The sequence below is a fragment of the Amblyomma americanum genome, chromosome 10 (genome assembly GCF_052857255.1).
Source record: "Amblyomma americanum isolate KBUSLIRL-KWMA chromosome 10, ASM5285725v1, whole genome shotgun sequence".
Taxonomy (NCBI): Eukaryota; Metazoa; Arthropoda; class Arachnida; order Ixodida; family Ixodidae; genus Amblyomma; species Amblyomma americanum.
In genome coordinates, this window is record NC_135506.1 from 104974327 (window position 1) to 105046070 (window position 71744).

Genomic DNA, 71744 nt, shown 5'->3' on the forward strand with positions numbered 1-71744 from the left:
CGGGAAAAAGTGCAATAGGAATTTTGCACCCCGGCGGCCACAGAAGCCCAGGCCATGACCTACGCCGCTGCAGTACGCACTCCTCGTCCCCAAAGACACCCGCTACGCCCTCTCAGAGATGAGCCACTTGTTCAAGAACGCCGCCTCCCTTCCCCCGCCTTCTAACGACGCTCATCATCACCATCGTCACAGCCTGACTGCACTCACTTCAGGGCAAAGGCCTCTCCCATGTCCCTCCAATTAACCCTGTCCTTTGCCAGCTGCGCCCACCCTATGCCAGCGAACTTTTTAATCTCATCCGCCGACATAACCTTCTGCTGCTCCCTGCTACACTTGCCTTCTCTTGTAATCCACTCCATTGCACTTAAGGACCAGCGGTTATCTTGCCTTAGCATCATCTGCCCTTCCCAAGCCCATTTCTTCCCATTGATTTCGGCCAGGATGTCATTAACCCGCCTTTGTTTCCTTACCCATTCTGCCTGCTTCCGGTCTCTTAACGTTAAACCTATCATTTTTCTTTCCATGGCTCGCTGCGTTGTCCTTAAAGGGACACTGAGGAGAAATTGAAGTTGGCTTGTATCGATAGAATACCAGCTCCTGATCACAAAAGCGCCGCTCTTACTGAAAATAAAGCTCTTGTAAGGTAGAAAATAGCAAGAACCAAAATACAGATATCGCCACCACAGGCCAATCTCGCAAGTACAAGCGCGGTGACGCCATAGGACGAGAGACGCCACCTTGGAGGAATTTTCCATCCTCCTTGGTTTCGCGAATCTCTGAGGCCGACAAAGGTAGGTTGCGCAGATCAATATTGAAGTAAGTTTTGTTTTAAAACCAATTGTGCACTTTTATCACACAAGGAAGGCAGGCAAAAGACAACCTGAATGTTGGAAGCAAAGAAAATGGATGCTTGGCGGCGCCACGCGGCCAGGAGAGTTTCGATTTGTTATGGCGCTTCGCGTCTATGAGCATTGCGTGCCCCGTGGTTTTGTTTTTGACGCGCTTCGATTTACAAGCGCCGAACAGCAGAGGAACTCCAAGTGTCGCTTCAAGTGCTAGTTAACCTTTGAAGGAGCCTGTTAAGGCTTGTCAGATGATCGTCACGGTCGATGAAAAGCTATGATGGCACGATGGTCGGTGATCGTACAAGGCAGCACTTGTGTATTCGCACACTTGCCCGGCGAAAACATTCCCGGCTGTGCCAGTCAACTTCAAACTACTTAACGGAAAGAGTTTATTAGGGACGGGAGACAAGGTACAAGGCAGTTCAGGAAAATTGCTGATGGCCTAGCTCTCTTAGGCCAGGATATACCTAGCGAAAGCGCGGAGAGTTCTGCATCAGAAGAGTGCATTCACTAGATGCGCTTTTATTGACTGCTGCAACTTGAGCGCTCGTGGCGGAGCGGCAGCGTTTCCGCCTCAAACGCCGAAGGCCCTGGTTCGATTCTGAACCTCGGCACCGGACTTCTTTTATTCAGTGAGTGGGCGGGGAGTTTCAGTGGCTCCCATGGATGCCACCGCTGAATACGTTGGTTGCGCAGGCTCTGTTAAGGCGCGTTTATGCTGCGGCGAGGCGCGCGCGCACGCTGCACGGCGAAGTCACGTCGGTCAAAGCGAGACCCTCTATACTCCAACTGCGCTTGACCGCCGACGCGTTCGGCGGCTTCGGCGCACTCTGACCGCACTGGCGGGGAGATTGGAGCATGTATCTATTTCGCGCCGAGTGCGCCAGCCGCCGCCGGCCCGGCCAGACTGATTTGGCTCTGCGGCGAGGTGCGCGTTATATTCAATAGCTGCGGCAGTTGGGCGGAGCTTTCTTTTCGAGCTCGGCTATTTTAATCCATTCACAGTACATACCTTAAGGTACATGCAAGTTGGCGAGAAAGCCAGATCCAGTGGACCCGTTGGATCTAGCGGAAGCCGTTGAAGTGTCGTGCGCCGGCTTTGGTTTCAAGCCGCAGACTTTAAACGCGACCGCCCTCGAGCACCCATTTGTTTTTTGTGGCAAAAAATGAATAACTTGGCCCTAGCAACCGTAGGAGACCTCGACGCCACTTGCTGCGCCGTGCAACCGCGCCGTTCAAGGAATCACAATACGTTGGCCCCAAAGCCCCGGCCAGCCTCCGATGGGCGCAAGGCGCCGACCTTGTCCTGGCCCCTTGCGACTCCCCGCACTGGGGTTATGATATTTAGTTTGCAACGGCCGCTCTCTGAGGAAGCGGGAAACCACCCGCCGGCGCCTAACCTAACCGTGCTCCCTCAAAAGCATCGCACGCTCTGTGGGGCTGAGGTCGCTGAAATGCAGGCCAGAGTTTTTGCGAGAACAACGTCGTAGGGTTCGGGAACGGTATCCATCGTATCGCTGGCAAGACGCCGGGGCAAACGTAAACGAAGCGACGGTGACGACCCCCGATAGATGCCTTCAACGTGCGGCGGCGGTAGCTTTCATTTCGGCAGCTGCTAGACCGCACCGCTAGCTGCCAGAAATCACGGAGTCTCCGTTTACGTCACGCTTCATGTCACTCCGTTCTGTGTCGTCATAAGAGTTCTCCGTGTCGTCATAAGAGTTCTCGAGTTTGAATCGGAGCGGCGCGAAAAAATTTTTCAAACTTCTGAATCCAAATTTCTTCGAAATAAATGCATCTTTCGCTCCCGGACAAGCGTCAACAAAGCCTTGAGATGCCGAACTATCAGATATTGCTAACAAAAAAAATTTGATAGGGTTCTCCTCAGTGTCCCTTTAAATATTTTTCATGGAATATGACTTCGATGCTGGGAAGTTACGTTGGACGATTTGGCGGCCGAGAAAGGCGAAAATTCCTCACTGCGCCGCGAAGTACGTAGGAGGATCTACAATGCCACTAATTAAACGACCGTTGGCCGTCACCTTTGCAATACACTCTAGTTTTGATCCAAACCAAGCAACCTTCTGGGGCTACTTTGAGGCGTCCGGTACCATCGACATTCGCAACACCACACCGCCGCTTTGAATAGTGGTGGCGTGCCACCGCTCTTCACAGGCTCATATTACGGAGCCCTCACCCGCCAACATTTTCTGGAGAGTTTTACAAACGCGCGTGAGTTTTTCAAAGACTTTCATAGTACAGCTCTCGCTGAGACGTTGTACCTATTGTGGGTGAAAGAGCGACCGTTGTATCCGTCAATTCTTCACATTTTGGGAAAGCGAGAGTACTGGGTCTACTCTCTCTCTATGGTTAAAATTCACCTTATGTTTTTCTGTGCCCTTATAAGTTCGCACATTTCTTAAAGTGACCTCTCCATCTGCAATCAGTTATATCTGTTTACTTTAGTTCGGAGACTTGAGCTGGCAAGAAACACACCATGTGTATAGTCTGGTGAGGGGATTTCATCTGAGTAAGTTGCCTAGGTGTCGTGTTAGGTCGAAATTGAACATTACAGCGTTCCGCTACTAGACACTAAGAGTACTCCTCAGATAAAAAATAGCCGTGAATGATACGCAGGTAGGGCTGGAGCTGCTTTCGAGAAGCTCTCAGGCATACATATATTAACTAGGCGTTTCCGGTGGCCGGCGCACTCATCACATCGACGGCTGGGCAGCAGGGGCATTTCCTGACCTCAAGCAAGAGAGAAAAGGAATGGTAGAAGCGTGGGAAGGTTTCCCAATCTGGCTAAATTTGGCCTTGCCCAAGTAAAACTACAAGAAAGATCCTGACATGCGCGGCGGAGCGCGAAACTTAGTAATACCCAGCGCGATACACCAGTGTTCGTTTTTTGTTTGTTTGCTGAGCTGTGGAGCAGTTACCAAAATCAGAGGCTAAGTGAAAAACATCCAGTTCAGTAGGTGGCCATTTAAATATTTCCACAGCTGTAACGCTCGTAGCACTGCGTGCAAATAGCTCTGTGCATCACAAAGAAACAGCAAGGCGTTGAATCCCACCTCGTCGCCGGGGAACGGTCCCAGGTCAGCGTCTCCGGCACCTCCTGCTCCCCCACTCATCGCCGAAGCAGCGGGAGGATGTGCTCCGCGCCGGCGAGCACTGCTGCCATCATCTTCCTTCGGCGATGTTGCCGCTGTTTCCTTGGCGGTTTCTTCTATTAGAAAAATCTAGCCACGGTAGAAAACGTAAACTGCTGTGCACACATGAAGGTTTGGGTAAAGTGCGCACATAAAACAAAGAAGCTTCTCGTCAACGAACAAGAGAGGAACAGGACCCATCTGCACATGCAGGTTCAAAGCTAGACACATCCGAAGGACAACTGAGACTAATTGGTGTTTGGATGTAAAAAAGGAAACGCAATGTGCTGAAATGTGAGGCAGCTTAGAGGAGGAGCAGAAATTTGGGCACTTCTTCAAATGATAATGAATGAACTCGGATGTGCCCTCATTAACAAACTGTGCTTTCTCAGGCAGCCTGGAGTCACGTCCAATAGGATCTACGGACGCTTACATTCCCCCGCGCGGTTGTAATATCGTGATGAGCTTTGAGTCTCACGGCCTTCAGTCAAATCTAGCAAACAGGGTCTAAAACGAAGCCGATTCGACAAAACAAGCGGAAATTTGCGCTTTTTAAATAATCTTAACAAATTTTGTCGCGGATAATTTTGCCAGAAAAGGTAATGACACAAGTTTCGCTAAACAATTCTTTAGAAGGGGGTTCCTCTAATTTTAAAATTACTGTCGGTTAGTTAGAGTAACTGCGTGTGAGCCTCCTTTAGTCTTATCTTCGCTGAGTAAACCCGCTCTTTAAAACATTATTCTCACTTTGACCAAGCTTGACATGTGTGCATACATGCCCAATTTCTTTCACTGAAGGCAGTATTAATAATAAGATATATTTTCTATTGCACAATCTTTTGACTCGGAATGATGTTTTCACCGGTGGCAGATGTTAAAACGTTAAAAACCGTTTATATGAGTAAACAAGCAAATTGGTACAGTAAAATATAACACTTAATTTTAACCTGCTGCAATTTAGGGCGAAATTTGAGTTTTAATTTCACTTTTAATATTTTCTAAAATACTTATGTTCACTGAAACGCAAGAAATTTTGTCTCTCCTTAAGCTCAACACCAAAACCTGTCAGCCGAAGCGTTCACAAAGGCGCAACCAATCCGCATATTACGAGATTGCATGCTTGTCACGTGACCTTTGGTCACCTGGGTTCTACCATCCTACGCCGGACGCCTCTCGTGCTCTTATATGACAGGCTCTTTGTTAGCTTGATACACGTTGCAAAGTTTTGGCTGGCGTGAAAAGTGGACAACTTGAATGTTGCTTTCACTTAAGTTGTGATGGGTATTGCCAAAGAGTGAGTCTATATAAAACACACGGTAGTTTTTTCAGAATATGCTATGTTCACAAAAACAGCGATCTAACGCCATGCACGTACTTAAAAAAATTCAACATATGAAAACAAAATTTTAGGTTGAAAGTTAAAAACTTGAAAATGTGTACAGTTACCGGCATCGGCCGACTATTTTGTAAATGAGGTTGATAGCCTGGAGTGGTGCGTGAAATTGTCATTTGTTTTGATTGGTATTTTTAAGTTCTTTTTTGTTTCGTAGCTGCCTATTCTCATCAACATCGCGGCGTCCGAAATTTGTGAGCCCTGACACCGTGCTTTTTGGTGAGCGTTCCTGCTTCCGTGCGCCGGTTCCTCGCTACGTGTGCCACCCGGCTGGTGCCACACCCACCGATTTGATGCCAGCCAAGACGTTTTGGGCGCCTGGAACAGAAAGCGCGGCAGCGGCAGCACTTGCTATCCCGTCGGTCCCGATGAGGGCAGCTGCTGGGCTCGTTGCGTCGCTCGATAAAACCTCAGTGCTCGCTGGGCTTCCTTCGGGCTGCAGGGGAAGACGCGAAGGGCATCACTGAATTGGACACGTCGAGCTGTAAAATGCGCGGTACCTATTTAAATCCTTCCTATCATTTTCCCTTAGCGTGGAGTGGCAGACTACGGTCGCGTTCCCCACCGCCGTCCTCGCCACTTTTCCTGCAATTAAATATTGATTTCTCCGTTCGTAACGGATGTATAATTCATGTTTCCGTGGACGTATTCTCATTTATAGCATGAAACAAGTGATCACTGATGGCTCCCTTGTGTCAGGGAGGAGAACCAACAGAAACTTCGGTCTTCACCATGCTGCTTGGAAACTGCCTTAACTAAGGACTCGTGACTAATGTCATTTGCTGAATAAGCATTACAGACAATACTTGGTCCACAAAAAAATGCAAACATCTAATTATCAAACACTTCTGTTTTCTGCAGCAGCGATACATTGCACGTATTTAGGTGGATGCAAGGCGGCGAGCTGTAAAGACTTAAATTCGACCTTTACTTTATGAACCGATGCCTGAGCAGCCCTTAAAGTAGAAAATTAAAGGGTACTAATAAATAAAAAATTGCACACTCAAGGGCGCACACTTAATAATACAGGCACCTTTTCTAGAGAATTAAGTTTTTCTTGTTATTAAAAAAAGGGTGCGCTAAGCACGCCGACACCGCTAGTGCACCTATGCACCCTTCAAGGGTGCATGAAAGGTAGGGTGTTGTAGCTCCATACATTGCAATGTCGTGTGGGAAGTCTTAGAATTTTGAAATAGCTTTTCCATTGTTCATAAAGCCCGCTTTTAATATTATGTGAGCTAGTCTTGTTTCTCAAAAAAAAGATATCAGAAGTTTTGATGCGTGCAGCTATGACTGACACTTTCAGCACTGTAATTTAGGAGTTAACTGACTTATTTTAGCACGAGGGCTAAGCGTCACTTATTGAAAATGTGGGCTTTCTAACCGCGAGCATACTGAGCGGAGAAACTACGCCGGGCAAGTGGAGGCCACGTGGCCGCGGTGTCACCTCACTACCATTGTATCACTGCGGATAGTGAGGCTTTAACCTGGCTGTATTCTTTCGGCAGTAATTACTTGGCATATGCAGTACGCGAGATGGGGCGCCTTTTTTTCTCCGAATATAAGTATTCCCAAATATGCCCTGACCATTATGCTGACCTGAGAAGTGTAAGTTCACTGCAAACACGTGCAGACACGCTGGGAAAGACTTCTGGGTATCACAATTTTACTAATGGATGCCACTATTGTATTGCGTACAAGGACAGGTCATCGGGAGCTGTTCGTATGAACTGCGCAGCTTTCCTCTCAGAGTGCACTCATAACCGAAAGAAACCAGTGAGTTTGGACGCAGGAGGCACTTGTTCAACTGTAAAGCAATCAAAATACGTAACGCGGCAAAGCAGGCGGCAAAGGGTGCAACTATAGCTACCACATGGTACAGAATGTGTCAAGCAGCCCTACATTATATTCATTTTGCAGGGTGCAATGTGCCAGTTATAGAAGAAACGCACCCTGAAGGGTAAGACGGCAAATTTCTGTACAAAGTCAGATAGTTCGGTTTGAGCAAGTCCCACTAATACGGCTAACTGAATTCATGCACTCCCCCCCCCCCCCCCCCCCCCTGCCGCTTAGAGGGCACGAAATCGGATTCATCAGCTCGCGCTTGATTCAGTTTACCTTATACATCGTGAATACTGATTGTGTGTTATGAACAGTCTCACTACGGTCATTTTCAACTCAAAGGCCAAATGATAATATATCCCCTTCACCACGCACGGCTTGCTTCCCACAAGGAGCACTGAGCAGGCATTCAAAGTTCGCTCCTATCGACAGATTCCCGCCTTCTAATCACACAAAGATGACTCTCAGCCAAAACGGAGCATTTATAAGTTGGAAAAGATCGAAAGAATAAATAAAGGTGTCGCCATAACCGGCCAATTTCGGTATAAACTGCGTGCGTCGGCATCTAATTTTTGCACGGATGCCAAACGCTACGCCACACCCTCAAATGCGAATACACCTATATGGGAGTAAGAAGGGGAAAAGCTGTCATCTAGCACACTCAGTTTTATAAACGTTAGTGCACTAGAGAACAGCTTGCTTCCTTTTACTTCTTTATTTTTTTACTTTACACCACGAATCACTTGAACACTGCGGTAGGCAGTCCTCGGTGTAGTCCACACGAGTTCGAATACAGGGCCAGGAAATGTTGTAGTGCGCTAGCACTAGAACTCGCAGTCCTGAAAAAACCGGTTTTCTGTTTTTGTGAAGCCAGCTAGACCTGCAGAAATGAAATAAACATTGATCCCGACTTCGCCAAGGCCGGGTGTCTACCCCACGGCGAGGCGAACGGATCTGCGTCATTGGCCACTGCACGAGAGCACACTACACTATCGCTGCAACCGATCGCGCCTCATGTTTAACTGCCACGCTCCCGCGCAGTTCATTGGACGTCGTCGCCTTCATCAACAATACAATAGGTTCAGAGCACACCGCTATCGCAGTGCCCTCTTAAGTTCCGTTAAGCAGCCCCAATATATTCTTAGACGCTGCCAGTAAGCCCCCTCACCACCCCCCCCCCCCCCCCCAGTCGCTGGTTTCGCCTTTCTTTACCACAATTCTGACCTTGAAACCCTATTCGAACCGAAAGCAAAATGAAACGCGACGTGCTAGCACACATACCTCACATTCCGCCAAGTAAATTAAATAGGTTGAACTTTTTTAATTCAAACTTCTTAGCCATAAATTGCTTTTTTCCCAGCCGGAGAAACGCTAACTCACCAAGAAAAGGCTAGAAAATCGTTATTTACTTGCCACAATAATTTTGTGGCGTTGCGCTCAGTGCCGCATTAGTACTCGTTGTAGGGCTAGTTGGTTCACGCTATAAATATGAAAGGCGCGAAGGACACGATCACAGGAGTACAGGGGAAACAGGAAGTCGTTCTTTCTTTTTCCCTGTATTTCCTGTGATCGTGTCCTTCGCGCCTTTCATATTTATTGCCTGAATACGCCTCTAGTGTCCGGACCCCAACACGTTTTAAGACTGCCATAGTTATACTGTTTTCGTGATGCGGTCCGCGTCTCCAAAACGCGCTAAAAGATTCTTTCGCGTGCTCCTGTATTGTTGTTTAATATAAACAACAATACAGAAGGATGGAAATCTTGAGAAAGCTCTCGGAAGGAGACAGTCCAAGCAGAAGCGCTTCTCGAATATGACCGCCCCTCAGGGCCGACGTGCCACAAGGTCATGGAGATATTCCCAGTTTGAGAGGTCATAGTAATAGCGCTAAAAACAAGGACGAAAGGATAGAAGCAGACAACACAGTCCTTTCGTCTGTTTTTTGCGCTACTACTACGTCCTCTCGATCTAAACACTCACTAGCCCAGGTTTCTGCCTTAGACATTTGCAGGCCATGTTGGAGCGAATGCGCCGCGTTACAAATATATGCATGGATGAAGATTTGCGAAAGCCATCAACGTTTGTCAGTTTGGAACTATTCATTGCACGTTACTTGAGACAGCACGAGTAACTGCTGCGTTATTCACAAACCGTGTTAAGAATAGCGCCGAATGAAATTCAATTTTTGTTCTCCACATTCTGCACGCTACCGTTCTCTAAGCTCACATGATGACCATTTCGTCCTCAATAATGTGGCGGTAAAAATGTGCAAGGCGGCAAAGGATATTTTTGTGAGTTCGCGTGTGCAAGCTTTACTTCACTTTTTGCATGCTTGGCAACTCAGCTAGCATCGCACTCACCGACGCGCTGAAGCTGCCTTCCATGACAGCCGCTCCTACGGCATCACCACCCTTGCTAAGACCCCCTCTCCTGGACGGCGCGTTGGCGGTGCGTGGCATCCGCCGGTGTCCGGGAAGAGTCGCCGTCGTCACAGTGCCGCTTTGCACGTGCTCTGAGTTTTGTGAGCTATGGTCGATGTCGCCAGTCCGCCCAGACTGTGGGGAAAGGTTAAAAAAATGTGGCGGGTGTTAGCACCGCCGCTTCTTGCTTTCCCCTCCATTCCTCAGTTTCATGAGCTGAAATAATCATACCCACGAAGCTAATTACCGTCCACTGCAGGACAAAGGCCCCTACATTTCCATGTAACGCTGCCCAGTTCCAGGTGCGACAACCTTATCCCCGCAAAACTTCCTGAACAGAACCATCCAGATGACTCTCCTGCGCCCTTCTACGCTTTACTTCTCTTGCAATCTATTCCGTACTGTAAAGGACCGATGATTGTCTCTTTCGCATTACATGACCCTTCCCATATCCATTTCTTCTTTTTGATTTCCGTTAAAATATTAACTCGCGTTTGTTCTCTGGATAATTCTGCTGCCTTCCTATCTCTAATTCTTACACCCTTAAATTTCCTTCCCACAGCACGCTACACTATCCTCAACTGAACTTTATTTCTTTTGGTTAGCCTTCACGTTTCTTCTCCATAGCTTAGTAGCGGTAGGATACAAGTGTTATATACTTTCCTTAAAAGAAGTGAGGGGAGAGGAGGGCGGGGGGGGGGGGGGCATTAGTGAACTGCCTTTTGTCACCTCAGAGTGCCTGCCAACTTCGCTCCACCCCGTTCTTATTCTACTAGTCACTTCCCTCTCGCGGTTCTCTGCTATCGTTATCTGCCCTAAGTAGAAGTACTTCCTTACAACTTCGAATGTTTCGCAGCCAATTTTAAAATATTGTTATCTTCTGAGACGTTAGAATGTTGATACCCAGCAATTCTGGACAGTAGAATTTTTGAGCGGGAATTCGTTCATGAACACAATTTTTTTCATATAGTGTAAGATGTCACTATAACAATCAATACATCCACTAGTCACCCGACGGCAGTCATTTTCAGCGTAATTGGTAAGCTGCTGTACATTATAAGCACCACATTGCATTAGGTTCAGAAAAGAACCGCAAATATTCGAGTCCTACCATAACTAAGGAGTCTGAATATTTGCAAAGGAAACTATAGCGTGTGCTTATCCGGCGTTTTAAACTAAACGCGCGGGCTCAAGCAACATGGACAACATGGCCTCGTTAAGGAGCATGAACGAAAGAGATTATTTTAACGATAGGACGCTATATTTGTCACCTTTAATGTATCAAGTGAGGCATGTCCTGTATACAACGCCACAACATGATCCAATAAATTTTCTTGCAGAGTCACAATTTCTAAAATATACGGTCCACAGGCTGACTGTAAAGCGGAATATTGGCGCTTCCGCAGTATTCCTAGTACACCTAAGATCGATATTCGAGTTTTATATCAACTTTGAGAGCTATGTAGGTAAGGGTGTGAAGGGCTGCACATATTAATCCCAAAATGTGTAGGCTAAGTGTCGTGAAGGCAGCAAACAGGCGCATTTTTAAAGAAGAAAACACACAGCAATAAGGTAAATCAAGCTCAGATATGGACCCTGCAGTTGTCACTTTAAAAGTTCTTATATCATGACATTTCTAACCGCTTGGCAAACAGGTTGTCGTTATCAGCTAATATACTTCGGACGTATTTTTCAAAAGCATCCCTTAGAACGTCCAGGTAGACAACAGCATGAAAGGTTTAGCCAACAGCACTGAGTTATAAGCATATCCACCCAGAAGCATGCAATAGGGTGTGCTCTTCTCCGAGGTTTTTTGCGTGCTCGAAGCTTAGGACCATACAAATAGTTATGCAAAATCTGTCATGCTTCAAAGTGGCACCCTCATGACCGCTGCCTCTCCCGTGTCGGGCGGTAGGACATGCTTTCGTTCCGCACGTGCCCTGTCTCTTCTGATCTTTGCTACCTATCCTTCATTCTTTCAACCTGCTCTAACAAGTGGGAGATAGCCCTTCAACGTTCTGGGCCATACTTCGACCTTCTAGTGCATTCAGGCAACTTCGGTCGCTCGCACAATGACTAGTGCTGGGGTCATCGAACAGGAGGAGTGTGCTGCTCAGCAAAAAGCATCTGGCAATATCATCCAGTTCGTAGATTTTACGTCAGTGACCACCATATTCCTTTAACCAGTAAAGATTTAACTGATCACTCCTCCTGGAACTCTACCACCCCTGAATACGCGTTCAGTCTTTATTATCGATTTATATTGCGATAGACCGGTGGTTATACTTCGGCGCGTTACATGCCCGCGCGTACAATTTACGGACTGCTTAAGGAGCTAATGTGTTGAAACCTTGACGTCGGCTGCCGTCCTGCGTCAATCGGAAAAAATCCCAGAGGTTTCCGATGAAAGCAATCAGCCGGCAATGGGGTTCGAACCGAGGTCCCCTCCTGCGTGCCAGGCGGGCACGCAGTGCATAGGGCATGAAGGGTCGTTTTTTAGCGAGTGTTGAACGGGCACTCAATGAAGGCGTTATGCTGTATATGCCTTAGTAATATGTGAATGTGTGTTAGGGGTGTGTACTGGTGTTGGAGTAATTTAAAAATAAAACCAAAATAAATATGCTAATTAGGGGTCAGAAATTGCGTGGAATGAAAAGGCGGTGTTATGGTGCTTAATTGATTGTACGGAAACAAATTGTGTGTATGTGTATGAGTATCCAGTACGTATTATTGCATCATGCAGTGCAACCTATATAGTGACTGATAATTGATAATCAATACTTTTCATTGGTGATTGCGTTTGTAATCGATGACAGTGATCGGTAATGTTATTGTGGATTGGTAATTTGTGATAAATTTAAAATTAAATAAATAAAAGAGGAGGAGGATGAGAAGGCGCTATCGTGTCTTTCCTTAAGATGAATATTAAGCCCCCTGCTATATTTTTGCATTAGTTATATATATATATTCTTAAGTCGGTTTTTGTTCATAAGTCCAAGAAGTTTTTTTTTTATCTCACTGTAAGGATACACACAATTTTTCTTTCCTTGGTTCGCTGGGTTCTTCACCTACTTTTTTGCTCTCACTTTTTTAACCAGCTAGCTTCGACGCCCAAGTTGTTCCTGGCAAGGTTTCTTGTTTATAAAGGAAGTTCTACTACGATGGTTTAGAAGTTTTAAAACTAGCCTTTTTAGTTAGAAGAGCGCTTTAATGGGCATAGCACTGTGAGCGGCATAGTGCGCAAAACTACGGCTAAGCAATGCTACTAGCTGACTTGTAAACTGATATTGAATAGTTACCTTTTAATTATTACTGTTAGGCGGCTTATTTATTCAGAGGCGTGTAGCCAATTGTAAATGACATACATGTCAGTTTCTAACATTTCAAATTTCGTCTTAGCTGTATCATTATGCACTACTCTGCTAAGTGCGCTATAGTAAATAAAGCGCTCTTCTAACTCAAAGAGCCTATTTTTTAAAATTGCATAAAATCTTAGATAAAGCACCCTCTGCAGTTCACTTTTCAATAAAATGGCCATGAGTCAGTTCATGAAACGAATGCTTGTTCAAACACAGCAGACAGTCCATACCGCCTCAACAGTGCAACAAGGACAGGACCTAAGCGAAACACAGACAAGCGCAGAATACCAACTGGTTTATTCAAGAGACAACTAAGTCCATGGTGTCTACCAAATTGTTATTTTCAAATTCCCTGACTTTTCCAGGTTTTCCCTGACCATTTCCATAAAATTCCCTGACCCACGTCCTGGAAAATAATTTAGACCACTGCTATAAAAACGCAATATATTGCACAGGTAGGCATTGCACTCAAAGCAAAATATTTTATTCAGGTACATAAAACCACTTATCCACTATTGAAGAAGGTAAAATATCATTGACTAGTTGTTTCAGGCTTGTTCCAAGGAGATAATTTCTTTCTCAAGACGAGAAGCCTGCAACTGTGCTTCGCTGATGAGCTTTTCCTTCTTGTGTTGAAGCTCCTTGACAAGAGCAGCCACTCTCTTCTTCCTTTCAGCATCTGATGCATCCAATCTCTCTTGCCTCTTTCTTTGCAACTCCTCCTTCCATCGAGCGTTGGCACCACGAACCATTTGCATCATTGTGTTCGTAACATCAATTTTGGCAACCACTCCAACAGCTGAAACTGCTTCATACACCACTCTCTGTGCAATCAGCGACTCTTCTTTGAGGTTTTCGACAAGGCATTCTTTGTTTACAGAAAATCCTCGTTCCACAGCTGCATTGCCATGAGACATGCAAAGAATTAGCTTGACGAACAAAAATAGCTCTTTATGGTCCCGTGAACACAACTCAAACCAGAGCGCATCCAGCCTCTGTTCCTTTCTGTCAAAGCTCCTCAATGCCACCTGTACTGAGCTCAATGAGCATACCTCGACATAGGAACGGTGGGTACGCTCAGCTTCCAAGCCAGTCATCCACTGGTGCTCCGTTAGCACCTCCAGTGCCATGCACAGTTTTTTAGCACCAGCCTCTGGGGACAACGCACTAGCAGGGTCCAAGCAGCTTGCACCTCTGGTCAACTTGTATTCCAAAGGTGACCTTTCCATCACCTTTTGTGAACACCTCTTCACGAAGGAAATAGTCTTTTTTGAAGCTAAGCACAGTCAGTTGCGACGGTTTTGGGATCTTGCGAAACTCATTTTTCGCAGCAAACCCAATGTCGAATGCAGCAGCAGAAACCATGTTATCTGGGTTCTCCAAGTCAATCCTAAGCAGCTTGGAGGACGTGTTGGTAGCTTGGAGGATCTCTTTTCGGATGATTCTACCAAGCAATGACCGTAACAGGCGATCCAGAGCAGGAGCAACGAACGACAGCATGGGCTTGTCCGTCTGAAATTCAGCCAGAAATGGCTCGAGTTCTTCAGCAATTGACAGCATAAAAGCCAATTTCACAGGCAGCATCCTGTCACCTACTGCCTTTTCAACAGTGCTGAAGCTAGCGCATGCTGGCGACTTTTTTGCTTCCTTGGAGCATTCCACATATTTCAGTAAGTTCGGAATAATGTCAAGCGCTCTCGAGATCATCTTCCTATTCTCGAGCCACCTTACTGGGCAGAACTTCAACGGGAACACAACACTGCCCGTGTAGCGAGTGTAGTCTGCGCGACGTGCTGGCGCACACTTGAAGAGATTATAGCTCCCACGAAGAAATGCTACCAGATCCCAGTGCGTCGCAGAGTGGCCTGTTTTAAATGCGCCATTGACAATGTGGAGTCCACAGCTCCCAATGTCCAGGATCTGGTGACTGTTGTCAGCTTCTCTAAGTTCTTCCTTGAGGGACCTCAAAAACTTTAAGTTGACGTTTGGCCCGTCCATCGACACTTGTAAAATCTTCATTTGCTTAATGCCTTCTGTGGCTTTCCTAAAAGCAACACTCAAATCTTCTGCGCAGGTGTGCCCAAGAAACACGAAGTTAGGTAGCGCGTTTTCACAGTGGCATCAGTTTTGTCCCAGTACCTGATCAGTACATCCATCTGTTCTTTCTGATTGACTTTGTTGAGCGACTCATCAAACGCAATCACCAAATAAGGAACGCTAGACAGGCTTGACAGCAACTTCTCTTGAAAGTATGGTCCAATACCATGACAAATGGTGTATCCCACTTTGTCTTTTCCAAGTTGCATTTTGGTAGCGATCTCACAAGTGGGGAACATCAAAGGAAAGAGCGAGGCAGAGGCTGCCGCTGATCGAAAAGATCCAAGGGTCATTATAGTGTTCAAGCACCACATGATCTCGGCCTTTGTAACTTCGTTCTTCAATTGAAAGCTACGCACTGACGTCATCAGAGAAGGGCTAAGTGCTTCTGTGGCGGTAGTTGGAAGCATCGCCGCAGCACTACGACCACTATTGCAACCTCCGAACGAAATGCCCGCTGGTACCGCGGAAGGCGAGCCCGCATTTGTCGCAGTCTCGAAAAATGAGACGACTCGGGTCTGGGAAACGCTTTGCAGAGATTTCATAGCAGCTTGATGCTTCTTACTCTCAACGTGACTAGTAATCGCCCTCTTACCCATGTTGCTCAGGGAGAACTCCTTGCAGCACATGGTGCAGCGAGCACTATTTGGGTCATTTGGCACGGGTCTAATCCATGTTGCATGTGCGGAGATTTCTGGGTTTGTCCAATCAAGGTTGAAGGAGCGTTTCTTCGACAGTGAAATGAGCACTTCCACAAATATCTTCAGTTCAGGAGCACAACACAAAGGAAATTTCAACCTGAAGACCGAAATGCACGCGGTAGAGACAGGTGCGCGTGACTAGTTGCGATCACGGGAGACGCGAAAACTAACGAACGAATGGAGTGCTATTTGCGCTATACACGCGCCTCTGGAAGTATAGATGAACAACGGCTTGTTGCAAAAGGGTTGCAAGCCCCAAGGGTAGCGTTGGCCTGGCGGCCTGGGGCAAAGCTGGAAACATCCGAAGGTGCCGGCAAAGGATGAGTCGACTGGCAACAGAACAACTTGTTTATTCTGGCATCTCAAAAGAGCAGCCGGTCAGGGCGACCACGTTACTCGAAGGGCGAAATCGAAGTCTCTCCCGGCGTCCGGGGCAGCGGCGTTTTTATACCCTCGGAGTCGAGGGCAAGAGGGAACGGCTTGGGAAGAGGCGTCCGATACGGCGACGCTTGAACATGTCCAGACGTGACGGGCGCGTCCGCCAGGCCGGCGCCGGTCAGACCTCCTCGCCTCCCAGTTGGGGAGCTCCTCTCCCCGGCTGCCGCGCTTTGACAAGCGTGGGCAAAACATGCACACACACACACACGCACGCACGACGACACGTGGCACTGAAACCTGCCTGGACGCGCTTGGCGGGAGGCGTTGCGGCAGCGAAGAACGGGTCCAAATGACCGCCGCTTTGAACAAAGCCGCGGCGTTCGTTGCATCCGCGCCGGCTATACCGCGCGTCGTAGGCGAGACGTAACAGACCGCCCCGCCGGGAGAAGGAGATCCCGATGGTCAGGGGACTGCATCCGCTGTCCAGAGGGATGTCGCTCGATGATGCTCGTAATCGAAACCGGTCGTCCCTCGACGTTGCTTGAGCGCAGCGCACAGAGAAGGCCTCGTTCTCGGGTTCAGGATCACATAGGACACTGCAAAGTCACTTCGGGAGAGTTGCCATTTTTGTGCTCGTTCCCAGCAAGCGTTAGAACTACGCCGAAACGCAACCGCTCAGTCAGCAAGCACGAGACAACCCTCACTAAGCTCTGCCAGGCTCTTTCCCCTTTTATACTACTGCCTAGTTCCTTACAGTAGTCAAGCAGCACTCAGAACGCGTCCACAAATTGGAAAATTGCACTAGAAAGCACATAATCACTTTGAAGCACTAAACAAAAGCAATATGTTAAAAATCCTGCCTCAGGAAGAAAACATCAGTAACAAACTCAGTAACAAACAACTTTGAGGCGGATTCCTACGTTAGGGGCTTCGACTTAAGCCATCGGCGTTACCGTTGAGACTCCCCTTTTTGTAACGCACCTCAAAGGAATATTGTTGCAAAGCGAGGCTCCAGCGCAGGAGGCGGCCATTTTTGGGAGAGATGGTCTGCAGCCATTGGAGAGGGCAGTGATCCGTCTCAATGATAAACCTCGAGCCGGCTAGGTAGCATGACAATTTCTGAACGGCCCACACGAGACACGCACACTCTTTCTCGGTGGCGCTGTACGCCTGCTCACGACAGGTCAGCTTACGACTAGCATACAGGACGGGGTGTTCCACTTCTCCATTGTCCCTTTGGCACAGTACAACGCCCATGCCTCGCTCACTAGCATCGCACTGAACAACGAACCCTTTTGTGTAGTCTGGCGATCGTAGCACAGGCTGGCTTGTTAGGGCGCTCTTTAAGGCGCTAAAAGCTCTTTCCTTTGTCTCGCTCCAGACGACTGTTTGGGGCTCTGTTTTTCTTAGAGCATCCGTCAGGGGAGCCGCGATATCGGAGTACCTGGGGATGTACCTCTGATAGTAGCCGGCGACACCTAAGAACGACCGAATATCGGTCTTCGTGCGCGGTTGCGGGAAGTCTCGCACAGCGGCCACCTTTATTTCAGAGGGGCGGCGACGACCCTGTCCAATCACGTGACCGAGGTAGACAACCTCGGCCTGTGCTAATTGGCACTTGGGAGCCTTGACTGTCAAGCCCGCTTCGTGCAGGCGGGTTAGCACTGCCCGCAAGTGTGCCATATGCTCAGACCAGGATGCGGAGAATATCGCTACGTCGTCTAAATACGGTAAAGCAAATTCTTCCTGTCCCCGTAACACTTTGTCCATGAGGCTTGAAAAGCAGTATGGCGCGTTCTTCAAACCAAAACTCAAAACTTTAGGACGGAATGTTCCCATTGGTGAAATGAACGCCGCATACCTACTAGCCTCTTCTGTAAGTGGAACCTGCCAATAACCCCTGACAAGATCTAGGGTGGAAATAAACTGAGCGCTACTAACTTTCTCAAGGCGCTCCTCGATGTTAGGGATCGGATAAATTTGATCCTTAGTGATAGAATTAAGCCTGCGGTAGTCGACGCAAGGACGAGGTTCCTTGCCCGGTACCTCAACTAAAATCAAAGGGGAGGTATAATCACTCTCACCCGCCTCAATAACACCGAGCTGTAGCATTTTCTTTACCTCAGCCTCCATAATATCGCGCTGGCGGGGTGACACCCGGTACGCCTTGGATCGTACTGGCTCTGGGGAGGTAAGTTCTATATCATGAGTAAGGACAGAAGTCCTACCAGGCCTCTCAGAGAACTGACCTTGAAACTCTTGTAAGAGTTGGTGTAGTTCGGTTTTCTGCTCAGGCGACAGCTGTGCTTTACTGAGTAAGTCACTAATGACCTGATCAGTGTCTTCCCTGTTCGTCACTGCGCCTAGTCCCGGAAGCTCGACCGGAAGCTCTTCGGGAACGTTTACCATCATACACACCACTGCTTCCCGTTGTCTATAAGGTTTGAGCAGATTACAGTGGTAAACTTGCTGTGCTTTCCGCTTTCCTGGCAGACTCACCACGTAGTTAACATCCGACAGTTTTTGAACAATCCGTGCTGGGCCCTCCCACTGCACGTCGAGTTTGTTTTTTAGCGATGTGCGCAATACCATTACCTCATCGCCCACCTCAAAACGACGGGCCCTGGCTGTCCGATCATAATAAACCTTGGCCCTCTGCTGGGCCTTTGCCATTGCTTCACCTGACAACTCCTGTGCCCTTCTTAAGCGTTCGAGGAGACTAAGCACGTACTCGACCACGACTGGGTCGTCGCCCCTGCCTTCCCACGAGTCTCGAAGCATGCGAAGCGGAGACCGCAGCGAGCGACCGTACACCAGCTCAGCTGGCGAAAACCCCGTAGCCGCATGCGGCGCGGTCCTTAATGCAAACATCACCCCAGGCAGACACAGCTCCCAATCACTTTGTTGCTCAAAACACAATGCTCTCAACACGCGCTTCATGACGGAGTGGAGCTTCTCAACGGAATTCGACTGTGGGTGGTACACTGAGCTGTGTAACAGCTTTACCCCACACCTTTCGAGAAAGGCTGTCGTCAAAGCGCTAGTAAACACTGTGCCCTGATCTGACTGGATTTCCGCAGGAAAACCAACTCGCGCAAATATGGACAGTAGTGCATTGACTATCTCAACTGAGCTGAGGTCTTTAAGCGGCACTGCTTCAGGGAACTTTGTCGCTGGGCAGATCACAGTCAAAATGTGTCTGTACCCCGTGGCTGTTACCGGCAGAGGTCCCACTGTATCAATAACGAGCCGTCTAAAAGGCTCCGTAATGATAGGTACCAACTTCAACGGCGCCCTCGATTTGTCCCCTGGTTTGCCAACCCGCTGACAGGTGTCACATGTCCTCACAAAGTGTTCTACGTCACGAAAACACCCTGGCCAATAGTACTCTTGCAAGAGACGGTCCTTAGTCTTCTTAACTCCTAGGTGTCCGGACCACGAACCGCCATGCGACAAGCGCAACAGATCCTGACGGTAGCACTGAGGCACGATCAGCTGATCGAACTCGACTCCCCTGCGGTCTAAATACTTCCGGTACAAGACCCCACCTCTTTCCACAAAACGAACATTTTTCTTGGCGATACCTTCCTTGACATTGCAGCGCATGTTTTCTAGGCTGCCATCCTTTTTTTGCTCGGCTATCAAAGCCGACCGGCTGACTTTTAGCAACCTATTAAGTCCATCGGACGTAGGCGCGATGAGCAAATCTGCAGATAGCTCTTCTAACTTTCCCGTGTCGGGCGTTTCCTCTCCAGTACCTGGTGCCTTAAGCGCTACAGGCTCAATTTTATTCAGTTCGGACGTGCTCTGAATATCAGCTTGCTGCGCCTCCGACCCTTTCTCATTGTTCGACAACGTCGGCCCCGCAACTACCGCCTTTGCAGCGAGCTCCCGAACTCTCGATCTGGTTAAGGCCTGAACGCTAGCCTCACCAAACAAAAGACCCTTCTCGCGCAGGAGGTGATCGGACCGGTTCGAAAAGAGGTACGGGTACTGGGGGGGCAGCATAGATGACACTGCGGCCTCCGTCTCAATTGCTCCGAAAGGTCCTTCAATAACCACTTTTGCTACGGGCAGACAAACGCTGTGAGCTTCCACGGCTTGCTTGATCCATGCGCACTCGCCCGTGAACATATCGGGTTCTACGTAAGAGGGGTGAACTACATCCATTGTAGCTGCGGAATCACGAAGCACTCGGCACTCTTTCCCGTTCACGAGGAAGTCTCGCATGTAAGGCTCGAGAAGCTTCATGTTCTCGTCCGTGCTGCATAATGACAAAAACACGACTTTTGTTTTTGTTTCTGGACACTGCGCCGAAAAGTGACCCGGCTTCTGGCACGTATAACACACGCGCGCTTGCCTCGCCTCGAACCGCTTTCTGCGTTCGGCTTCGGCTGCCGCCGTCTCCTTACGTTCGGTCGGACTGCTTTCACTCGCATCCGTACTACGCGTGTCCCCCCTTGCTCTCATGGGTGTGAACTTCGGCCTCTCAGACTTGGAGCCAAATTCACCCTTTTGACCGTCCTTAGCTCCGCGAGCCCGACGCGTCACAAACTCCTCGGCTAGCTCGGCGGCTTTAGCCACTGTACTAACGTCTGGCCTATCCAAGACCCAGTACCGCACGTTCTCAGGTAACCGACTATAAAACTGTTCCAGCCCGAAACACTGCAGAATTTTCTCGTGGTCACCAAACGCTTTCTCTTCTTTGAGCCACTCCTGCATGTTTGACATAAGCCTGTAGGCAAACTCTGTATATGACTCATTTCTGCCTTTTTCATTTTCCCGAAACTTCCGACGGAACGCCTCCGCTGACAGCCTGTACTTTTTTAGCAGACTCGATTTCACTTGGTCGAAATCCTCTGCCTCCTCTCTCTTCAAGCGAGCGACTACGTCGGCCGCCTCGCCGGGTAACAAAGTGAGCAAGCGCTGTGGCCACGTTTCCCGAGAGAACCCCTGCTTCTCGCACGTTCGCTCAAAGTTAACCAGGAACAAACCAATGTCCTCTCCAAGCTTAAACGGCCGCATCAGGTCAGTCATTTTGAACGATACCCGTTCTCCTGCACCGTGTGCCTGACTTCCATTACGAGCGCGTTCCATCTCTACCTCGAGACGCTTCATTTCTAAAGCGTGGTCGCGCTCTTCTTTCTCTTTTTGTTCTTTACGTTCGCGCTCGTCTTTCTCATTTTGCTCTTTACGTTCGCGCTCGTTTTTCTCTTTTTCTTTTTGTTCCCTCTCCTCAATGGTCTCAAGGCATTCCGACAGCTCGTCATCCTCAGCCTCCAACTCAAGAATAGCCCTTAGCAGTTCTGGTTTTCTGAGTTTGTCTGAGACATCCAGACCCAGCTCTCTTGCAAGCTCCAGCAATTTCGGTTTGCGCAACGACTTCAAATCCATGGCTGCTCCGAATGCTGCTTTCTCTACTGCCTACTATTGTCTAGCCGCAAACTAACCCGGCAGCAACGACAACACAATTACCAGCTCTGTTTCTGACACTAACAAAAGCCTGGCAAAACTCAGAAGAAGAAAGTCCCGCACTCACCAAACCTCGCAGCCAAGAATTCAGCGCAGTCGTTCCGCTGCAGGCAACCAGTCATCACACAGGGCTCGTTGCACTGCTCCCGGATGGTCGTTGTGCTGCTCAGCATACAGTTGACCGCATATCTTCGCTGCTGGCCTCCGTTGTCGGGATCCCACCGCTGGCAACCAGTTGTTGCAAAAGGGTTGCAAGCCCCAAGGGTAGCGTTGGCCTGGCGGCCTGGGGCAAAGCTGGAAACATCCGAAGGTGCCGGCAAAGGATGAGTCGACTGGCAACAGAACAACTTGTTTATTCTGGCATCTCAAAAGAGCAGCCGGTAAGGGCGACCACGTTACTCGAAGGGCGAAATCGAAGTCTCTCCCGGCGTCCGGGGCAGCGGCGTTTTTATACCCTCGGAGTCGAGGGCAAGAGGGAACGGCTTGGGAAGAGGCGTCCGATACGGCGACGCTTGAACATGTCCAGACGTGACGGGCGCGTCCGCCAGGCCGGCGCCGGTCAGACCTCCTCGCCTCCCAGTTGGGGAGCTCCTCTCCCCGGCTGCCGCGCTTTGACAAGCGTGGGCAAAACATGCACACACACACACACACGCACGCACGACGACACGTGGCACTGAAACCTGCCTGGACGCGCTTGGCGGGAGGCGTTGCGGCAGCGAAGAACGGGTCCAAATGACCGCCGCTTTGAACAAAGCCGCGGCGTTCGTTGCATCCGCGCCGGCTATACCGCGCGTCGTAGGCGAGACGTAACAGGCTGTACGATTCTGAGCTAGTTCTGCGTTATGAGTGGTAGCGCGCGCCACCTTGTGTCAGTGACACGTACCTGCAAGCGCTCGCGGCGGATCGCGGAGGCCACGGCGTACGTATCATGCGCCGCGGCCGCCCTTCACTGTACTCAAATCCACGCCTGACCGCGACTGCCGCTACTGGTACGAGCGCGCCAGCATATGTTATTTTCCCTGATTCTGCAATCTTTTTTAGAAATATCCCGGACAATTCCCTGACTTTTCCCGCCGTCTTAAAAATCCCTGACAATTCCCGGTATTCCCGGTTTTCCCGGTCGGTAGACACTCTGTAAGTATATATACAGTGAAATAATAAAAATCTAACAAATCGGGTACGTGGAAAACAAGATATCCCAATTCTTTTTCTGACAAGGCCGTGGATGGCCTGCTGATTAAAGGTGAACCTTGCTTATGAATATAAAACGCCTCCAAGAATTCGCGCATCAACCTTTGTATTGGAACAGAGTGCGTCTGTTCCTGTAAACCGGCGTGAGTCCTTAGTTTCTGCAATGGAATATTCTGTCGGAAAGCGCATAAACTATTTTTTATTTCTTTTTGTACTCCTTTTCGTGCTCAAATTTGCATATTCAAAAATATATTCACAAGCAAGGCGAACCTTGCCTCGGCAGTCTGCGCGGCCTTGTCAGACAAGGAATGGGATATCTCGCCGCCCATGTAACATTTTCAGCAATGTTCAGGCTTTCTTACCATTTGTTTCTTTCACTGTATATATACTTGTGCTGTTTCTTTAACAAACCAGTTGATAATGAGCGCTTCTCTGTGTTTCATTTTGTACCGCCGTTGTTCTGCTTACGGGGAAATATAAATGCGTACAGTCGCGAGTAAAAAAACATTAGCGAGATGACGTGATCTGAGGGGCGAAAATCACACGGCGTGGCTTGCATAGAGCCGTGCTTTCCGAACACACCTGGCACTTCTGTCATCGGCGTGTTCGTAGCCGCAGTGCCGAGCGCTGCTATGTGCAGTTCCTGTAGCACGACACTAGTGCTAATCTTTTTTGCTCGCGACTCTACCAACTCACCCAAATTCCAGCTTTACTTAATAGCAGAGAATTCCATGAATTCTTTCCTTACCGCGGGAAAACAGACGATTTCAAGGAGGTCTGCAAAATCTTTTCGCGCATTATTTTAAAAATATTTTCATTGCAGCACGCCCATAGTTTAGCTAATAGAATTCTCTTCTCAATTATGGAAAGAAAAAGTAGTATACGTTGCTTGTGTAAGAAAAAATGTCTTATTGGCAAAACGCGAGAAAGGGCACAAAAATGGTACCAAAATATTAAGCATATTCAGTCGAAAAAAAAGAAAACAAAACATTTTTTATATATGTTTCATGCCCATCTTTAATGTCAGAGATGCCACAGCGACAGAAACCAAGGAACATGCGGGATTTTCTAATTTGTGGTGTTAATCAATGGAGATTTTTATAGAATATTTTATCGATCAAAGGTGATTCTTTAGAAAAGCAGAAGAAAAAAAACACATGCCGCCAGTAGGAACCGAACCCGCGATCTCTGATCTACGCATTCGGTGCTACGCCAACTGAGCTATGGCGACGGCTGTGAAGTCTTTTGATTTCGGGGGTATTTTAAGTTTACGTGTGACTTAACCTAGACAGTGTTCACCAGCACCATCCTCGTCATTTAGCCACAGACGTAGTACATCCTGTATTACCGCTGGTGTGACGTGGAACGTCTTCAAACGGCGAGGGAGGAAGCTATGTGAGAATTCTCTTATGCTTCCTATGGCACCAAGGCTGCCAAACTCGAGTCCCTCGTTATGCAATTAAGCAGACAAGGGAAGAAAAATGAGGGGCTCGTACACATGAGAGAAGCTAACAGCCAGGGGAACCGAAGAGCATAGGGGATTATTTTCTAATTTGTGATTTTGATCAATGAAGGTTTTCAGTGAATATTTTATAGCTTAAAGATAATTGGTTAGAACGGCATAAGAAAAACAAGCATGTGCCGCCGGTGGAAACCGAACCCACGACCTCCGAAATAAACCTCCCGTGCTCTTCCAACTGGGCTATGGCGACGGCTGTCAGATTTTTCGCTTTCGGGGGTATTTTAAGCTTACGTGTGACCTAACCTTGAGAGTGTTCACGAGCGCCACCCTCGTCCAAGGCATCAAGGCTGCCAGGTTCTGGCGCACGTACACTTTCTAGCAAATACAGGTGTGTGCTCAACGACAGGTATGGCAATCGCCCTGAGCATCGCCGCGTATGCAAAGATAAAGAGGACGAAAAGAAGAGAAAAAAGGAAAGTGCACGCCTTTATTTGCTAGAGCAACCAGCCTTTTCAGACTTCGTGACCAGCTAGACCGTGAAATTATGGAAGCATACTACATACCGAAGAATAATTTTTACCCGCCGAAAAAAGACGAGCGACAAGAGGAGAACCTACAACTACTCACAATTCAGCCTTGCTTCAATACTACATATGGTTGTCTCAGTGTACCAGCCAGCCTTGTGTTGCCATGGCAGATTGTGAATATATTTTTTTTAGTCTCCGCCGCGCAAGGGTATTGATAAGGTGTCCGCATGATAATTTCTCTTCCCCAAGAGAAGAGTGACACGTGCTATATGCGTTTCTTTTTAACCTTTGACTCGGCTCCGAGAGAGCAAGTTTGTTTCATTTTTCTCATCGAACAACATTGCGCAAATTCAGCAATAAACCTCAGTTGCGAGTTAGCGCTTGTCATCGTCGTGCTCTCTGTCTTTCGTTTTTCCTTCGCGCTATATTTTACGTCATGAAACTGCATTTACTCTACTGGTGTTGCGTGCGTTTAAGAATTCCAAAGCGTGGGAAGGGTACCATGCTTTGCTAAGCTTCAGGGGAGCGAAATTGCTTGTGCAGTATTGAATGGGGAAGATGCATCTTTTTCCCCGCACTTCCGATCTGCTGTTTCGTCCTTTCCCCAAGCCTTGATTTTTCGAGTGTTTGGCAATTCATCCAATTGGTTGTTGTCCACACTGAGAGCTCGGAAGCAGAAATTAAAAGAGGCTGTTTTGGAGAAACCAGGGGCTGGGGGGAAGCAGGCAGAGATCTGTATATAGTTTCTCCTTGTTGTTCTGTTTTCTTTTATTTGTATTTCAAGTGTAAATAAACAGTTAACTCTCCCGAAGTTGACTTCGTTGTGCAATATTTACCATTATCACCATTTCTTCTCTCTCAAAAACATTAAGACAGAGGGAAAGAAGATTACAACTATGCCCAGATATGCAGAATTGGTCATTCTATAATTACAATTAAAAGATTGCGGTGAGTCCACATACCACTACCAACGAGTGGCGCCGCGGTTAAGTGAAGCGCCAGTACACTGGCAGGAGGCCGTTTCTATCAAAGCTACCGGTTCGGATTGTGCGACCAATGTTGCCCTTCCCGAGCGACCTCTCGCAACCAGTCCATAAAGGGCACTGCATGGACTTAAAAAATCGATCAGCTTGAATTGGTCGAATGTGTCAAACTTGCAGGTAAAGCGCACCAAATCCTTTTGGGCTAGCATTTAAAATGGTGACGCAGTCGACGATTAAAAAATTGGCTGTGGTTCAGCTCTGGTTATACCTCGAGTGACGCGAGAGCTACATCTAGCCGAGTGGAACTCGCTCAGTCGAATTGCGAAGTCAGTCTTTCGCCGCTCCATTCCCCTGCGTATTCCTTCTTCATCTTCGTCCCTGGACGTGGCTTCACTCTCTCCCCATCTACCCCTCTCCACTCCCTCCCCCCTCTCTTGATACGGCGCATGCGCACAGCTGTTGCAGCTCGGTCCCGCCGGCGCGCCGCGGCGCCGGCAGCAGCAGCTGCTCCGCACCACGTGACCAAACACGTGGCTCAAGGGGGCCGCGCTGAAGGCTCGAAAAGCTGGCGTAGTGTAGCTCTCACTACAAAACTTAATGGCCTTGAAGTTCCTCCGCAGAGCGCAGAGCCAAGAGTGGGGTGTGCATGATGACGTCATTGAAGGTACCGGTACATTTCCAAGGCATTCGCGCTGACTTTTAAGAAAAAAAAACAAACGCTACCGAAGGCAACGCCCGCCGAGAGGGGTTTGGTAGCATCAAACAAAGCACTGCGGGGTGTTGTTGACGGCAGCGGTAGTTTGAAATCTTACCTTCCGTGACATCGCATCGAACTTGCCCTCACTCCTCCGGGGTTCTGAGGAGAATCCTAAACTTTAATCGACGCTTACGTCATTATTGTAAGCGATAGAGCAAAAACACTTAACAGGCTTTACCTACAGCCTATATAGATTTGAATACTTGAATTTTGCGGAATTTTCAAAAAAAAAAAGCGGTGCAACTACTCTTTAATCAAGCCGCCACCTGCCAGGGCAGGCTGTTGCTAGGCCCGGAACTTAGCCGAGAATCCTCCTATCGGCTGCTGCCAGAGCAGCGCCCCTCCGAGCTAACTCAAGCTTACCCTCGGGTAAGCTCGAGTTAGCTCGGAGCACAAAACGATACAGGATAACAAGATTCCTCGCCGGGGTCGGCATGCCTAATGTAGCGCTTTCGTACAAAAATGTGCTCCGTTCCTGATAACGTACTGCAGCTGTTAAATGCTGCTAGGTGGGCAGAGAACTCCTCTTAAAGGAATAGAGACACCTACCTTATTGGTGCGCATTTTGTTGTTTGTTATATGATACGTAAGTCATTATTATACATGGATTATTACGTGATATTCTCCTTCGACCGCTACATAATTTATAATGAAATTTCTTTTTCATGCTCTTTCGGTTTCAACAGCCGAACGATGACTGTGACGTCAAAGTGAGGATATTGGTCACGTAAGGCATTAAAACTGCATTTTAATTGAAAAAATTGAAAATTGGTCCTTGAAGGAAGAAAATGGCGCATTATCTGTCTCACATCTCGGCGGAACCCTGAACCGCGCCGTAAGGGAAGGGATAAAGGATGGGCTGAAAGCAGAAAGGAAGAAAGGGGTGCCTTCGATACTCGTTGTCATTCCGGCTCTTTAAGAAGGCTGGCTTCAGCACTGTAGTGAATTAATACGATGAAGCAGCGATTAAATCTCCGTTTTTTCCATGCCTCAAGTGGCATATAACCACACAGACGTCAGAGTCATAGTTCGCCTGTTGAAACCCAAACCGAAACGGCATTAGAGAAGAATTCGACCATAAAAACTTAACGGTCATAGGCCAATACCACATGGTAATTCAAGCATAGCTCTGCGTTTGGCATCATTGTACAGATGAAAACATGCCACCAAGAAGAGGCGTCCGTCTTTTAGGCTGTCTTGTTTGCATGTTACATAAAGTGGCTTGCCTCATCGGTGTTCATTGCACCCGCAGTACGTCGTGGAGTCCGTTTAGGAGGACGGCTGGCAGGAGGGCTGCCCCTGGTAGGAACACCACCTCGCCTCAGACGTCGCGCTCTGGAGTCGCTTTGCATCCAGGGCCGCTTATCGGCAGTCGGCGATCTGCGCGGCCTGCCTTTACGAAACGTTGGGGACAACGTGGCTGTGGGCTGCTGGGATCTGCTCGAGTGAAGCGACGACAGCGGCTCGGCGTTGTCGGAAAATTCAGCAACTGCGCAGGCAGCGACGCTCAATGTAGCACAGGTCGCGACACGAGGAGTCTTGCGTTATTCTTCAGAGAGAGAGACAAGCACTTTTCTTAGCTGTCCAAAGCAAAAGCATTTTCTGTTTGTGCAGTAGGAACATACCGAATCATTAACTCTACTACGCTCAGTAAGCGAACGCGTGGACGTCATTGGAGCACACGGCTTGTAAGCGTTCCTAAAAAAATTCTTGTGTCCGCTTTGTTCCCACAGAAAAATCTCATGATCATACTGCGCTAATTTTCACCTTAGGTCATAAGCAGTGTTGTCGGTAAAGCGTTACAAGTAACGGCGTTACCGCGTAACTTTTTTCGGTAACTTAGTAACGTACTCGTTACCATTTCGGAACTGTAACGAGTAACGTAGTTACGTTAACATTTTTCGGTAACGTGAGGTGTCACATTACTAGTTACTTTTTCTTCCAGTTGTCCCCGACTCCGCCATTTTTCTAAGCAAAAAAAAATGCGCTGAGCAAATAACGTGATGTTGCAAATAAGCAGAATGTACAAGTGCTCTAGACGACCATTGTTTCAGCTCGCACGTATACAGAAAACACCTGCCCTTGACGATGCATCCAATTAAAGAAACACATAATAGCCACAAAGCACAAAACACGTGCACTAACACGCATCCACGCACTTGCCTTCACCTACCTCCCCTTCCGAAACCACCCACACAAACACACAACTCTCTAAAGAGTGGAAGCATGCCGAGCATTTTGAAACACCACATTTTTCAGAATTACTGTATTTGTTGAGAGCTCAGTGATGTTTTATTTGTGAAGTTATAATATTGGATGAAATGTCAGTTTGTGTTTAATGCCGCATTCAGAAAATAGCTTCACCATGTGCCACAGAAATAGAAGCCATCACATGTAACTCTGTGCGAGGATGCGGCTCGTGGACGGCTTTCCAGGAGTACTAGCCTCAGTGCGGACAGGGTGTCGCTCGATGGTTGCAAGATCTTCTCGATTAGATGTGACTGCGGTTTCTGAACGTCCAGCCGTTCAGCTGCTTCCTCTTCATCTCATCACGCGCTCTGCGACTGCAACTATATCTACCAATTGCCATCCAGGTTACGGTTACGATGATGATGAACAATAGGAGGCCACCTAGCGCTTCGAATAATTTTAGGCACACAGATGAGGACGCTAAGCGAGCGAAATTCACGTTTGGTGCGACACAAGGCGAAAATATAGCCCGAAAAGCCACCGCCAACACAAAGATAGGGGTGCATGCATTACATTTCAGTGCAACGGATACATCCACGGAGTGCGGCAATATAATCGAAAAATAAATAAAAACGGTGAGCACATCTTGATCTGCAAGCACGCAAATGCTGCGCGCAATGTTATGCGGCTTGGAGTCAAAAAAGTACTTGAATGAACTTTAGATCAGATGCAGACACGAAACAAAAGGCCCCTCCTCAAAAAAAAAAGGGAAGAAAATTGAGGACACTGGATGAGGAGCAGACCAATCCTTCTCTGCACTGTCACCCTTTTCATTCCCTTTCACCGTGTGAACGACTATTGATGCTCCGTACTGTAATCAGGCACTCCTGCCAGGAAATCAAACGAGCAGTGAGAAGCAGGATTTAGGATTCACGGCTTTGAATATTAGATTTTAGACACCTGAGTTTCGCCACAAAAATTCTCATGGAAGCCTATCTCTCGATCAACCGCAGAAAAAAAAATTGAGGGCATTTAAGCCTGCTTGGGTGGAGGATGCGAAAACATGGAACTTTCTAGAACACGGGTTTTTCCCACGACGCCAGTAGGCGTTCTGTTTAATGATTTATTTTTATTTTTGTGTTGTTCTTTAATTTGGTTTCGACGTCCAGGTGCTATGTCGACGTCCATGCCTGTTTCGACATCCAGGTGCTATGTCGACGTCCGTGGCTGTTGTGACGTACAGGTGTATTTTTTTCGTTTAATTAAGTAATTACAACTAATCAACCAAATTTCTCTCACAGCAAGATCTCATCACGCGCTATGTAACATAATGAAAAGTCTTGCACATTTATCTTCTCGGAACTCCGTGATCGTGCGCACAGTTTTACTGAAACGAAACACGGGGCTATTGTGACGTCAAAGTGTGATTTGCACGTTTAAGCACAATTCATCAACCAAGCTTTTCCCCTAGCAATATCTCATCACGCACTATGTAACAAAATCAAGCTTTTTTTATAATTATCTTTATGGGACGACACACTCGTGCGGAGAAGTTTTGCTGCGCGACAAAGCGATCTATTGCTTTAGCATTAATAAAACGACGTTCCCGAAGAGACATTTCCACTACCCACCGATGTTTTTACACAGGTTACACAGTGCCGCCGGCCATTCGTAACCCGAGCACCCGTCATCATAAAATGTACTGAACAGAGCCCCGAGGTACAGAACGATGGCGACGCTGGTGTTGTCGCGGCATAAGAGTCCAAAGGCCGAGCAGCCAAGACCGCGTCATATCGCGCAACTCGAAGATGCAAGGCGCAAGAGTGGACAGGACAAACCAAGGACGAACACGGGCAAGGCGCTTGTCCGCTTGTCCACCTTGTCCGTGTTCGTCCTTCGTCCTGTCCACTCTTGCGCCTTGTATCTTTGCGTTGTGCACAAACTCCCGCAACATTTGATCCTTCTGCACATCACGCACACGGCAGTTCTCAAGCACAGTGACCGCCACCAAAATCGCTAATGGGTTGCAGACTTCGCGTCAGAGCCCTCGCTCCGCTCACAAACACTTTCACTACGCGGACACTTGTCACTGTGCTATTCAGCTTATACACGCCTGTGGGCTCGCCGCTGTCCGTAACGATCCTCGCAGGAATTAGGAACCCTTCCAAGAGCAATCAACCGCTCCAAATGAACACTTCGTGAAGCGGCCTCCGCGTAGGTCTTGCGTCAGTTTGAAGAAGCGCTCTGTCAACTCTGTCAGCGTAGGCGACTGGAGTGTTCTACTAGAAGAACTGTCGCTTGCCGCTGCTTCATTCTGCGAAGTTCGCAGTCGCTCTTTACACAAGTAATATGATCAACACTTTTAAAAAAGACATGGCGCTACAAGTACATACACAAAATGACGATGAGATGGACAGGCTCCACCTTCCAACTGTTTATTCCGAAAGTGAAGCACATGTTTGTGTATGTACTTGTAGCGCCATGTCTTTTTCAAAAGTGTAAAGCCAACTAGCCCGGCAACATACGTTACTGTAATATGAACATATGGCCAATATGATATATTTCGCGGCACAGCTGCCTTCACCTACTCCTTGCTCCCGATTTCAATCGGCGGACGGCCATCTTGCTCTGGAAGAAGCGAAGAGGAGGGCCCGAGGCATCACGTAAAAAAGTAGTCTGGTCGCCGGCCGGATCCACACGTCCGCACAAAAGCTGAAGTTGAACCAACTTTCCCCCGGTCGCCGCCCGACCGGCAGAGGCCTATTGTTTGGCCTGTGGGCTCCGTCGTCCGTATGCTTGCGGATCCACCCAAAAGACGATCGTACGATGGCATTGAGTTGTAGCGGCAGCGCTACGCGCCATTATAAAAACTGTCAACATTTAGCGTAACGCGTATTGCTACCGCCTCCGCGTATCGTTCCCTGCCACTTCCCACACACTGATTGGGTAAAACTGGGGGCACGTTCCCGTCAACAGCGTTTCCTCCGGAAGCTGACCATGTACACTGCTAAATCTGGAAGGAATGACTTGTTTGTTAGCGTCCTTCCTTCGAACCTAAACGAACGCTTGTATAATAAAATGGTTCGTTCAGATCACTTCCGCCAAGGCGTTCGCAGATACATTGAGTGTCACCAAAAGCGCCGCGTGCTACGTCATAGATGTGTAGAGAGAGGAGGAAAGTCCTTCGATGCCAAACAACAGCCAGAGCCTCTGATGGTGATTTTTTTTCGTTCTTTGCTTGCAGTGCTTCTACATAAGGAAAGCATGTTGGTTTTGGTGATATAGTATAAAAAGAAAAAAGCGTGTCAAATTGTATCTTCATTTATTAACGCAATATTTACTGTTTGTCTAATCATCAAGCTCGCACCCACAGCTAAAACCGCTGCTCTGTGGTGACGCCATCAGCGTCATGATTTTGTTTTCGCGAACTAGTTAAAAAATTAAAACCGGAATATACGCGGTACGACCGATGCTAAAAGCATCGCTATAACTAACTTTATGCAAGCAATACGTAAAAAAATGTACTGAAATTTTGTTCCATCGTCCCTTTAACGCCTTGGTTGTGCAAGACAGTTGACTGTTATTGTTCGGCTGGCTAGGGCAACAAAGATGAGAATGATTTCGCAGCAGTGAATTACACATGAATTCAAGCAGCCGGAGGTAAAAGCAAGCTAAGAATTGTCAGCATCACCATACCTAAGCACTCCATGTGGGTTCTACACTTGTTGGTAGTCAAAGAAGAGCAATTTACGTTTCGCTAGACTTAGGCACTACACACACGACATGCTCTGTCATCCAGATTAGGTATTCGAAATGCGCGCAGGCGCTCACAGAAACATACACACATTTTAGCCGTTTATACTAGTGAGAGGCACTTCTTGGGCAGCTTGCCTGAAATCCGGTGGAATTACCTTCCAATCATATCGCGATGGGGTAAGAGCCGCCCATCGTACAGTTGGTTATGATTGGATGACGCAGTTCGGTTCAAAGCACAGCACATACACCAAGTAAATTCAAGAGCAGTCTGAGAAAATTATCGCACTCTACAACGCGGAACAAACAAGACGCTTCGATGAACAGAGCGCTCAAACTGGAGCATCACACTCTCCGCTCCGACAAGGCTCGTGTCATGGCGCCCGAGTATTCGCTCTCTGAATGAAGGGCGTCATCACTCCTGAAGACGTGCTGTCTGACACGTTTAAAGCTTCAGCCGTGGTGGTTTCTGGAATAAAAAAAGGTAGAAATGCATAAAACGACAAGTTAAAGACGTGACGGTGTTTTTTTTTTTCAGAGAATTTAGTTCTGTTAGGAGCTTCTGCACAAGAAATGCATTGAAGTTGTGATCTGGTTGCACGTGCGTGAGGTGCGCACATGTCCGTTAGTTGGTTTGCAAGTTTTTTTTTTATTCGAAAAGTGCGTCAGATAGCATAGCTTTAAAAATGGAGATATGTGATATAGGAGAAGGTCAGATGAATTATTGGAGACACGGTGTGATCAGAAAGCTTCGAAGCCTATAAAGGCACCAGATGTCGAACTTCCACTTTTTTAGTCACCATCGCAGTTCCATGGCAAGCCCGCCTTTCTAAGGAAGTGTTCGCGCACGAAGCCGTCGCTGGGCACGTCCGGACTAAGTGGCATGCATCAAACATGTCCGGTGAAGCCCCTTAGTGAGGACACTTATCAGCCGATGGCAGCTGTTCGCCACCTGCTAGAGACAAATGGAGTCGGAGCCGCCCAACTGGCCGCGCGGAGGCCTCCTCCTCCCGTAACACTATGAAGGCGAGGGTACGAACACAGAGTTATTAGTGCCTGCCTCCGGCTTTGGAGTACTTGTGGTTCGGGTATAAATGGGACAGGAGCGTATCTGTGGGAAGTGGGGAAGGTAGGAGGTCGCCTCTGAGATGCGCCAAATGTGTTATACAAAGCATTATACTTGTAATTATTATGCAGATCGTGAGCATGGCCGTGAAACCCGTGTACGTATGTACTGTTAGCAAAGCTGAATAATGGCTGCGTAATTTTGGATGAGAGACCAACACTCTTAATTGCATATTTTAAGAATCAACAAACAAGACATGGTATTGCTTCGCGAATGGACGCACAGCTGTTTTTCTGGGGTGTCCACATTATCCGATCCCTGGCTCACAAGAGACAACTCTCAAGACAGACATCCAGTGTCTGCGTCACCACTATTAAGACTGCGGCCAGAAAAGAGCACGAGTATCAGCATAGCAGCTCTGCAAGTCGCGACTGCCCCAGTCAGACACTTCTTGTCCGGCGATCTATTTCTATGGTGACCACTACGCTGAGTTGGTAAGCGAAAAAAGTGCTGACTGAATATAAGGTCTCTTCCAGGTTTCGAGAAAGCTCTCCAGCCGCTTGCCAGCTGTAAGAAATTTGAAAACTGCACAACATGCGGAGGTTCACAAAGCCGTTTCCAACACTTCTCGCAGCGTTAGTTGTACTAAACTAGCTAAATAGAAACACGTTTACAGAACAAGATGGTCGATTACGGCGACGAAAGCAGACCACAAGGAAAACGAGGTAGCCTCTTTCATCATATTGGTACTGAAGAGTCAAGCTTGGCCCCCGACCAGGACGAATTTTTCTTTAACTATGAATTTTCTGTGAAAGCTGTATATCTTTTCTTTGTAGCTGTATCGCTGCGTTTGGGTGGATGCCAGTGAGTTATTGCTCCCTCATTAAAAGTCTATCTCCAGCCGTCTCCTTCTGTTGAACTGAAAAGGAATGCTTGAAACTTGCAGAGCGTTGCAGTACATAACTTCTATCTGTCGGAACTTGCGATGTAAGTAGTATAGATATATTCTCATTTAAGAAGATCGCTAAATAATGATGGTGATGAAGATATAGTGGGATAGCTGGTCACCTCGCCATTATCATGCCTCTGAAAGCAAATATTTTAGTTGGAGAACCACGTATGTGTACGATTTTGCTTTTCGCTCCAGAGTGGTCGAACCCTTGACGCAAAGGTGGCGGCACCACTGTGCCTGAACGCTCTCTTCTCTTTTCCGTAATTTTATGATTGACTTGCTTTGAACTTAGATATATCAGGATCTCTGAATATCTATTAGGTGTACATTGCTAGTAGTCAGGTATAGAGCAGAGATTTGACGGCTAAAGAAAAGGGATAAAATTATGTTTACGGTAGCGCGGCTCGCTACGGAAAACAAAATGGCCAAGAAACAGAAGTGTTTTTAGAAATCTGGCAATAAAAATAAAGAAAAGTTAAGAGTGGACCAAGGATAGAAGGCGATTAAGGGCACCTCAGTGAAATCAAGAAAAATAAATGGGCTTTGGCACTGCGTGTAACTTGAAGGCTATATATTTTATAGTCGCTAAGAGCGACATACTGGATTACAAGAGGACCGCGTAGGAGGGGGCGGCAGAAAGTCAGGTTGGCGGATGAGATTAGGAAGTTTAATCGGGAGGGGGGGGGGGGGGGGGGGGGGCAGTTTAAGCGCCCTAACCACAGAGCCTTCTTTGAAAGTCGTTTTTTGTGAAAGACTTATATAAACATCATTAGTGCTCTTTAAAGCTATCTAATAATCTAGGCAATGGCTTTATCGTAACCTATGACTGTTGGGACGCGGTGTCCCTCGCCTCTGTGCAGGCCGTCGGCTATGCCGGCCGCGGATAGTTATGGCCGTGTTCTGACGTTTGTTTGTACCCATCTGTAAATAGCCTGTATAAAAGTTCGTTTCTCACATCGCTTCGCCTGCAAGTCATATCATCGAGAAGCCTTCAAGCAGTGCATCCAGTTTTTGGAAATCACCGGACCAACACCACCGGCAAACCTTTACTTGGGGGTCTATTGATACATGAAGGGACGGCACGGGTGGTCTAGCCACACTTTAAACTGCTTTCTAGAGGCCACTTATCTTAGCATGTTTGCCAATATCTTCGCAGATGCCGTTATCTCCGGCTCTGGTCAATGCACGAAATTCCTCGCCGTCGGTGGGAAAACCATGCTTGGCGACAAGGTCGTCACGTCCCTTGCGAAACTCTGAATAATGCCAAACTAGGTGTACAGGTCAGCACGACACACACTGCCACAGTACGGGCACTTCACAGCGTCAATATTACCCCCTGGATGCCAGTAAAGACCAGAGAGCCATTTACCGATGATGTTTGGCGTGTAGGCGGCATCGGCCATGATCTTATTAATGAAGATTGGCTCATGCCGTGTGAGAGCAGCTGAGCTCGACGCACCTAATTGTACAGCAGTTTACTTCTTATAATCAGAGCCCCCTCAGCGCGCAACGTGCGCAACCGCCTCGCGTGGATCCTCGGACACACGGGCGATAACGACGGGAACCAGTCCGCTCGCAACGCGGCTCCGGGAGAGTCTCGTTTTTCCCTCCGTTGGCCCATCCCGCCGTTACCGATGACCATATTGATATGTACAAAAACATCGTTGTCCTTACGTGCAGACAAGAGCGTGTCAAACGGAGCTACCCCAGCTGCTCTCACACGGCATGAGAAGAAAATTTAAGGCGACGCAGTGAACGTTTCCAGATTATTGCCGACCACCTGGGGTTCTGCACGTTCATATACATCGCACTGTATGCGGCCATCTTGCATTTCGCCTCCATCGAAACGCGGGGCCCCGCAGCCAGGATTGAACTCGGACCCTCAGGGTCAGCAGTCGAGCGCTCTAACCATTGCGCTATTGCGGCCGGTAGACCGCATTCAGAACCCATTTGGAACGCAATACGCTTGACACATTCAAGAGTTCAAAAATAAATACATATCTTCATGCGTCATCCGACCACGTGTTATCCGCTTTGTAGGCGCAACTTATGAATAACAGAGAGACCCGCGAGAGATGTGGCTGGTGACGTCAAGCGGCAGGTATAGAAGAAACTACGACCGGGAGGGGAATGGCGGGCAAGAAAAATGTGAGGACGGGTGCGAGGAAGGTTTTATTGCAAAGCATTACTAGTCGCATGGATTACGACATAAGCCGGCAGCGTATGTGAGTGTGCGCTTACTCACAGATGGTACAGAAAATCTTACGTGATAGCAAAAAAAATCAGGTGGCGTCATCAAGTGGCCGTATGACGAAATCAGCAAGCTCAGAAGCGCCACTTTTGAAAGTCCTATACATGTCTACATGTCGTTAGTCAATATATGCTGCAACTGGCCGACCTCTATATGGGCGTTAGGAGGAGGGGAGGGGGATAGTAAGAAAGGATAGCGGTAGGGCTGCAATATAGAGTGTGTACAAAATACAGGATGTTATGATGCAACCATTCTTCGTACAGGATTCCGGGTGTTGTCATACAGGCGAATGTATTGTGGGTGTGTGTGGGTTGGTGTCAGGGCACCCACGGACAGCAGTGCTTTCGCATTACTACGCGTAAGCAGTCTTAAGTGTGTCTGCCAAATTTTTTAGACACACGTCGCCTGCATTGCGCATTTCCCTAGATGTGGCTTCACACGATACTCCGAATCACTTATGTTGAAGCCGAAATTGTTACACACAAGCGGCACGTCAATAGACGGTATTATGATCATCGCTGAAACACATAGTCTAATCTAGCTATACTGACGCTGTGCGCAATGTTTAGAGACAAAGTAGGGTGAGGTTAATGAAACACTGAAGTCAAATAGAAGTTCGCCTGCATCGAAGTGACACTGCGTTCTAAATCAGAGAGATCATTTTCGACTAAAACAGGGATTTTGTAAGGTGGAAAAGACCAAAAAGCAAGAGACAGGTGTCGACATTATCAGACGATTTTTTTTAAGACAAATACTTGACTCGACACCGATTTTCGGGCTCGGACTCGGGACTTAAAGGTCCAATTTCGTTCACTTCGAAACGGTGGCAAGTCGTCCTTTTGGGAAACCGTGTCGCCAGTTTTACTCGGCTTGAGGAGAGATTTTTAAATACAGTTTTTCTGGCTCATAACTATCTTTTCCAGCCGGAGCAACCTCAACAAGCCAGAAAGATCCACGATACCAATTTTATCTCACTACAGTAATTGGACGGAGTTCTCTTGGGCGTACCTCTAAGATAGAAGTGCCTGTTATAGCCACTGGTGCATCCCAGTGGCGCAGTGTTTGCAGTAAATGGGGAAAAAAACGGCAACGCAAAATTTTATCGCCTCTGTCCCTTCAAGGCTGCATTGCCTTGGCAATTGTTTATAGCGATATTTTCCTTATCTATCCAGAACCAATCACTAAACGAAAGCAGCAGTTTTTTGCTGAGTAAGACTTTGCTGTGTAAGACTGTAAGGTGAACTTGGGGAATATTTATCGTGGAATTTTCGTCGCGTAGTAAGAAGTGTTCACTGACCGGTCAAAAGAATCGACGTGTTGTCCGGTATCCGCTGCGCCCCCTCGGTGTCCTCAGGAACGCCAATCAGCAGCCTAACTGCGGACGTAGTTTGCGGCGATTAGCATCACAGATGAGGGAAATGGTCCAAGCTTGTATACAAAGCATTAGAGCGTATCCGAATGAGCCGGTGAGTGTAGCCGGTGCAACAAAAAAACATCGACTGCCCTCACACTGCGTTCTGTTTACCGACAAGCTTACCCTCACTCCTTTTTAACGTGACAGTGTTAGAGCGGACCTTCGGAGGAAAATCCACGCGCATTGTCACACTAATTCAGGATTGGTCGGGAGGGTTGTTACGTCACAAGCTGATACTTGAAATGAAAGTTATTGAAAGTCGAGTTAAATTGTGACTGTGGGGTCGTAGCATGACTGAAATCAAATTACGACAGATAAGACTGGAAAGCAAATTACAATTAATAGAAGACTGGGGAAATCAGTTGCGAATCGAGTTCATGAACCTCGGGTTACGAGTTATATACGCTACCCCTGGGCCGTTGAGGCACGTTTGTTCGACACGTTAAAGGGACACCTTGTGTGTCCTGTGCTGAATAAGGCGATCTAGTGTGTGTGCCTACTTATTACGCTACTGAGTGGGCAGTTTAAACAGGTACTAATTAAGAAAAACAGTATCAAATAACCATTAACGCTGCCGCGTCATGCCTTTAAGGCAGAGCTTAAGTGTCCCGTTAAACTTTTTTCGTCTTCTGCGTTACCGAGGGATCACACAACATTACAGGCTCAGTAGAGCTAAGTACCCCTTCTCCCCCCCCCCCCCCTCCTCCGGTGAAGAATTATTAACAAAGAGTCAGGCCAGCTCTTGACGCCTCCGAACTCATACATTCCCGAACCCGGTTATGTGTAGTGTATATTATCCGGAACAATATTCAATTGAATGCAAGCTATGTCACCAAAAAGCGGATCTCAAGCATATTCTTTGCAAATACCCTATTGCCCTCCTGGAGAGAGAACAAATAAAGTCGCTTGACCAATGGCAGGCTCGCCTACTCAGCTCCGATCCGCAGATTCAGACAAAAGTCGTCCAACTGGCCGAAGACGCCGCCAGAAGCCAGACCTTCTGGCCGTCGTTTAGGCGAGGGGCGTACAGTTCCTCAAACTGTTGGATATAAAAGTTTTACAATCGAAAAATCAGCTGCCATTGAAATACTCGTTGTCTTGCTCTGCGCAAAGTTTGTGACGTGGTTTCATTCACTGCATCACATCGTTCGCGTCCCTCAATTACATTTTATGTTATATTTTGGTTCTCTTGATACAAGTTACAAGTTCACCAAAACGCAGGGGCGGCCGCGTTTCGATAGGCAAAATGCAAAAGGCGCCCGTGTGCTGTGCGATGTCAGTGCGCGTTAAAGATCCCCAGGTGGTCGAAACTATTCCGAAGCCCTCCACTACGGCACCTCTTTCTTCCTTTCTTCTTAAACTCTCTTTGATTGTAGATATGTAATCAATTTTCCCCTTTTTTCTTTTTCTGTCAAGAAGCCCAGAGCCGCCCTAGTGTCATGTGCGCATGCGATGTGTACAAGTATATAGTGACATCTGCTACGGAAAATAAAGCCAGTGTTAGTAGCGTTCGTCCTTGTCGTGTCTCCCACCCGTGCTCGTCTCTTTTGCGCCACATCTTTTTTCAAGTATGTGCCACCAACTCGCCCAGCAACAAGTTTTATTCATCCGTACTCCTGGACGTATTCCAGTATCTTTCCCAATTTGGTAAATCCGTATCGTCAGCTGTGCGGCGAGCCTGCCACCTTACCCCACATAACCTGGGACTGCACGGAGGATCCACCTCCGGCCGATCTAGTCATATCTCTCACGCTTGAAAACTGGGAAGCTGTTCTCGCCAACCCGGACGCAGACGCTCATTAATGGGCGAAGGTAAGAGCGCAGTAGGTCGCCGACAGACTTAAACTGCCGTCCCCCTGGAGCGGCTAAAGTAAGCCTAGAGGATCGCCATGCTCTTACTGAGAATAAAGTTTTTTTTCTCTCTCTTAATCTCTCTCTTCCTCAAAACCAAAATCAAAACCAAAGCCCAGTGCAGAGAGTGTGCATTTAACTCGCGGTTGCCTTCAAGGCAACAAGCTACCGGTTTTTACACTGCAAGCGTCTGTACAAGAAGGAGAAAATTTCTATCACGAGCTTGGTATCAGTTAGGTCGCTCTTTACTGTTTAATGTCCATTGTGGGGACTTTGCCTCACGACATTTCCTTTGGTTTCCTTTACCGTTATGCATCCTCCCTGGTTAGTTGCTTCAACTTGTTAACAGGGGAGGGCACCGGCGTCGCAGCGAGACGAGCGCCACGGATGACGTGACTACTGCTGCGCGTGCGCGGGAGAGGACGCTCTCTACGGCTTGGGATTTCGGCGCATGCGCACTGCTCTACGCGCGCTCCTGTCTTCGCCAACGGGGCGAGGAAGTGGTGGGAGAACGTCGTTCGCATCTCGTCCTGTCCGGTTTCGGAGTATCCCCTTGCCTAGCGTGGGCGAAAATTCTCTTGTGACCTTGCTGGTGAGTCGGACGACCTCGATTCATTTGCGCATTTTGTTGCTAGCTGGCGTTATGGTTGCTGTAGCAATAAATGCCTGTGTCAGCCAGTGTGTCGGCGTGCGCTCGGTAGCGTACGCGATCAGTGTGGGTGTCCGGGATGATTTGAAATGGCTCAGCCGCGATTAAGCGAGGAGAACGTATTTATCTTCCGCTATTGAAACCCCACCCCATAAACACATTACTTCAGTTGCCCAGTGTACCGGCTGCTTCCATTTCAGAAACGGCGCAACCAAATCCCCTGCTCAACCTTTATTTATGCGTTCACTGTACGGTAATGTTGCTCTCAAGTGAGCATGGACGATAATGTTTATTCCCCTGTATCTGTGTTTTTATTAACTGTTCTTGCGTTCTAAACACATATGCGCGTATGTTCACTTCGGTTCGAGGGATGTACGTTCGCCAGCGCTCTTTTCTGCAGACGTAAATCGCAGGAAATCAGGAGGAAGCACAATCCGAAAGAAAAAACATAGAATTGGTCTCATTATAGGCCTTCGAGGAAAGAGCGAATTTCACGGAAGAGGCAAATTTTGCACCTGAAACAACGCCCATTGGCAGCTATTTTCTTTACGAAGCGCGCGTGAATTCATACGCATCAATGCTAAAGGAGTACTGTGAAAAAGAAACTTGGAGTACATTGTGTTACAAACGAAGTTATGGAAGGGCGTGCGGGGGTTTCTGTTACAGTGTAATCAGTTCCAGAAGAGGTAAATCAGTGATTTTCTGTTTTCCTTTTCTGGCTCTGTTTTGCGCCTCTGCGAAGAATACTCTGATTGAACTTCCCATTTCAACGTGGACGTCGTGACGTCGGGTATAGATTAACAATGCCTTCGCGACCAGTAACACACATTAAACTCAGAGGTGCTTACAGGTGCATTGGGCGTGTGTTCAACAAGCCTTAACTTCTGGTGCCTCGAAAAAAGCGAAACCTGAGCTCACTGCCTTTAACGATGGTAATTGAAGGACCAAGCAGAGACCGGAACCGCAATAGCGCCCTTATTGGGAATATTTAAAAAGCTCGTGCATTATCTTTTTCTCACATTGTCGCAGAAATTGCAAATGCAGGAGGTTGTACGCAGCTGTCTCTTTACGTACCTTCCCAGTGTGTCTGATTCGTGCTTCGCTGGAAGTGCCTTGTCTGGAAAGTTTCCATCCTAAATTTTGCAGCGAAACGATGTTTGTTTTCTTGATTCTTAGTTCACTGCCAACGGTGCCCGGTCACATTGGTCAGGAGGTGAGTGGGACAGATTTACGTGAAACGATTTGTAGAGACGCTCAACTTTTCATACGATGGTCGTTATTTATGTAGGTGCTTTCACTGCCTTGTCGCGAAAGTTTGTCATGTTTCATTTAACGTGGCCGAAACTGAGCATGATGCTGGTGTTCCATGCCGTCGAACTGCTCAAATATTTTGAGGGCACAGGTTTTCCCAACCGATTCATTTGAAAGCATTCGGGTGCCATAACCACAGGTTGACACTAAGTTTTATAAGGAATTATAAATAAATCGAGAAATGTCAGTGCTGCAGTTAAAAGTTACCGTTACACGTTAACAACTGAGCTTAAATATGCACATTCATGTGGAGGCATATATCTTTGTTCAAGTTGTACTGCAGACTCCTTGGTCTCAGAAGTTGGTCTATTGAATCTGGCATACTTCTTGAAATATTCTACATACGTGCAGGCTGGCTGAATGCTCGCTCGAGCCATTGCGTCAGCAATATATCTGATGTCATAGCACGCAATATGTGTAAGCCTGCATCAGTGTTGCACACGATGATTCCACCGTCTCTGCTTGCAGATACCCAGTTCTATACCTTCGCACAATGACGGCGAAAGTTCGAATTAAGTGAAACGTAGTTAACCACATAGAAGCGCGAATGCATGTGTTTTGCGTAGTTGGTCCATGGTTTTGCTTTGCTGGGTCATCTACACGTCTGATGGCGATGTTAGTTCGACAGCAGTATTAGTTGATGAGGACGACCATTTTTGTATAGGACAACAAGAGTTTGTCTATTCGTTCGACAGTAGTATTAGTTGATGAAGAAGACGATGCGCACTGGACAACACGAGAGGGTGTCGCAGTTTAACACGAGGCACCACCTGCTGCGGCGATAGCACAGTGCTGTCGAGTAGTGGCCAGTGGAGCTGAACTGTTCGCGCCACCGCGGGTTTGAATCATAGTCGCGCCAATATTTATATTTTATTCATTTATTGTTAAGCCAACGTTATCCTTAAGGTTGAGCTTCACAAAAACTGGTTGAGCCGGTTAGACCTCGTGAAGTAGTGCTTCCGCGCGTGAATTTGTTTCAGCGATACGAAATGAAGCTTATCGTTATCACGCTTGCACTAATTTGAATGCGTTCTCATGCTTGAATGCTCGCAGGAGCGGTAGAACTAGCTATCGCTGCCGCCCTCCTTCGCACAGTCGTTTTACAATTCAGCGTAGCGTTTCCTCTTGGCGGCACTTTGAGAGCAGCAGCACCCGTGTGTCTGCACCCAGGAAGCCCCATGAATCGCGTGTTTGCATCGTCAGGCAGACCATAGATTGTGAAGACTGCAGCGCTCGTAGACACGGATACGATTAAGGAGGCACCACATAGCACATGCGGCGTCTCCTTCATGCTGTCCGTGTTTCCCAGCGCTGCAGTCTTCATAATGAACAACCTACTTGCCCAATCAGTTACTCTTCAGACCATAGTGTAGTGCCCACATGCATTCGAGGGTTGTATGCTTCGCCACTCGATTCTGATGCAGGTCTTCGCCAAGCGAGCGTAGTATACACAGTGCGCGATGCCATTTCAGCGCCATCCCAGACCCAGACACATTTAATGCTTGCTCTAATATGTCTTCTGCGTCGGTGGTGCGTCCAATTGCAGGGTGCTGCGACCAGTATTACAGAACCCTGAATTATCTTTGGGTAGGGAAGTAGTAATTAACGCATTTTATTGCTGCACTTCAAGTAAGGACAACAAATATTGTTAGGAATGGATTGGAATTGGGCTGTAAGTGGACGACGTCGGCCAGCAGAAGGGGTCACTGTTAAGGCACCCTTTTGACTCGCCTTGGCTTACATCGCACTTATTTCATTCACATTGCGTATTTCTTGTGCACCAAATTTTGTAATTTGTGGCTGGTTTCCTTGCAAGTGAGTTGACAACGGTGCTCCTGCACCCAAGGAAACTCAAGCCTGCATGCATAGAAACATGCGTAAATGTCGGTGCTGATGCACATTCCTTTCCATACCTAACATTGCAGTATAATGACACGCATAGATATTTCATCTCTGCAGCCGCCGCTGGTGGCTGAATGGTTATGACGCTCGGCTGCTGGCCCGAAAGACGCGGGTTCGATCCCGCCCGCGGCGGTCGAATTTCGATGGAGGCGATATTCTAGAGGCCCGTGTACTGTGAGATGTCAGTGCACGTGAAAGAACCCCAGGTGGTCGAAATTGCCGGAGCCCTTCAGTACGGCGTCTCTCATAGCCTGAGTCGCTTTAGGACGTTAAACCCCCTTAGACCTTAAACCATTTCATCTGTACGTTCCTTCATACCTGTACATGACTGATACCTGTACGGCCTGATACATTCCGTGATACCTGTACATCCTGTACATGACTGGCTTATGATTAATTTCAGAAGTATGTACAAGTAACCACTCAGTAATTCAATCGTGCCTAGCTGGATACATAGGTGCCCGTTTATGAATGACGGTAAATACCATCTCAGCTTATATTTCCTCTCACAGGTTCGCAGAGTAGCGGGAGCTATTAGCGTGAGGTGATGCCTTCAAGACCTGTCAAGCTGGCCTGCAAGCGTGTGGTTACAGCACGCCTATGCAGTCTCGCCTTTAGTCATTCTTATGCACATGGATTAAGAAGTATAGCACGTTAGTACGCCGTTCTTGAGGGCAAGCTGTTTCTTCTCAAGCAGCGTTCGCACTACACGAAAAGGACAAGCGGCAAATACAACCTTCGTCCGTAAAGTTCCGAGACTGGATTCATTAAAAAAATGCGTTTAACACTGAAATCAATTATGCAGAACCCCTCCGAAGTAATCTCCCTTGCAGTCTATACACACATTCCAGCGCTTCTTGAGGACTTGAAAACAGTTATAAAACGCTCCTTTTGGCAGGGCTGTCCGCTCCTTTGTCGTGGCGTCTTGAATGGCCTCCACGCTCCCCCTCCAGCGACCTTTAGGCCTCTCTTCCCAGGAGGAAACAGCAAAAAATCGCATGAGGAGAGGTCAGGCGTGTATGGCGGATAAGGGAGTACAGCAATGCTGCGCTTGGCGAGAAAGTTAGTACCGCCGTGAGCAGTGTGTGGCCTTGCGTTATCGTGAAGGAGGCTCCGTTGTCCAGATGCCCTTAAGTCAGGGCGACGGCGTCGCAGTGCATCACGCGTGTGTTGGAGCACGCGGTTATAGAACTCCTGATCCACCGTCTGCCCTTGTGGGACGAACTCATGGTGTATGACACCTCTGGCATCGAAATAAACTATCAGCATCGTCTTTGTTTTAGTCTTATGTCGCTGCACCTTTCTCAGTGCCGGAGAGCTTGTGGACCGACATCCGGCACTCTGCCTCTTTGTTTGAGGATCTACAGCACTGATGCTGTCGACGAATGCAGCATGCTTCTCTGTCTCGGAAACCAAATCAGCGCTCACTGATGCCCGCGTGTCTTTCTGGTCCTGTTTGAGGGAGTGCGGCACAAGTCTGGAATTCAGCTTTCATTTCCGCAAGTTCTCCCGCAAAATATGGTGGCATGTTGTCTTACTAATGTCCAGAGCATCTGAAAGCATGCGGACTGTAATGTTGCGGTCTTGCTGTACGATTTCCCTGATTCAAGGCACGTTATTTTCATCCCGAGAGGTTGAAGGGCGCTCCTGCCTTGTGTCGTCTTCCACCGACGTTCTCCCTGAAACAAACCTCTTGTGCCATTTGAAAAGTCGCGCTCGCGATAATGTCGCGTAGCCGTAAGCGTCACGAAGGAGCTCATACGTCTGTGTGGCTATCTTGCCAAGCTTCCCACAGAATTTTATGTTTACACGCTGTTCGACGTGGACGTCCATCTCTCCATATTCACTCACCGTAGGATTCTCAGACGACTAGCGACAGCGTATTTTTCTATATGTACTGCCATCTAGCTGCTACCCCAGCAATTAACATAAATAGCTCAGATTAGCCCGAAAAGATGGCATTACACGAAAGCACCAGCATTTGTTTTGGGAGAATAATTTCTACAGAAGAATATAAGTCAGTCTCGAAACTTTACGGACAAAAGTCGTAACTGAATATTCTTTTGCCTTCTGCCAGTGGTATGGTGTTCTTTTCATTGCCTCTTGTCCATCCAAACAGTTTTAACTTTCCTCGAAAGTACAGCACAGAAGCGAGAAGCCAAGGACAAAATATGTTTTTTTAAAGCTGATTGACGGCGAAACGACTGGTAACTGAAATGACAACTCGGGTATTTTCAATCTTCCCCGTGGTACAGAAAAGAGCAGACTATAATTCGAGCATACTGATGTCCTCAACCTGAGCAAAATAAACGGGCTTATAGAAGTCTACGAGCCAGAAATCATTCTAGGTTATATCACCATGCATGACAGTCTCTGTCCGGCTGGAAAATGAGCATGGCTACCACCCGCCGTAGTTTCTGTGATTAGGGGCGTATTAGTGGTGGTTGGTCACTGTTTCATTTTGCAGCCTATAAGAGTTACGATGACAACAGTGAAAACCCTGCACGAAGTCCGACGTAGGCAAGTCGCTGAAATACATACTTGAGCTGCTTAGTAGGTAAACCCTAACAATGGGTTGACCTTTCGGCTTTTATATTTTCAAAATTCCGCGATTCTATTTTTGTGCTTACTTGACAAAGCAGTTCTGGGCTTTTTTGGCGATCATTGTTTTATATGGACGAGAAACGAATTTTTTTCCCGGTTTTACAGTCTGCTTCTCCAGTGTGGCAAAAAGTCACTTATAGTTTAGCTTGTTATTTTAGTGTGTCCAACCATTCGATTAAACAGTAACTAAAGCAATATATACCATGTTAAAAACATTGCTTGACTCCAATAAAGAAAATAAGTGAAGTTATGTCATGGACCCATCAGAGAAAAACGCAAATGGAAGTTGACTGCTTAGAGGTCGGTTTTCATATTCGCTTCAGTGGTTGCGCTGCGCTGGGCGAGAGTACGGGGTCTCACGCAGTCTGCATGTTGACGGCAGCGACGGAAGTGCCGCTAGCCGTCGTGGTAGATAGAATATGCAATTTTGCGGTGAATTTTCACATGGTGTCGCGTTTCAGCCTTCTTTGCCAAGTAAGTACCTTAGACGGGTGATAACAGCTCATAGCGCTGCTCGAGAAGACGACGTATGGCGAAGAAGTACAACCTCCCGATCTGCAGGGGCCTGTAACGTAGCATAGCAATACTTCAAAACGCGCGTATGTGCTACTTAATCCAACGATACCACTGACACATCACGCCTATGTAATATGTACTTTGACATAGGCGCGGTGGAAATAGTTCTGTATAACCTGCGACCTGCGGCGTGCATGTCATGAATACTGACTATCTTCGGTTAAAATGCAGGCGAGAATATTGAACTCAACAGGTTTTTGTAGGTTTTCTTTACGGAAGAAGCGAACCCCTAGCCATAACCCTTAAACTGCCTTTCCCGTGTTCTCGTAGTTGGGAAATAATATTGCATTTGTTTAAGTTCGCCTTGGTATAAAAAGAAGGGCACAAACAAACCGCAGAAGCAAGGTGATGTCCCGTCCTTTCGTACTTTCATTAGTACAGGTACGGACAGCAGTGAACGAAGCGCGCGCAAGAAAAAAAAAACGTGCAAGCGCCACCTAGCAGAGCCAGACGAAAGCTCATAATCCTAACGCACGTGTGCGCGCCCCTAACCTGCGCCGTCCTGATCCTCCAATTGCTCTGCTTGTCTTGCATTGGACCGGCGTCAATGTCGCGCTGACGATCATTATGATTGTGAGTCTATAGAGTCGGATGGTTGCGCGTTTCGTAGCGAGAGGGCATTTCGGAATGCGCAAGCCGCTGCCTTGATACCGGAGAGCCCGCGGGGGCGCCGCTGCCATTATGCCGCTTCTTTTGAGACAGCTGTAGGCTCATTTTCCCCGCAAATTTCCCGCGTGCTTCGAACTTCTGTTGCCTCTGGGACTCAAATGTCTCGCTATCGACGAAACATGCTGGAAACACTACGTACCGCCGCATTTTTGGGTATATTTAACTCAGCGTTGATTTTCGCCTTTCTCCTACGAGGCGCTTACGCAGCAGCAATGAATTCGCCCTGTAAGTCAGTCCTGCTGCACATTACTCCTGCACTGCAACCTGGCCTAGTTTCTCAGATTAATATAAGCGGAAACCGCCGATCTTAGCGCTTTTTCCTGAATTATCCAGCTTCGCAAGGATAGCGAGTCTGGCCCAGAAGGTTCTGGATGGTTCTCCTGGATTGCAACGCAACGCGAATACTATAAAACAGACCGATCTCTAAAAGATAACCCGTAGAAGTGAAGCAATATAGCTAGGACAAAGCAGAATTGCCGGCTGCAGTCTGTCGTGGTTCATTCTCCAATCAGCGGACGCACACTGGTATGCAAGCCGAATTTCGGACAGGCAGCGCACAACAGTGACGCACTGCTGCCGCAGCATTCGCGTGAGGAAGAGAGACTGCGGCTGCTTATAGTCACCACAGGATCCGAAGGGGCACGCACCTAAGCTTTGCTCCGCACATGACAGTGCGAAACAAAGCGCGCTGTCTCAGTGGCGATAACAGCAGGTTCCAGTGCAGGGGCAGTGTGCTGCACGAGAGACAGACAGGGTGCACGCATTGGTGCTGCTTCGGCGCCTCGAAGGGGCAAGGCGAATCATCAGCGCATGGTAACTAATGTAGACGGAACCGAAACAGCGGCGGTACGTGGAGTGTTTCGAAGGCGATTGGTTGCTAGCGATACGCAGACGAGTTCTGGCGGCAACGAATGTTCGAAGCACGCCGGTTATTTGTGGCGGAAACGCGCCTACAGCTGTCTCAAACGTTGGCTGTCTCAGACGAAGCGGCTTAATGGTAGCCAATGTCCTTATCTAAAAACGTTGATGGCAGCGCCGTCCCCGAGCGCTCTGCCGTATCAAGGCAGCGGCAAGGTTAGATGTAGAGTGGTAGCGCTGCTGCCATAGAAGCCCATGCGTTCAAAACATGGCGGCTTATGGTGCGTACCAGCGCCCTCTGCGATGTTTGCGGAAAACTAATTAATGACCTCATAGTTAAAAGCATGACGTAATATCAATGTGATTTTTAGCGAGAGAAATAAATCCACGACTGTCTCGATGTTCAGCGCGACATACGACGCAAAGACGAAGGAAGAAGACGCGACGAGCGCAAACTTCCGACGTTATTTTTAGTAGACCGCGCTCGTTGTGTCTTTCTTCGTCTTTGCGTCGTGTGTCGCGCTGGAGCTCAATCCGTTAACATACCAACCGGCCCAACTATTTCTGTTTGTGCCCGGGAGTACAGTTATATCAATATTGATAGATTCTCGTTTAAGAGCTGCTTTTGAGTATTCGAGTTTGTGAGCATTGAGTTGTGACAGAATTGTGTCAATTGGGTTTGGCTCGCATAAAGAGGCAACAGAGAAAATTTTTAGCCGAAGTTAATTTACTATTTGGAAACCATAACGCTCACAACTCGGTACAGTGACACAACAAGAGGTTGCTGCACTAGCCTACGATAGATGTTCAAACTTTGCACGAGCTGCGAACGAGCTAGTTGCCTCCTGACACATATAAATGACACAAGAATGCATATTGTTCGGCCCTTTCTCGGTGAAATTAGGGCCGCTTTATAGAACACGTGGAGGACAGGCATTTTTGGCTGGTATAGGCACTCAGTGGGAATGGCATATCACAGTACAAAAGGAACTGTAAAACCCTACCGGTGCAGTGCGATGCCAGGACAACAGTTCTCACTTTCACTCATTCCTAAGAAGCGCCAGTCCTTCGCTTGCAGTGCGTTCTTCGTGTCAAACTGCACCGCCTTTCCGAAGAGGCAGTGATAAAACATTTGGCTAGAACTGCGGCTGCTGTGGCATAAAACAAGCGCGCTCACGTAGGCGACAAGAACCAGGGCAAAAAGTAAGCAAGCGCTTGAAGAAAACGCTGATAAAAGGCTAGCAGCCGCCCACAACGAAGTGGCAAGATGAAGAGATACGCCAAGCAAGCAAGGTTGGAAGCAAGCCGCAGAATAGTAAAGGTGGATCGCATTAGAGCGGCTTGGTGATACTTTGAGGAAATGCAGATATACATATTATTTTATGAAAAAAGCGCTCTTATTTCTAATGATATGAACACAGTTAAATAATGTAAACGAGTAATTGAAATTGTGTATTAAACTGTTTCAAATTACAAACATGCAGCCAATTATTTTTCTCTTTTTTGAGCATGTCTGCACACATCATTTTGGCGCTTCAGTTGCGCAGTCCTACTGATGTCGCTGACGCTTGGTTCAAGACTGCGTTCGAGCTCCGACTTCGCCACCTATGCAAACTGACCTTAGCAGCCGTCGCAGCATTCCGAAATGCCCGCTCGCTACACAGGGCGCGGCCGTCCGATCATCGTCACTTGCGACCACGCGTGGCAGCTACTGAGCGTATGTTCTTTTCACTGTTATAGCCATCAAGTCAACGACCACACGATTAACAGTTCTGATTGTTGCAAGCTGGCTGCTCCGTCATAACTGCACTTACCGTTATGAACAGCGCCACCACCAGCTATATGAGGACGGCATCGCCTCTGCCTCCCTGGGATTTGCGACCACACCGGGTAACTACTGAGCGCCTCTTCTTTTCACTGTTATAGTCATGACGTCTTAATCACTGTCCTTAGTACTGTAGTCGGTTTTATGTTGTGATCCCCATTGTGTTTCGCCTTGCTGTATTTGAGTAACGCTATAGGTATTGAAGTAAACACATACAGGGCCCGCATCGGCTTCTTTCTAGCGTTTCGACGAAGTGTGAGAGGCAACATCAGCGCTTCAGTGCAGAATATAACTTCATAAGCGGTAATTTTCCCAAACCTACTGCAATGTTGGCATTGATGTGCATTGCTGCTCTTTTGCTCTGTGCTGGTGATGTCGAGGCTAACCCTGGACCGAAGTTGGATGATGTTCTGACATTGCTGAACAAATTCCATAAGGAAAATTAATAGTACTTTAGCAGCACCAAAACAGCGCTCAATGAAATAAAGAAGGGAATTGAAGACTTAAAAGACAGGGTTGGCGTCACTGAAAGGAGTGTGAGTAGTGTACCAAAATCAACGACGACGTTTGCACTGTCAGCGGTGCTGTCAAAGATGGTAAATGCTCATTATCGCGAACGCAGAGACTGACTAATGTCGTTGATGATTTGAATAATCGAATGAGAGGGAACAACATGCTCGTTAAAGGTGTTCCAGGACGTGACAAGGAAGACAACACGGAAACAGCGCGAGATGTTCGATAGTTCCTCTCACCTCACCTTCAAGTCGAGATAGGCGAAATTCAACGCGCGCACCGTATAAGAAAACGACGCGCTGGCAGTCAGTGGCCAATCATCAAAATATTAAACTTCAAGGCAAAAAATAAAGTCCTCCGCAACGTCCATAAGTTGATACTTGTGTCGCCCAAGCTATGGCTGGAAGAAGACTATTCTCCGCCAGTTCAGTTAGAACATAAAAAGCTGCGGGACTTCGCCAAAATCAAGAAAACTGAAAATGAGCGCAATGCTGACAATTTTAATAAGGTCAAAGTTCATGACAATTTGTAGCCTTACGACGCTGCAACTGACCAAGTTATACAGATTTCTACGCTGATTTCTACTCTTGGCGACCGCCCGTCGGCGTGACAAGCAGGTCAAAATGAACACAAACAAAAAACCGCTTGCAATGTATCCATCTTCCTGGCCAATTTCCGTAGCTTACTAAGCTTGGTGTGACAAAAGCAATGATGCACACATGTGCAGCTCATATTGTTCTTGGCACTGAAACCTGGCTGACAGGAGACATACCGAATGCTAACCTATTGTTCCCAAGCCATTTATCAATATTTCTTAAAGATAGACTGACTTCGAGAGGAGAAGACGTCATGATCGAGGTAAGAAGCGACTATCAGCCGCCCCTGTTTCCTCTTAACACGCCTCTTGAACTGATGTTCGTGACGTTTCGTTTTAGTGGTATCACCTACGCAATCGGTGTTTGTTATCGGCCGCCTGACTGTTGGTAAACTTTCGTTGATTCTTTTCACTGGGCCGTTGAGTGCTTCTTGAGTGAGTGAGTGAGCGAAAACATTTATTGATTTCCAAAGGGATTCGCGGATCGAAGGCTCCGTCGTCTTCGTGCTTGCGCCGGTGACTAGAGTCTTCTTTCAGCAAGGGTGGGCCCCTATTCCAAGGCTCCACTGAGTCGTGCTGCACCGGTCGCGTGCTCTATAAAGGCCCTCTGGGCCGTGAGCTCCCTGCTGGTGAGACGGCTCTCCCATTGCTCCGCACTCGGGTGTTTGTGTTTGTGAAATGCCTCGTTACGTTCGCATTCCCATGTGATGTGGTAGAGTGTGGGTATGGCTCCGCACCACGGACAGGTGTCCCTGTATTGCGATGGGTGCATTTTGCTTAGTATATATAAATTGGGGAAGGAGTTCGTTTGCAATCTGCGCCAAGCAGTGGCCTCCTCCTTTGTCAGAGCTTTGTGTGGTGGCGGGTATCTAATCCTGACGCCTTTGCATAGGTTTAAAAGTTCTGTGTATCCCCCCTCGCAGGCTTGAAGGTGAAGACCCGGGGCGTGTGACTGCCCGGCTCGGATTGCTTCCCCTTGAGCTAAGCTGTCTGCCCTTTCGTTCCCCTCTATTCCCGCGTGGCCTGGGATCCAAATTAAATTATGTCTGAGTTTTTCCAACCCTGCAGGGGCTACCCCGCCGAGTATCCTGAGGGCCGTTTTGCTGACTCTGCCCTTTGTATAGTTTTTGCACGTTTCTTTCGAATCTGTTAGTATGTTGAGTGGGCGAGCGGCTCTGTAGCCTTCTGCTGCCGCCAGCGCGACGGCAATTTCCTCGGCCTCCGCTGCGCCCGCGACTTTTGCTGCGGCGCTCGTTAGCATTCTTCCTTTGCTGTCGACAACTACCAGTGCGGCTGCGTGTTCTGACCCGCACGGGTAGACGGCAGCGTCCGTGTATACTGTGTTTTCTTCCGAGGCTAGCGTTTTCTCTACGTACTCCGCCTTATCTTTGCGTCGGTTTGCGTGAAGGTTAGGGTCCATATTTCTCGGTATGGGCTTAACGTTAAAGGTTTCTCTAAGGTAGTCCGGCATCTCCGCGTATCTGTCTGTCAGTCCGCGAGTGTCCCGACCCAGCCTTTTCAGGAGCGCCCGTCCCGCAGGAGTGCCTCTTAGTGTGACTTTTTGTGCTCCCAGCAGCGCTTCCGCGAGTTCGTCGAAAGTGTTGCTGATGCCTAATTGTAGCAGTTTCTCGGTTGACGTGTTTCTGGGTAAGTGGAGAGCCGTCTTGTAAGCCTTCCTCAGGATGGTGTCGGCTTGTTCTCTTTCCGCCTTGGTGGTTGCGTGGTACGGCAGGGAGTACGTAACTCGGCTGACTATGAGGCTGTTTACTAGCTTGAGGGTGTCTTCCTCTCCCATGCCGTATCTCTTTTGAGAGACGCGGTTGATCATGCGGCCCACCTGCTCTGCCGCTTTGCTTAGCAGGCTAATGGTGTGACTGCATTTGCGGCTGCCTTGTAGCCACATGCCCAAGATTCTTATCATGTTCTTTTCGGCTATGAGTTGACCCTCGAGGGTGACTTCCAGGGTTGCTTGTGTGGGATGTCTGCCGATTCTGAGGAGCTCCGATTTCTCTGTCGAGCACCGCAGTCCTCTTTCCTTTGTGTAATTTTCCACGCAGGTGGCAGCTTCTTGCAGCCTTTCTTGTTTTTCGCCTAGGGATCCCCGGGTGGTCCAGACCGTGATGTCGTCGGCGTACATCGCGTGCTGAATTCCCTCGATCTTCTTTAGTTTGCTAGTCCAATCATTGCCACGTTGAAGAGGACGGGCGAGATGACCGAGCCTTGAGGTGTGCCTTTACACGGGGTGTGGAAGACGTCGCTTCTTAGCTCGCCTAGCCCTACCGTTGCCGTTCTGTTGCTGAGAAAGTCCCTGACGTAGTCGTGGGTTCTCTTTCCGCAGTTGGCGTTGTTCAGGCCCTCCATGATGGCCACGTGGCTCACGTTGTCAAAGGCCCCCTTTATGTCGATGGCCATGACCACGTCTTCGCCCGCTTTCGGCATCGTTTCGAGCACTTCTTCCTTGAGTTGGAGTAGCACGTCTTGCGTGGATAGGTTGGCTCTGAACCCAAACATGCTGTCCGGGTACAGTTGCTCCTTTTCTACATGATTTTGGATTCTTCTGGTTATTATTTTCTCATAGAGCTTCCCCAGGCACGACGTGAGTGATATCGGCTTGAGGTTCTCTATCTGTAGTTTCTTGCCTGGTTTCGGGATCATCACGACGACGGCGTGTTTCCATTCCGCCGGAACTCTTCTTTCCTGCCATAGCGTGTTTAGATATTTGGTCAGTTGGTCTATTGCCTTGTCATTGAGGTTGCGAATTAAGGAGTTTCGGATTTTGTCTGCTCCTGCCGCTGTGTTTTTTGTTGCCGACGCGACCGCTTCCATCACTTCTTCTCTCGTGATGGGTCTGTCCATCGTGGGGTTGTCTTCTCCGCGGTATTCTTCTTTATAACTTTCGACTTGGTCTTTGCCGTAGCATTTGACCTTGACTTCCTCTAGTAGTTGCTCGTCTGTTCCTTGGTATTGATGGGTTAGCCGCTGTATCGCTTTGCTGCTTTCCGATTTGTTTTTGCTCGGATCCAAGAGGGCCTTGAGGATCTGCCACGTCCTAGCCGTGCGGAGGGTGCCGTTCAGCGAGTTGCTAAACTGTTGCCATCCCTGTCTTGCCAGCTGGTTCGCGTACTCCGCCGCCTGCCTGGTAATGTCCGCAATTTTTTTTTTGAGTTTTCTATTGAGTTTTTGTCTCTTCCACCGCTTGGTGAGTCCGCGTCTTGCCTCCCATAGCCTTAGTAGCCGCTTGTCCACCTCGGGTGTCTGTTCTGTTCTAACTACCTCTTTGGTGTAGAGGTCCTGGATTTGTCTTAGTTGTTGGCTCCAGTTCTCCGCCGATTCGATGGTCCCTCCTTCGAGCTGCTTGCAGTGCGCTCTATTGGCGTCCCAATCTGTTAGCCGAGCCGTGCCAATCTTCCTCCTAACTTGTTCCGCCGTAAGGCTGATTCTTAGAATGTAGTGATCGCTGCCAAGGTTCTCGAGCAGGTTCTCCCACTCTGCGTTCTTGGCACCCCTGACGAAGCTTAGGTCGGGACACGTGTCTGGACTCGCGCTGTTTCCCTGTCTGGTCGGTTGATTTTCGTCGGTTAGAAGTTCACAACCCACGTTTTCTGCCGCCGTGCATATGCCGCGCCCTTTTTTGTCCTCTTTGGGGTAGCCCCAGTTTGGGCTTTTAGCGTTAAAATCGCCCGCAATTACCAGTGCGTTTTGTCCCGCCTTCTTTTTCGCCTCCGCAAAGAGTCTGATAAAGTCCCCTTTGGTCTGGCTGGGCGGGCTGTATAGGTTTACGATAAAGGTGCTGTTGGCTTTCCTTTTCTTTTTGGGTATTATTTCCGTAATTACGTGTTCTATCTGGGTATCTTTAATTTCGTCGTGCACTATGGCTACTACTTTGTTGCTTATGAGCGTTGCCGTACGGCCGTTTTCCTGACATGTATAGCCCCTTAGTGCGGGGGTGTTGTTAGTTTCCTGCAGGATGATTACGTCTGGTGGGGTTGCTTGGGTGTGGATAAATTGCTGGAGGAGGCCTTGCTTGCGTTTGCACCCCCTGCAGTTCCACTACCAAATTTCTAATTGCTGTTGTTTGTGTTCTGCCATGATTGGTTAAAGTTGGTTGTACTCTGGGTTTCTGTGCCGAACCTTCGTTCGTTAAATAGTCTGTCTCTAGCGTCATTGACTCTTTGGGTGTTTTGATTTTTTACGTAATTCCTAAAGCTTTGCTCCTGTAGGGCAAACTTTTGTTGAGTTTGTTGAATTTCGTTTTTCATTCTTGAACAAATTCCCGAATTGCATCCTTACTTTAGGAGGAGGTTTTAAATACCCTGCTATTGACTGGCGTACATTATTTGGAGATTCCCAGGGAAGCTTGTCTCACTGCTACAACTTTCGAACTGCTCTTGACCTATGCAATCTAACTCAGCTTGTGTACGAGCCAACACGTGGGAAATAGATCTTGGATTTGATCTTCACTAATCAACCTCACAATACAGAAGTGCATAAGTTAGAATATGTAAGTTACCATAGCGTTGTACACTCTTGACAACCGATACAGGCTCACACTAAAGCAGCCATTAAAAATATATCTTGAACTACGCCAGAACGGACCAAGACAAAATCAGCCAAATGCTGGCTGACTTCGAACCCGCATTCGAGCATAACTTCGAAGAACGCACACAAATGAAAACTGGGTAATGTTTCACGACAGGTTGAAGGAAATTGAAGAACACTGCGTAACAAAATCTCACATCAAGACAAGAGTTGATGCTCCCTGGTTCACGAAGGAAATCAGGAAGCATCTGAACAGAAAGAAAAGGGCATATTGAAAGGCTACCCAGGATAACGCACCCCGTGATTGGCAATTGGTATAAAGAACTGTCACCTGTTGCGGGAAAAAGTATAAAAAAGCAAAGGCTTACCTGTTAAAAACAAACCCAAAAATTCTGGCGTGTTGTCAACCCTAAAGATGCAAGCGAGTTAATAACACTAAAGGACGTAAATGAAATTTTGGTCCCCCTAGAAGCAAGCGCGGAACATCCAAACAGTCATTTCAGCAAAGTATTTACAGAAGAGACACCTATTCCTGAGTACATTCAGCTTCCCGTTGTATTCATTGCTTATCATTCTAATCCTATCACTATCACAACAGATGGGGTTCTTCGTGCGATTGATAGGCTTTCATTTCTCTTCCCGGTCCTGACGCCTTAAGTACTAAGCTTCTAAAGCTAACTTCTCCTGACGAGTCCGCATTATTGTTACCATTTATATTCCAGAAGTCTGTGAACAATAGCTACGTTCAGTTCGCGATCTGCACTGATTATACCAATATTTAAGTCTGGGAATATTACAACTCCCAACAACTGTCGACCAATTTCTCTTGCGTCAGTGTGCTGGCAGCTACCTACTGGAACACAAAATGTTTACCCACATCTTGAAACGTCCTAATGCAATTGACCTGCTACTTGAAAATCAGCATGGTTTTCGGTACCGGCATTTATCTAAAAAACAATTACTTGAATTAGTAACGGTTATACATTGCAAAATTTCCAGCGCCTTGTACATTTACACAATTTTGAACGACTTCTCTAAAGCCTTTGATCGGGTAGCCCAGAAGCGCCTCATCAAAAAGGTGTATAACTTGCAACTTGATCATATTACTACAAAGTGGATTGAAGAATTTTTAGCGAAAAGGCAACCATCCGTATCTGCTAATAACATCATATATGAAACTGAACATGTTAAATAATGTGTACCGCAAGGATCCGTCTGAGGCCCACTTCTGTTTTTAATTCATATTAATTACATCGCGTCAGACATTAGCTCCTCCATACGTCTTTTCGCTCACGATTGTATCGTTTATGGAGAAATAGCTAATCCTAATGACATTGTTGCCTTGCAGACAGATATAGGTAGGTTAAGTACTTGATGCAGTGGTTGGCAGATGCAAATAAACACCGATAAAACCAAACAGATGGCTTTTTTTTCACACCATAAGACTCCAGTAAGAAGCTGCAATATAAATAACAGTGTCATTGAGCGCTCATCAACTTTCAAATAAAAAGGCGTTGTTCTTCGCCCGCACATAAATTGGCATGGCCACATAGAGTATATTACTAGCAAATATTTTTAAAAATTAGGCTTTCTTGAACGTCGTCTACCCCTAGCTAACCCTGATATCAAACTACAGGCCTACAAACCTCTAGTTCGGGCATCATTACAACATTGTTCTGTGGTATGGCATCCCCAACAAGAAAACCTACCCAGCTCTGTAGATTCAGTGGAAAATAAGGCAGCACGCTTTATTCTATGGTCGTACTCCCCATACCAGAGCGTTTCTGCAATTGAACAGTATCTAAATCTTCTGGACCTTAACATACGACGAAAATTCTTTCGCCTATCGTTGTTCCACTCCCTCTGCTACAACCAGTCATCTTTCGCACGCAGGCACATTAGAGCAGCACATCACATATATTCTCGTACCGACCATGCGCATAAAATTCTAACAATTTTTGCCCGCACAAAGAAATATCAGAATTCCACATTAGCCTTGGCGTGAGTGTAATCCTTTACCTAGTAACATTGTGGCTATTAACGACTCGTCATCTTTCCTTTCATCGTTACTAACATTCCTTGAATCAGGCGCAGCATTGCAGTCTCTTTGAACTTGCCGCCTTGTACCTGTGCTTTCCTTTGTACGTGTACATATCTTTTTTGTTTATTGCACACTATATCATGCCTACGATGTATAACACCGACTTAATTGACAATTCACGCTCTGTTCTTTCATTCTTGTTTTTCCTATATTTCTATTATGTATGAAGTGAACTCTTCTGTATTTTTGTTATCTACCCACCGACCCCCGGGCCCCCTCCTATGTAATGCTTAGCGCCGAGCCCTTATGTACGTAAATAAATAATGAAAATAAATAAATAAAAATAAATAAATAAATAAAACTAGCGTGACACTGACTCCCGCCTAAAGTGAGGCAAGCGGAGCAATCCAACGGTCGCGCCGTTTGGGGACCTGCACATGCGCGTGGTGGTTTTGAGCTTTCGCACAGCTCTGCTAGGCGGCGCTGACACGTAGTGACATTGTTTTTTTCTTGTGCGGCGTGCTCTGATTACTTTTGTCCGCACGTACATGTATCAAACAGTTATTCTTATACTCCTATTTGAACAGAATGCGAAACACACGCTGGTAATTTGTATGGGCCGAAATAGTAAGGAAGATGTTTTCAAAGCAGCCTACGTTTTTTGGTCAAGTCGTCCCAGAGATCTGAAAAATGAAGACAGCAATGCAGTTTGTTAAATACAAACTCTGCTTGTTTCATGTCGGCTGTTGTATAACAAGCTTCAAGTAACATTTATTTCTAAAACGTTCCTTGTCTTAACTAGCAAAACACAATTCCAATGAAATGTAATGTATTCTTATATTCAGAGCCCACTAATCTTTTTGCAGCACTTCATCATCACCATGAGCCGAACTACGCCCACTGCACGACAAAGTCCTTTCCCTAGTCTCTCAAATTAACCCATTCCTTTACACAGCACACAGTTGATTTTTGCCTATTTCGTTTTGGAATACTTTCCCGTTTCTGATGACACTCATGCTTTAAGTGATAACACTGATGAATTTCATTTATGATCAGAAAATAGGTGCACAACATTCCTGCTCGAGTTTTTATTTCCGCTGTGCATTGCATATGGGTATTTCTGTGTAAAGTTATACTTAAGTTCATGTATAAGAATACCTGAAATTTTGCAATGTAAATCTTTGTCTCGCTTCTACAGTGTTAGTTGTTAGCTCGTTTTCCAGTTTGCCGCCATCTTAGCCGGCGCCCGCAGCGACACCTGCCACCTCCTTCGATTGGAAAGTGGCAAAGTGGAGTGAGGGAAACTTCCTCTTCACTTTTATGGCAGATTAAGGAGCGGGAAAGAGAGTGATGAGTCGTCTAGTGGCTGGGGAAGTCATACAGTGGAATTAATTAACTACAAACTCTCTGTGTTTACAACAATTCCTTATGATAATCATCCTCACCACGTGCACTGGCTGCAGGGCCGAGGTCTGTCTCACCTCTCTATTTCACATCCCAGCTGCGGCCATTATATCCCCGAAGACTTCTTAATCTCATCCGCCGTCCTAACCTTCTGCAGTCAGGTGCTCCTTTTACCTTGTCTTGGAATCCTTTCCGTTACTCTTAAGGACTGTCAGTTGCCTTGCCTTCGCATTACATGTCCTGCCCACGCCCATTACTTTCTCTCAATTTCGACTAGGATGTCGTTAACCCGCGTTTGTTCATTCACCCACTCTGCCCGATTTAGGTCTCTTAACGTAACACCCAGCATTTTTCTTTCCGTGGCTCGCTGTGTTGCCCTTAACTTAAGCTGAACCCTTTTTGTTAGCCTCCACCTGTCTGCCCCGCAGGTGAGTACCGGTGAGGTACAGTTCTTGTACAGTTTCCCCTTGATCTCTTGAGGAATATTGGTAAACTGCCTTCTATGATCTGAGAGAACCTACCATATGCGCTCCACCCCATTCTTATCCTTCTAGTTATTTTCCTCTCATAATCCGGATCAACAACCTGTCCCAAGTAGACGTATTCCTTTACCACATCCAGCACCTCCCTGCCAGTTGTGAACTGCTATTCCCTTGGTAGACTGTTGAACATTAATTTGGTTTTCTGCATATTAATTTTTAAACTCACTGTTCTTCATTGCCTGGCTAACTCACTGATCATGCTCAGCAGCTCATCTCCTGAATGGCTAGCAATGCAGTGTCTTCGGCGAATGGTACATTATTGAGATATTTTCCATTAACTCTTATCCCCAACTGTCCCCAATCCACGCCCCTGAATACTTCCTGTAAACAGGCTGTTAATAGCATTGGCGAGATCGTGTCTACCTGAGTGGCACTCTTCCTTATTGGAACTTTATTGCTTAGTGTATAGATGACTATGGTAGCTGTAGAGGCGTTATAGACATTTTTGAGTATTTTCACAATACGCTATTTGCACCCTCATTCCCCAACTTCTGCATAACTTCATACGCATCGACTGAGTCAAGTGCATTTGCGTAGTCTACGAAGGCTATTTATTTATAGAGGTTCGTTATATTCTGCACACTCGTCTGTCACCAGATTGACAGTGTAAATACGGTGTATTGTCGAGTACCCTTTACGAATGCCTGCCTGATCAGTAGGTTTCATAAAGTCTAAAGTTGTCCCAACTATATTGGAGATTACCTTAGTAAATACGTTATGTTAAACGAGCAGAAAGGTGATTGGTCTGTAATTTTGTAATTTTTCAAGTCCTGTACATGTCCTTCATTATGGAGTAAAATTATGTTATGCGAACATTTATGTAAAGCAAAACGCTGTAACATTTCCTTATAAATATAAAAAAATAAATGTTGCTTGCTGTAGCCGTATTTTGTTTATAAGCGTTTTTACAACACGCCTTCGAGCCTTCTGTAAACACAGGCCGTTATATTACTAGACTTCGGCGGAACTGCAGCGCTTGATAGCATGTGTATCGCTCGAGAAATGCTAAGACTTGGACTCTCATGCGACAGAATGTGCTAGATGCGACCACTCCGCTTACACACTGACTACTTCTTTCTCATTTCCGCTTCGTTCGTAGCTCAAATCTCAAGCTTTTTTTTGCCCGGCTACTCTCTCTCTCTCTTTTCTGTTACAATTGGTAAATGTTTCTTGGCGCAGGTTCCTTTGTTTTCTTGCTTTCTCGATAAATGCCAGCACGATTAGAAAATGGCAATATTGGCGAAGTTAATACAGGAGGTTGTGCCTCAAAAATTGGCCGTAAAAGCTAGATCAAAGCAAGTTTTCTTTTCACTTCTTTTGGCGGTTGTTCTGAGATGAGCTGGGCCTGCAGTCCCCAGTGGGCACACAGCAGCTGCCTAGAGAGCCTGTCAGAACTGTGGCCCAGTGTATCTGGAGACGCCGCCAGCGGGAACAACCTAAAAAACATCGCCCGGGCATTTTCGAGTGAGCCTAGCCCAATGTTGCACGAGGTGCCAGAAGGACAGGTAGAAAGAGGAGGTTTCAAGATTCGCTGGGACGAGGCAGCATCGGCTGGCAGTGCAAAGAGGTATGTGGACGCGGTTGGGAAACATAAGCTGAGAAATTCTGGATAAGGCCATTGTGCAACCGAAAGTTGTTTATGAACGCAATTTTTCGCATATCGTAAGACTGTACCATAAGAATCAATATATCCGCAGGTCTCCGCTCGGAATGCTTGTACTTTTCGGCTATTTTCTGTCAGAATCCACATCACTGGCTTTTATCACAGCCCTAACTACTCGATACACGCGCAGGGAAAACTACAACCAGGATTTTTTAGCGAACCGGAAGATAAGGAAATTCCCATCAGTATGTTGATAATGGTATCTTACAATATTCTCACAGCTACCACAAACTTAAAGGTGTTGTCTAAGGAAGCTGGACCTGTCAGCTGATGGCGACACTAGTCCGGAGCTCACCTGGGTGGTATATGAATAGGTACATGGTCGTCGCCATTGTGAAACCGGCGGCAGAGACGATCAGGAAAGGAGTGTAGTTGCACTGGAGATATTCCTTCTGCATAGCCCTGCAAAAGTTGGAGGCTTTGAAGGACATGACTGCTGGGACTTGTACATCCTTCAGACTTCGCCTGGCTGATTAATTGTGCGCTGAAGCTGTCTCTCAAAACCGTGAATTTAACTGAACACAAGGCCGCCGAGAAACGGCTGCCCCCTCACCCGCAAAGAATTTTTTATTCCAAAAAAGTGAAAGTAAAAACCATTGCGAAGGTGATATCACCCTGCTATGCCCTCCGTTGTTTCATTATAGACGCCTTCACTTTGCTATTGGTTGTCATAACATGCTCGTTTTCTTTTAGGTGCCTCTGGAACTTGGTAATCCATAGATGAAGGTATTTGCACTCGGTCATTGGGTACCCAATACCCGTGTGTTGCTGTCATTTAATCAGTAGGTTTGTTAAAACGACCAAACCTTATTTCATTGCTGCAAAATTAAGGCTGTTAAGCACACTTTCTTCCACACGAAAATCTGCCCTGAGCTGTATGTGTCTATGGTCGCCACCTAATTATATATCGCCGCGTCCGTATGTTGGAGCCGTAATACGCTGCCTTATTATGCATGTCGTTTCATAAGAGAGGTTACACTCCTTGATTCCTGCTTTCATTGACTATCTGCCATACACACAGTGATTTTTTAACGATTGGCGAGGGCTATTTCAGACAGACGTCAGTGCGGTTAAGTCAGGTGGATAGTACAGCAAGGCGGCATTAATTATGCAATTAATTAACTATAATTCAACAAATCAACTTTTGTCATTTTATAGGGAGAGATTGCAACATTTCAGGGCGTTCACACAGAAGGTGAGCCCTATTTTGAAATTTTGTCAGTTGCCAATGTGGTCCGAAATAACGAAAGTCAAACATAGGTATTTGAAAGCTCGTTGAGCTGGCTTTCCCGCATTGCGTTCTGTAAATTGGCGCAGTTCGCATTTGTTATTTATAAATACTGACGCCGTTCTTGTATTTTATGACATGGAAGAAGTTAAGTTGATTCTGGCGAAGATAACATACCCAGCGAGGACGTTATTTGATGACTATGTAATGCGGGATAGCCGACTCAATGAGCTCAAAGAATTTAAATATTGGGTACCGGAAAAAAAAACAGCGGGTGGAACAACGACACAGAAAGAAAGACGCGCCCACGAGCGCGTCTCTTTCAGTGTTCTTGTTTCACGCGCAGTTTGCTATTAGTACTCAGTGCCAACTGGCCCGACGCCTTGCTCTTGTTAAAACCGGACTCACTTCCTATGTTCATCCATGGCCTTCAATTTGGAATATCTTCGAAAAAATAATTTCGCCCGGGCCACCTTCAAAATTTTACCTCGGCGGATTTGGACCAAAACCGACGTCCAATCATAATTGACCGTGCCCGACGCGATGAAGATCTCCAAATTTGACCCAGGTCATTTCCAAAAAAATTGGTCCAGCCCACCCCAGATAAAGTTGTTCACAACTTTGAGATTTGCGCCATATCATTGCTATGGTGTCGCTTGTGGCGTCACAATTTGCGTCACCGCGCTTTCGCTCGTCACACATTTAAGTGAAGTTAAAACCCCATCTTTTTTGAACAATCGGTCGTTCATTTGAACGCGTCAGTCAACTTGCAGTATTAATGAGGTGATGCGTGTCTTCGATGGCACCGAGCTGTACTTTGATAGAAATATATGCATTCTATCAATATGGGCGGCGTTCAAAGCTCTCCTGTGGAGTTATGCTGAAGCTTCTTGCTATATGCGAAAGCGTCAAAGGGCCTCGACCTTCGTTCGTTGCGAATACTACTAACGCAAGCCGTAACTAGCCAAACATTTCGAGTTTTGGAGCTTCCCTGTAACTTTGCTCCAGCTGGCTTAATGGTTCTCTATTTACAATCGACAGATTTCGGCAGTCACAAAAAGAATCCATATGTTAGTTATATTCGCTATACTTTTTTTTTTTGATTATCGATGTGCGCACTGGTGTCCGCATTTCTTTCACGTCGTTAGCCAAATGGGTACAGTATTCTATTACGGCACGTCTTCCATAGTGGGTTTTAATGTCGGCTGCAGTTCATTTCCTTAAGCGTTGTTCTCGTGTTGTTCATACACATTACTTGTTCATACACATTACTTGTAAGGAGTCCTAACACGCTGTAACATTATGCAGTTTCCACTCCCGCGTCTCGCAGTTCGCGAATTCTCTTCGTATAGCATAGATGAAAACTGGGCCCTTTCGCCTCATCTGCGCTCCAAACCTGGTTAAATCCAAAATGAAAAATCGATCACTCCTAACAAGATTATTTTAAGCCGCAGTCGCCTGACAGAGACGCCTGTTTGTTGAATACCAACCAAGAAAAAAATTCGTAAGTCATGGCGTTTAGCAGATAACTGGGATGCAAGCATACGCTGCTCTCCCCCGAACCAGCGGCGAGCGCTCCGGGGTCTCTAGACAGCGCGCGCCCGCGAACAGAAGAGGGAAGAGATGGGACTCTTACTTTTCAACATGCTCCCCACAAAATGACGTGATGTACGACAGCTCCCTGGCCACTTAGGGAATAGAACACTCCTCAGCTCGTGATTGAGCGATTACGCCTACTTCGGCTATACTCGACAGGTTAAACCTGGAGCTCTTGCCTGCCTGGGACCTGCGAGACCGAATGGAGCCCTCACTTCCCGCCCAGCCACGAACCCGACGTCGGTCAACGGAGACAGCTTCGTGAGCCCACCGAAATTGTATTCTATCGGCTACAACCTTCTGCCCCAGTGTGCTTTACATAGCGTAAGGTTAATAAACTGTTCCCTAGTGTGCTCTGCCAGTGCATATTTCGTGCGAACCTGCTGTAGCGGCGACTCTTCGCCACTCGTTGAGGAAAAGTGTCGCGTACGAGTTAACGCCTGCGTGTAGGTGGCACGGGAGCTCGCCTTCCCGTCCGATCGGACGCAGAGTGGCCCCATATTTTGTCGCCCGAACGTGCGGCGAACTAGGCAATTGGACGAACTAGTTCTTATTCGATAATGAACCTGTACCACTCACTCGCCTCGGTGTGGATTTGCTTGATATGTATTATTCACTCCCACATGGCCAACTGATGGAGTATGTAACACTGACCATGACCATGACGAATGCTAGTTTGTAAATAAATGAGGGATCACAACAGAGTCTTTTTTTTTTTGAATTGCTGTCGTTTTACCTCGACAACACTTACGTCGAGTGGGACGATCAAGTTTCAATGCAAAAGTGCGGAGTGGGCATACGGACAACAATAGCCCCAGTCCTCAGCATTATTTTCTTAAGCCAGGTTGATAACAAGATTGAAAGTCATCTAGTTGGAGCTATTTCACGCATTCTCCGTTATTTAGACGATTTTCTAGTGATTGCTGAGTCCCTAAAGGACGAATATGTGACGAGGGTCTTTGAAGTGTTTGCAAGAAATGGTTCGGGTCTAATATTCCCCCATGAAGTCCCGCAGGAAGGCGTCTTGCAGCTTCTTGATTTCAAACTGACAGTTCAAGCGACCCATTTTTGTTCGCAGTTTTCCCCTAGAAGCGAAAAGCCGCTATTGAACAGTAAGTCATTTCTCTCCAAGCAGGTAAAAAATGGGCTAGTGAAAAGTTGTTTAAGCATGGCAGTTAAGAGGTCCTGAGTTTATTGAATGGGCAATAGCGTAGCAACACAGGTTAAGAGGTGCAAATAATCGGGATACCCCAACTCTGCTCTCGTGTCGAGAGCGGACAAAGTCGTCCGCACATTGAATTCATCGGAGCATGATTCGGAACGGCGAAGGGCGTCCAAAGAACGCAAGCAAGTAGTGGTCATGCCATATATACATGCCCTATCACATAGATAGAAGAAAGAGGGTGCCAAGCACGGTGTGAATGTTCTTTTCTCGGCCGCTGACAAACTAGAAAAAATAGGTGCGGCCATTCAAAGGAAGTCTGAAGGACATAGCAGGAACAGATGTCATGTTAAACATGTAAATGGATATGTTCTGTGCAGGAAGGGTGTGGTGCATCACATTCCCCTTTTCTGTGGTCGTACTTACATAAGCCAGACTGGCCGATGTGAGTATTGTGAGGATAATGGAGCTTGCTAGCTCGTTAGAAAAGATGGTAACTAATCTAGCCAAGCACTGCTTCACCTGTGAAAGCAGTCTGATTTTGTAGATAAAGAGGTGCTGTATCGGCATACAGACAGGCGCACAAGGGAACTGGCCGAGGCGTTCCACATTATTACAAAGGAAAAACAGTGTGTCAGTGTCTCATCATTAACCTTTTCTGTGGTCGAAATTACATAAGCCAGACTGGCCGATGTGAGTATTGTGAGGATAATGGAGCTTGCTAGCTCGTTAGAAAAGATGGTAACTAATCTAGCCAAGCACTGCTTCACCTGTGAAAGCAGTCTGTTTTTGTAGATAAAGAGGTGCTGTATCGGCATACAGACAGGCGCACAAGGGAACTGGCCGAGGCGTTCCACATTATTACAAAGGAAAAACAGTGTGTCAGTGTCTCATCATTAACGATATCAGCCAAGGAAATGAGCATACTGCGTAATAGAAAATTCCTCTGTGTACGCACCTTTGATGTGTGGTGATTTTATCTATGATAGGAACTTCTGGGTGTGATGCTTTGACTGACGATGCGTATGCGCGTAAATAAGCTTTTTGGAATGTATAAATTGATGCGTGTTTTTCTAATAAAAACAGTTGTAAGTTCAACGCAGTCTTTGTGTCACTTCTCGCTCTTGTGGCCTTCATGTTATGCTGTTGTAAAATTATAAAGCACTACTAACTTGCCCAGACTTCCGTTCTTCTATAGGCTATTGAGCAATGAGCTTTGTTCGAGCGAAAGACTACCGACGCCTTAACAACGGCTGGCATCCGGTAGGCATGAATTCCAGTCCATATGTGTTCATGCTGTCATAGCTGGCGTCACAGAATCAGGGCACCCCACTTGACGTGCCTTCAGAAGCGAACGAGGATGTAAATCTTGGATGCTCCACGAGGTATAGCCCAGTGACATCTATCTCCTGGCGCGGTGGCAGGACATTGGCCGGGTACGGGGGGCTCCACGTCAAGCACCTAATCACCCCGCGTCATGAATAGTCAGGCATCAAGACCACTCCATTCGACGCCAGCAGCAGCAGGTGCTCTTGCAGAAAGCAACGCAAGTAATGCAGAGCTGAGCAGGTGTTTCGGAAAGCAATTGGAAAGCCCCGGTGCCGGCACCACCGGCGATGCCTACCTACACGGGGTACAACGACAGAACGGTGCAAATGCGTAACTAGACCGTGTGCTGCATTATCGGTATCCGGAAAGATTTGCAGATGCCGAAATGCTCGCATGTGTTGCACCCGTCTCTCTGATGGAACAAGCAGCTTGCTGGTACAAACAAGCTGGCAACCGAGCGAGGACAATGGAAGAGTTCAGCGCAGGCTTCCGCGGCGAATTCCTTCCCACGAAGTACAAGTGGCGTTTGAGGAGTGGCCTGTAGCTCTGAACCCAGTACTCCGACAAGTACGTAGCGACAGTTAGAGTACGTCCGAGCGATGGACGAACTTTATTGTCTCGCTGATCCTCGCGCCACGAACGAGAAGGTTGAGCGTGTCACAAAAGAAGCGCAGCAGACTTTCGCGGCCTACATGAGAGGAAGAAAGTTTGACGATATGGATGATCTAGTGGCTGAGTCGATTCGCATCAAGGAAGACATCCTCTCAGCACAAGCGTATCGGCCATTACCACCCGCGTCGCTGTCATTTGAGCCGCACTGCGTTCGGAATGGCAGCTCAGCGCGCAGTCCATCCAGAGTTTCAGCAGTTTGTTGACGAGCGTGTCCCAAGGGGTTGGGAGTTGTCTGACCGCGCTTTGGGCCTGTACAGCTGAGCGCTGGGAACAGCACACGCTGCAGCAAAGCGGAACACAGCGGCAAAATCGTGAGGCGGACGCATGGCCGCCCGAGCGGCCCATGCCGTCCGCACGGCCAGCTCGGAACATGGCGACCAGCGCATGGCCCGTTGATGCCCATACAACCGCTGCTACCGGTGCCAGCAGGCGGGGTACTTCGTCCGCGACTGCGGCTGCCTTCCCGCGTAAGAGCAAAACCGATCGGGAAAGAGCCAAGATCGCCGGGGATCGACCTTCGACTGCACGCGGCGTACGCAGAGAACACCGGTTTACTAGAGCCTTTGGCGTGTCGCGTACGAAGTTCTGTTGACTCGGCAGGGTCGTTCACTGAGCTAACGATAGCTCGAAAGAAATTTCACCGCGTTACTCGATACACGGCCAAGCGCTTCTTCGTCCGGTGTCGAGGTGTTAAACCCTCACCGCGAGAACGAAATCCGGCCGAGGCAGTGCGACACAACGCAACATAGCGGTGCAGCTACGGTAGGGCAGTGCTGCACCGCCACAGATTGCGTTGTGTCGCTCGCTCCTGTCCAGTTCGTGCAATTCTTGGAGCCAAGAGAGGCACTGGGATAGACATAAGCAGCGTAGGCTATCGATAGCGCCCGACAGGCGCGCCGAAGCTTTGCGCGAAAGCGCCCGCGGCGTCGCAGTCAGTTCAGGCTCCGAACGCGGCGCCAGCGGGCATTGACAGTGAACAATCACCCGCGCCGTCCCGAAAACCAGAATGCAAGATGATCGCTAAGAGCGAGGACAGAGAGAAGGAAGCCGTGGCAGAAAACTGCTCTGATGTGCAGGGAAGGGCAGCACACACCTCGTTGTCGGAAGTGAACAGCGTGTCAGAGAGGGAAAAGGCACAGCAGAAGTACTTGCTGTTGGGCTAGTTGGTTCATCATAAAGTTTAATGGCGCAGTTTCTGTCTCTGTGTCTTCCTGAGTTCGTTCCCTTGCGCCATTCAAATTTATGAGGAAAAGGCATAGTTGTCATCGCTGCTCTACGAATACAACTTGACATTCGCTGGCCGTCCTGGCCTCACTACACTAGGCAGGCGCAGATTACACACGGTTGACACACTGCCTTGGAAGTGCAGTCCTAGACCAATCAGCTAGACTAAGAGAAATTACTATACAGCGCCTTAGACGAACTTATTCACACTGGCGTTATTGATAAGCCTAACAGGCCCTGGGGCTACCTGGTAATTTTAGTTTCAATGAAAGACGGTACATATCGTCTTTGCATGAACTACCGCTGACTCAGTGAGCTTACGAGGATAGCCATTTCTTTTCTAGTGGCCAACCTAAGCGGAGCGAAGTACTCAAAAACGCTAGCCGTGGATACTTTCAGGTCGAAATGGATGCGCATGATAACGAGAAAACTGATTTCACTTGTCACAGAGGTCTCTTCCAGTTCAAGGGTACGAATTTCCCTTAGTAGGAGCACCACTATTTATCAGCGCCTGATGGGCCGTGTTCCGTTGATGCGAAATGGCGACATGCGCTGGCATTTTTTGACGGGACCATGGCGTAGCCGAAAACGTTCCAGGAGCACCTGCACCACTTTGTGAACGTCTTAGAAAGACTGAGGTCCACGAGAATCACTCTGAAACCGAAAAAGCACGAAAACCCCTAAAGGGAAGATTGGGGCAGCATCAAGTAACGAGGACAGGATGGCAGCACACCCATGCACAAGTGCCAACTTTCAACTTTTTGTTTGGCCACCACTGCGCCGAATTTACGGAAAGCGACACGCCCCTCAAGGTTAACGAAACCAGAACAGCAACGCACGTGGATATGAAGTGCGAAGCAACAAATCATGATAACGCGCATGGGAAACACCATGACGACCACACTAAGCTGAACACCAGCACGTCGGGCCTCCCTGTCGGAGATGACAAACTGAACAAAACATGAGGCAAAAGACGGGAAGGAAACTGGCTGAAACCTAAACAAATCACAAACACATCATCAAAGGAGCTGACAGAAGGCCTCGTCGCAAAAAACAAAAACAAAGGAATGACGAATAAAGACCAAAAGCACTAAAAAACTCGAGAATGGAACCTAAAGCGCCCACAGAAAACGGCTAAAGACAACTAAAAATGCATTAAAAAACAAGACGCATAAATAAAAACTACAAAAGCTAACAAAAACAAGGCTACAATTAGATGACAGGTGAATGAAAGGATATTTCGAACAAAAGTACACTGAAACGAGCTCGGGACCCCGGAATGGCAATAGCACCAGAACGAAAACCTGTTAGTTAGGTCTGCCACTCCGAGAGCGGTCACGTTCGGTAAGGAAGGGGTTTTTATTTATTTATTTATTTATTTATTTATTTATTTATTTATTTATTTGAGTGCGCACAAATCGCCCCTTTGGGCAATAGTGTACTGGGATACGCAAAGTGAGAGGCAAAAGCACTGTGAACAGATGTAAATTCGTTCAAAAGCCCCAGAAACACTGCCGCTAAAAACAGTAGCAAACACTTGGGAAATTCTGTACAAGTCATCAAAAGGTTAATATATATATAAAGCGAAATAGTAGCATTAAGAAACTGTGATAAGGAGAGCAGTCAATAGCATATGGTGCATGGCACAATGGTGCATCAGTTAGTCCCCTTAAATGCGTTTGAGAGCGGCTGCAAAGCTGTTGTCATCTAATGAAACTATTGCATTTGAGAGGCTGTTCCATTCGATTATTGTGCGTGGGAAAAAGCTGGTTTAAATACAGATGTCCTACAGGCAATTTCGCGCGTTTTACGGCTATGGTCTCTTCTACGGGAAATGTATGTGGGAGGTACAAGGCAAGCGTCACGGTTAATGCCATTTTTTGTTTATAATGTCGTTTAAGAAGACTAATCTGAAGAAGGTACGACGGAGCTGTAGGGAATCCCATCCTAAATGCTTTTTTAACGCGCTGAGACTGCTGTGTTTAAAATGAAACGTGCTGCATGATTCTATATCGCTTTAAGATTCTTGTTAAGGATTTTCTTGTTAAGTATTTTAGTAGATTTTAGTTGTAGATAAGGATCCCGCACTACGGTTGCGTATTCTAAAATGGAGTGCACGTTTGAGATATACAGAACTTTTTCGCGTCGTTTGGTCCGTTACAAAAATTTATTTAATGAAGTTAAGTATGCCACAAGTCTTCATTGCTGTGTAATCAACACGCTTGTTGCAGGTTAAGTTATGGGCAAAATACACGCCTAGGTACTTAACATCCTGATATGTGGCTATTTGATGACTGTTTAGAAAGTAACTGTTCGAGGTGTTTACCTTTTTTCGGCTAAAACGAATATGGCAGCATTTTTTAGGATTTAGAGTAATTTTCCATTACACCACTATGCTATGATCCGGCTAAGGTCTGGCTGTAGAGCGTCTGCATCTTCTCCCATTTCTATATTTGTAAGCAATCATCTGCATATAATCTAATTTTAAAAGTTATACCCAAACCGATATTATTTATAAAAGTTAAGAAAAGAAGTTGCCCTAGAACGGACCCCTGCGGTACTTCAGATGTAACCGGTACACAGTGTGACTCTATGCCGTTAATGACGACTTTTTGACTGCGGTCGTGAAGGTAGTCATTTACCCAGTGTAATATGTTGTAAGGAAAACCTAGGCAATAAACCTTAAATAGCAGTAAATAGTGAGACACCGTATCAAACACCTTCTGAAAGTCCAGCAGTACGTAGTCAACCTGTTTACCTCAACGAAAAGAGAAAAAAAAATGTCATG

The 71744-nt window shown here is 47.3% G+C and overlaps 2 protein-coding genes and 1 long non-coding RNA gene across 3 annotated transcripts; all 3 read right to left on the reverse strand.

Annotated features, from left to right (window-relative positions):
- Positions 1 to 5643: 5643 nt before the first annotated feature.
- Positions 5644 to 14139, reverse strand: LOC144108598 (uncharacterized). Its single transcript, XM_077641794.1, has 3 exons — positions 14062 to 14139; positions 9591 to 9785; positions 5644 to 5826 (listed from the first exon to the last, which is right to left on the reverse strand). Exons 1-3 carry the CDS (start codon positions 14137 to 14139, stop codon positions 5644 to 5646), a joined length of 456 nt encoding a protein of 151 aa, XP_077497920.1.
- Positions 14140 to 14176: 37 nt separating this feature from the next.
- LOC144108599 (uncharacterized) lies at positions 14177 to 15187 on the reverse strand. Its single transcript, XM_077641796.1, has one exon. The coding sequence runs from the start codon at positions 15026 to 15028 to the stop codon at positions 14177 to 14179; it is 852 nt and encodes a 283-aa protein (XP_077497922.1). The 5' UTR covers positions 15029 to 15187.
- Positions 15188 to 38086: 22899 nt separating this feature from the next.
- On the reverse strand, positions 38087 to 62144 carry LOC144107757 (uncharacterized). Its single transcript, XR_013309375.1, has 3 exons — positions 62041 to 62144; positions 58793 to 58819; positions 38087 to 38164 (listed from the first exon to the last, which is right to left on the reverse strand). It is a non-coding gene; the product is annotated as an uncharacterized LOC144107757 (long non-coding RNA).
- Positions 62145 to 71744: the final 9600 nt, after the last annotated feature.

Coding starts and splice junctions, on each gene's coding strand:
- LOC144108599 (XM_077641796.1), bottom strand. CDS start 15,028: ATGAAGATTTTACAAGTGTCGATGGACGGGCCAAACGTCAACTTAAAG.
- LOC144108598 (XM_077641794.1), bottom strand. CDS start 14,139: ATGGCACTGGAGGTGCTAACGGAGCACCAGTGGATGACTGGCTTGGAA. Junction 9,786..14,061: donor CCCACCGTTCCTATGTCGAG/GTATGCTCATTG, acceptor CTTTCCCCACAG/TCTGGGCGGACTGGCGACAT. Junction 5,827..9,590: donor AAGGCAGCTTCAGCGCGTCG/GTGAGTGCGATG, acceptor CTTCCCCTGCAG/CCCGAAGGAAGCCCAGCGAG.